This window comes from Molothrus ater, chromosome 6 (genome assembly GCF_012460135.2).
Source record: "Molothrus ater isolate BHLD 08-10-18 breed brown headed cowbird chromosome 6, BPBGC_Mater_1.1, whole genome shotgun sequence".
NCBI classification, from domain to species: domain Eukaryota; kingdom Metazoa; phylum Chordata; class Aves; order Passeriformes; family Icteridae; genus Molothrus; species Molothrus ater.
Window position 1 is genome coordinate 52463161 of NC_050483.2, and position 70458 is coordinate 52533618.

At 46.9% G+C, this 70458-nt stretch overlaps 2 protein-coding genes across 2 annotated transcripts in view; both read left to right on the plus strand.

Annotated features, from left to right (window-relative positions):
• The first annotated feature begins 29819 nt into the window (after positions 1–29819).
• On the plus strand, positions 29820–49223 carry EXOC3L4 (exocyst complex component 3 like 4). The gene is made up of 11 exons (XM_036384975.1): positions 29820–30150; positions 33128–33779; positions 36352–36469; positions 37450–37575; positions 38832–38932; positions 40311–40406; positions 42406–42520; positions 44481–44603; positions 44885–45037; positions 46410–46531; positions 49061–49223. Exons 1-11 carry the CDS (start codon positions 29820–29822, stop codon positions 49221–49223), a joined length of 2100 nt encoding a protein of 699 aa, XP_036240868.1.
• A 15428-nt stretch (positions 49224–64651) lies between these two features.
• Positions 64652–70458, plus strand: part of TNFAIP2 (TNF alpha induced protein 2) — a 17464-nt gene continuing 11657 nt past the window's right edge. Inside the window, exons 1-2 of the mRNA XM_036385125.1 lie at positions 64652–64687; positions 70241–70458. The exon at positions 70241–70458 is cut by the window's right edge and continues 131 nt beyond it. Of these exons, the coding sequence (XP_036241018.1) occupies positions 70253–70458 (206 nt within the window). The 5' untranslated portion in view covers positions 64652–64687; positions 70241–70252. The remainder of the gene's footprint in view (positions 64688–70240) is intronic.

The window sequence follows — 70458 nt, forward strand, 5'->3', positions numbered from 1 at the left end:
TGGCATAGCCCTGAAGCTGGTGAAAGACTTCTCCTTTACCATCACTGTGAATGAAAGCCTCTATTTCTCCCTCTGACAGCAAACACCACTGATCCAACCCCACCAGCACAGCTCAGTCCTGCTACAGCAAAAGCTTCTCTCTGGGGCAACCATCCCCACTGGCTCCTAGCCTGATTTTTGGGCCATGCCTACACTTGAAAGACAAATCAGATTCAAGTAGGGTGTTACTTGTAAGTGCAATCCCCATTCTTAAATATCTCAACTCTGAAGCGTCTTATGTTAAAACAAAATAGGTCATTCAACACAGAATAAAATGTCTCATACATAAAACCAGGTAACTGCTATGGAAAAAGCTATTCCTGGGTAATTCCAGACCAGCTCTGAGCATACCAGTGGCCTTGGAAAATGGCATATTTGTGAGGTGTCAGGAGACCCAGCCCATATCCATGAGACTGAAGAAACTTTGTAGGCCTGGAGGAAAAAGGTTCTGCACCCTGCTAACTCACAGCCAGCACACTTCTGAAGGCTCTCTCCTCAGAGTAATTAGCAATTCCCACCTTGTCAAGGCTCAGACAAGTCAGACATTCAATTGTTTTATCATCCTGGCCCTTCTGAATTACAGCCTAGGGACACTGTCTACAGGCAGCTCCCATAGCTGGTTCACCTTCCAGCTGGCTCAAAGGAGGAAGGAGAGCTGGAAAAGCAGCAAAGCCACTTTGCTTCAGCTGGTTCTGTAGCTGTGGTGTGCCAGCAGTGGGATCAGGGCTAGCTGCCTCCTTTCTAGTGGGAAATCCCTGCAGGTGTGGCTGCCACCGATTTGGGGCAACTTTTGGAGCCAAGTCAGCTGCAAAGGGTCTGTATCTGTGTTCCTGTGAGATGTGAGCCAGCAGCCAGCACAGCCATGAAACTACAGACAATGATGGAAGAGGAGACAGGACAGAGCCAGAGATCCAGACAGGACTTTCCCAGCTGCAGTCACTTTGCCATGCCCTCAGCTCTCATGGGGTGCAAACACAAACACTGCCCAACATGCCCAGGGGCAGTAGTGCCACAGATAGGAAGGAGGCAGACAACCTTGAGAGACTGGCAGATCCACACAGGATGTGTGCTGTGGGGTAATGTTACACTGTGGGTGACAGCAGAGACATGTTTTGAGGAGATTTGAGCAATGAGACTTCTGTAGGTTGATGAATCATCTCTCTTTCCAGTAGACAGAGGCAACACCCCACTCCTGAGAGCTCAAATTAGGGCTGTGAAAATAGCTGAGGGTTTTTGGCTTTAATCCCAAATCAAAATATTTTAAGAAATCAGAACAACCCAAAAAATTGTTATTCTTTTGGGCTAAGTAGGCTGGGTTGAGCCACCCATCCCGCTCCTTCTGTATGGTGATACTGCAGAAATATTTGTGTATAGAAGCACTTATTTTGGTTCACTTGAAGAAAAAGGAAAGAAAAATTAAAGAAATAAAGAAAAGAAAGGGCTGTCTTCCCCCTTGCTACAAATAACTTCAGGAGACTTTCCTCCCTGAGCTCTTCACAGAAGGTGGTTGATGTCCTGGAGCTCTTGGACCTATCAAGATGTTACCACAGGGCAGATCAGTGTCAGGAGCACTCGAGGCAGGGCTAAACTCACAAGTACACAGAAGGTAATGGCAACCTTGTAGAGCATCCAGACAGGGGGAGAAATTGGGACTGAGCCCATGCCTTAAAGGAATCCCTTGTTCACTCATCCAAAGACCAACAGGGTTTGTACTGCTGTGACCAGGAGCCATCACAAGGGGATGATACAGGAGCACTGCTGTGAAGAAATCACAATTGAGACACCTGACACCTTGTCAGCACTGGGCAGGAAACCAAAATTCTTCTTCACAGCAAACATCCTATTTAAGAATCTCAAAAATAGGCCAGATTTCAATCAAAAATGTGAGTCAAATTCTCAAGAAAGAATTTTAAGGCAACTGTTTTGATATAAAAGCCAAATTTGAGAACAAAGCCTTTCTGACCTCTTTTCTATCCTCAGCAATTTCATTCAAGTAATATCAGTAATATTATCAAGATATAGTCATTTAAAAAATCCTGTTCCTGCAAAAAAAATTAATTTTTCTGGTGGAAAATCATCTCTAGTACTTTTTCCAACTTGGTCTAGAGCTAGGAGTTATTTGGTGTTTTCTGTGAAGAACTGGGAGCCCATGACAAATGCATGCATATGACCAAGTCCACAGGAAAATATTACTAGGAAGAGGGAAAAACAGTTACAATTTTTATTTGTTTTATCATGAATTCTGGTTATTTTTATGGAGTAATAGGATGCTGGCAACATTAATTTTTTTTTTTTTACATTATTAAAACAAAATTCAGAAAACAGTCCTTAACTGGTATTTATTAAAACTTGTTTTAAGCTTCTCCTTTAAAATGCAATTGAGTTTTCAAATTGAGGTCTCTCAAAGAGGAAAAAAGCTCTTTAAAATCTATTTATATTGTTTTCAGAGAAGTGTGTCAGCAGGCCCTTATGCTGTCAGGCAAGGCTTGCTCCAGCTGGAGCTTTGCAGTCCTGTCACTTAAAGATTGAAAAAGGGCAGTTTCTTCCCTTCCCACCATTCCAGTTGTGGTAATGGATGGTTAAAACTATGGGAACAAAATAATTTTTCTTCTACAACCCATCATACTCTGGTGCAGGAGAATGGTGTGAGGAGCACAAACAGCTTCATGCCTTCCCTCTGCTTTGGTTAAATTTATTGACCCCTTCAGGCCTTTTTTGACTGCAAATCCATCACTTCCTCTTCTCCCAAGCATTGCTGTTCCCCTTAGATACCTTGAATGGTCCCTGCACCTCCTCCCTGGGTACCAAAACTTCCTCCTGACCCTTAATTTCCTCCCTGGAACCCCCATCCACACTCTGCCCAACCTGGCCTCCTTGGTGTTGCTGTGTTTGGGTCTGCCCATGGATGCCACAACCATCTGTCCCTCTTTTTGGTCCTTGGGGGACCACTTTGGGGAGGGCACATCCCAGCTGGGGCCATCTCTGCTCCTGGCTCCTCTCCCCTCACAGGCAGCCTGGCCCTGGCTGCTCCCTAACACAGGGAGCACTTTAGGAATGCCTTTCTGTCAGGAGTCTGCCATACACAGCACCAATACAGTCTGAGTTACAGATAATTTTGAATTGGAGGAGAAAGGAAAAATATTTAGCAAAATTATGTAACTGAAGTGCAAAAATAGCCTATTGCCATCTGCTTGAGCTATTTTGACAACCGAAAAAACCCTTAAGTCTTTATAGAGCTAGATATACTGTTTGCAAACTCAGCCAAATTTTAAAAAAAATCTCAAATTCCACATGCTTGATTTACCTCTGGATTTTTTTTTAAACCAGCTTTGCCTGTGCATGAGCCATGCCCAGTCATACATCTCCATTCCAAGTCTGCCATTAATATTTAAATGCTCTGTCATATTCCTGTAAAAGCAAGTACAAAATGTCAGGAGACTGCAGAAAAAAAACTTCAAATAGAGTAAAATATAAAACAAAATAATAAAAAAAATGAAATGCAACCCTCTCAAACACTGTGGATTAATCCCCAACCTGCTGCCCTGCCTCCACTGGCCATCAGGAAACAGCTATTTTAGCAGCCCAAGTTGTAATGGAAACAGCATTCTCAAGCTGTTCCATTTGCTAAAGCAACTGGGAATTGCAGAGAGCCTGAAACAGTGCCCAGACATGACCTTCCCTGTTAAACAGAGGACAAGTTGGTGCCATCTGCACCCAGCTGAAATGTCAGCAGGGAAGGGAGCTCGCCCTAAACTGCCCCAGGCCGCAGGATGGGGACAGAGCAATGTGACAATGTGCCAGGAGCTGTGGTCACCCAGCCTGTCCCAGCTCAGCCACACAGCAGCACGGCTTAGGCCTGCCATTCCAGTGACTGCTGACCTTACCAGCAAATCCCAGGAAACTGCCTTCTCACAACTGCAACTGAATCTCAAAAGTTGTGCCTCAGTGAGAGCGACTTGTGTGGAAACCTTTAGAATTCAGCATCAGTTGTGTATTCTCCAGTACATGGAAGAAAATAAAAATGCTTACAAATGGATTCCCCTGTCATGTTGCCTGAACCTGGCCCCTGCAGCAGGGATGAGGGGCAGCAGCTGAGCCTACCTGCTCAGCTCTCAGACTTGCTCAGACAGCCCTGAGATAATGATTTCCCCAACTCATACACCAGGGAAAGACTCTTTCCCTTCAGCAGTTTTCTGTGCATCAATTGCCTTTCAGCCCCATTGCATAAGGTTAATTATCCCTGAGTTGCTTCCCCTGCACCACCTGGCATCACACACCTACTGCCTGCCCTGGAGCTTTGCAGTCCTGAGCCCCTCTCACACTTGGCTTCTCTAGGGACATGGGGTGGTCTCAGCATACACCTCTGTCACCTCTGGAGACACCATCCACCTCCGCTGATGCTCACAGGTGCCCAAACCTGGCCTGAGGCAAAGCCTGGGACCCACTCGTTTGACTCCAGGAGCCTGACTGGAGGTGGCAAGGTCAAGAAAACAATTCCAGCTGGCAAGAAGTTTTAAAAAAGAACAAGGTTTTATACTGGTATTTCTGACAAAACCACTAAGCAGTATTTTTGGTTTTAAACTGATTTTTTTATTGAAAAGAGAAAGTCAAGAGGTGAAGAACGACACAGTCAGACAGAAGTTCCCCTCCCTCCATCTGTCTCCACATCATGTAGCCTTCACAGTACATCACCCTAAAGGCAGAAGAGGGGAGAATCTGAGTTAGTCAATAAAATATTAAAATTAAGCAACCAAGAACTGACAAAGCACATAATGTGCTCATGGAACACCATCTTCCCAGCAAATGCTTCACTGCTGGTGGGGATTATTAAAATTTTTGATGAAGTTTCTCCTTTGGTCCAGGACAAAATCTCCCATCAAAGCCAGACAGCTTGGTTACTCTCAGAGCTTTCTAGTCCCCTCTGCTTTTAAAGGGCTTGATTTTGTTTCAGAAGGGCTTCCCTCTGGTTTCAGGCCAGCTGGAGTGCACACCAGCCCCGTGCTCTGTCAGCACTGTGTACAGCTCTGTAAGGCACCAGCAGCTCCTGTGTGTGTAATTAAGACAAAGGAGCAGCAGTTAACAGGGCAGAGGTTAATGGCAATTCAATTCACAGCACGCCATGGGCAGCGTGGTGAGAAATGCAGCCACACACTCATCCATCACCTCCAGGCTGCTCCCAGGGAAGGTGGATGTGCAGAGAGATCCTGTCTTCCCTCAACTGCTTTGAGTGCTTCAGGATGGGTGCTGAGCAGGGCACCACAGCCAGAGTTAGGGCTGAGCAGAGGGGGATCTCTCTCTCTTAACCAGCTATACAAGGAACCCTGCTCCTACTTCCAAGACCACAGTTTGGTGACCAATGGTAGGCAGGATGACCTCAGGCCATGCACAAGTCTCAGTGTCCTGTCTCTCCCTCTATTTCCCAGCAGGCAGGATAGATCAGGAAACCCAACATTTAAGTTGAAGGCTGTAAAGTTTTACTCTACAAGCTGCTCAGAAAGGACAGGTCTCCAGGACTGTTGCTCTAATGTAGTTACCAAGGTGACTTCCAGAGAACAATCAACTCAGGAAAGCAGCAGCCACCACCTCCAACCTGCAAACTCACAAAAAGCATTTCTGGAGAGGGGCTCTTTGTGCAGCCTTTGTGATGGGGAAGAAAGGTCCTACCACTGGTGTAAGCTATCAGTGATGGGGGGGTGGTTTCACCTATGCTTCCTAAGGTAATGACATTTCTGTACAGATTTGTGTGTTTAGCCTGGAGGCATTAGAGTGGCATCTGAGCTATCCTGGGACATCCCTGGATGTGGGATGTTTGTCAGGTTGCACTATTGCTTGTGGAGAGGTTGGAAAAGAAGTCAAGCTTGAAGCAGGTTTCACATAATGGGATCAAAGGGTATTTTAGGAGAAATTGGAAGAGCAGGGGATGCTGACATTTCATTTTCCAGTGAATTGGACATGTGCTGAATTCAGGTCTCTGCATTCCCCTGCTTACCAGCTACTGAAGATTTCATTTTACTTCGCAGCACCTGATGAGTGTCTCATGAGAGACTGCTGAATTCACAGCACTTTGTTAAGAGGTAACTGGAAATATTGGTATTTCTTGACCATCAGTCAAACTATGGTTGCAGCTTCCCTTTGAGGCAACAGTAGCAAGACAATGAACTTGTAAAGCCAATTCATAGGAGTGAATCAGAGATTGCCCATGCAAGAAGGCATCCTATGACATCCTTCAGGATGTGTGGGGACAGGAAACAAGGTGGGGGTGAGCCCAATTCCCAGGTAAATCTGCTTTGAGTTGTCCCAGACTGTACCTGCAGCTTTGGCTGAGCAGAGACAGGTTGTGCAATGTGAGTGAGACACCAGAGCTGTTGCTTATTTGTGGCAGGTAAAGTCTGGAAAGAGGTAACAGCCTTCCTAGAAGCTGTGGTCTTATAGGTGAAGAAACTTGTGGACTTAAAAAAAAATAAATTAGAAGGTCTTCTTGGAGCTGCCACTGCCTACATGTCAATGGGAACAGACTTGGCTAACTTCTCATGTGTGGTAGGAAAATAGACAGCTTGGCTGCTGTTAGGGGTTAGGAGCCTGTGGTGAAGTTTCCCAACTGATCAGCAGGTTTTAAGGAAAAAGAGTTTCTAGGCAGGCAAAAGAACCTCTTTAAAAAAGACTGCCATTCCAGTTTCCTGCTGCTGGCTCTGGCCTGGCCAGGCTGCTGCCCTGCACACTGCCCAGTGACCCTGGCACAGGCACGGCCCCACAGCAGGCAGGGACATTACACAGGGCTCATTCAATTGTCCCAACTGGGACCTCACCCTCAGGCTGGCCAGGAGCCTGGGCTGGGAGCCTCTTCCATTTCCTTCACACAGTGGAACAGGAGGTCTGCTCCCAAGCTCTGGGCACAGCCCATTTCACTCCAGCACAGCCTCTCCTTGATCCTGTCAGGAGACTGTGGGGTAGTTGCTCCCTGTCTGCCACCTCCTGGGAAAGCCTTGGGAAGCCTGTCCATGCTCAACTTCAAAAAAACCCTCTACACCCACAAATTGCATGAGAAATGGTCAGTGCCTGTAGAAACAATGCCTACAAGGAAGAAGCAGAGTCTTTGCTGTAGGCTGGTGTCACCACTGAGGAGTTTGTCTCAGGCTCACAAAGACAGTATCTCCTTTGTGCCAAACATTCATAAGCCTGGGAAAGTCCCAGTTTTGATGCCACCCTAAAGAATAGGGTCACACTGGAGATAGCTTGATACAGAGAGCTGCAGCAAGGCTGGTGGATAGAGCTGTAGCAGAGAGCCTTGGTTGCCTTTGTTAGAGTACACATTCAGGAAATATAGGCAGGGAAACAAGCTGGACTCATGCCCTGCTCTGATGATTTCTGTATGAGAAGCTGGAAGTATTTTGTTTTCTGCTTTTCATACTTAAAAAAAAAGAATCCAACATCAAGTTGTGTTTTGGCAGAGGTCTCCTCAGAAGATCTAGAGAAGTAGAGTGGGAGGTTTTGCAGCTTCTAGTGAAATAGGGAGAGGAGGAGGTGTTGAACTGAAAAGATTTTTTTTTCCCAACTGTTGGTTGGGAGTGGAGTTAGATAAATGTTAGCTAAATACAGATTGCTTAAAACATTTCATAGGAAAAGCAATTCAAGTTGAAATTCATCAGCTTTTACTTGCACTGTCATAATAGTATTAATTCTCTAGTGAACAAAAAACAAACAGGGCAGACAAGAGTTTGCTAACGTAAAAACAAGAAGCAAAACAATTTTTGTACCATCTTCACACAAAGATGACTGAGTGCCCATTTCTCCTTAACTTTGCACATTCTTTGCTACTTCTCTTACAATAAGCATAGAGAAAGGAGTACATGGGACTTAAACTTCAACCCATTCCAGTACAAGATGCCTCAGCCTCTTCTCAGTGTACTCACAGTGCACAGTATCAGTGGGGTTTCTGACCTGACAGTGGCAAGGCTTTAGGAAGTACAAGTATACAGGCTGGGCAAAACTCATTTCTCAGGCCTAGAAGTGCAGATGAGGATTGGGGGTTCTAGGTGGAGGACAAGGCTGACAGCTCAGCCTGTCACAAGGTATCTCTTAGATGGAGAAAAAAGCACTCTGATGGCTATTAATGATCCTTGAACCAGTTAGTGGTCCCCTACTGACTGATCCTAAACAGAAGTCAGTATGATGAAAAAAAGCAGGCCGGGAGAAACAGACTGATTGCAGATTGGTTTCCACTATGAACCTTCAGGAACATCAGCTAGAAATCCAGCTTGAGTCACCAGCAAGGAGGAGAGAGCAGTGACCTGCTCAGCAGCAGGGAGCACAGCCAGGAACAGGTTGCACCACACTGAGGAGCAAGGAAGTGGTGAACCTTTGAGGCACCCTGGCTGGAGGAAGAGGGGACTCTGCCCTGCCTCTGAGTGACACCAAGACACAAAGACCAGCAATAGGTGCAAGACCCTTGACATGGACTATGTTGTTGGAATCATGCAGCAGTACCCCTAAACAAGAAGGGTGCAGACAGAAAATGGAGACAAGTGCTGTCATGTCATCAAAGCCTTTGTTACAGCGAGGTTCCAAGACCAAACCTTCCACAGACAAGGTGACTGCACGAGTGAGGACAGATAGCAATGAACTGATCAACATCAACAGGCATCATCAGCAACAGCAATGGGAATCTCTGGCAACTTCTCACTTTTATTCTTCATTTCATTATTCTTTTATTCTTCACAAGAAAAATTAAAAGTGAAATCTGTATAACTAGAAAAAAATTTCTCATTGCTACAAAGAGCTTGCGTAAATGCACAAGGCAGCTCTGGAGAGTATAGCCAGGAACCCAAATGCTTCTCCTGCATCCCAAGTAATTGTGCAAAAAGCAAACAAATGAAACTTCTAAGAGGCACAAGAAAACTTGAATTCCAGCCCTCAGACAACTTATCCTCATGGGACCCAGTTCTCAATAATGTATGCCAGGCACATGCATGTGAATATTGCAGAGTTTTGTGATTTCATGAGGACAGGAGATAAAAAGGCAAAAATTAAGTCAAAATACCATAGGAGAAGTCCTCACAAAAATAAACAGGCTGCTCTGAATTCCATCACTATTAATAGAGAGAAGAAAAAGACTAATGAAAAGTATGTTCCTGATTGAAGCTGCAAAAGATCAGCTAGAGAAAAAGCTAAATGTTATTGACAGCTTTGCCCAGGAACATGAGATGGCAAGCACAAAGCAGTGTGTGATATCCTTCCCAAACCCCAAGTTGCAACCACAGTGATTCAATCACCACTGACATGGAAATACTCTATCTGTGAAGGACAAAGAATACTTTAAGCAGACCTTTTAATTCATTATGTTGAATAGATATCACTTGAATCAAAATTCATTTTTATCATCAAAAAGCTAAAATTTTATATTAATCATGAGCAAATATCACCTTAGAGGATTTCAAAGTGATTGCCAACAAAGTACAGACTTAGAGAGCAACACACCATTATACTCCTGCCATTTTCTCTCAGCAGCTTTGTAAAGAAATCTTTGAAATAAAGATTTATCTCCTCAGCTGAACCTGGGAAAGGAATCTACCCCAAGGATGGGGAAATTCAAAATTTCCTCAGTAGGTTTAATCTACAGCAACAATCAGAATGAGAGCATGCTGTTGCCCGTTCCAAGGCAATCCTTCTGGCAAACCAGCACCAAGCAAAGCCCACAAGACTGTCAAGAACAGGCTTCTAATGCAACTTGGGTTTTGTCCTATTCTTTCATTGACCATATTTTCCACATCTAAACAAATGGAAGAACAGCAGCTATCACATGACCATTTCATGTTGGCTCTCAGAAAGCCTTTGACGGGGCAGACAGACTTCACATGGCAGATGTTGTCTGACACCAGAGCAGTCACAGGGAAGGTCCATCCAGCCCAATGTCCTTGCTCCAAGAGCAGCCAACAAGAGATGTTTAGGGAAAGAAAACAGGTATGGCGCATGCATAGAGTGATTTATTCCCCCCAAGGATGTCCCACTCTCATTTCCCATCCCAAACACTGAGGATTTAAGGTTTCACTGGGCCAGAAAACCGCCCTCTCATTTAATTGCCTTCAGTGGATTTTAATTTTCCTTGACTACCTACTCACTTTGTGAGTCCCCGTAAAATTCTGTCATCTACATCCCTTGGCAACGCAATTCACAGATCAACTGTGTGGAAAACAATTAACCTCTTTTACATTCTGAGGCAACCTCTTGTTAATTACACTTGATGGTCTTCAGTTCTCACACTGACAAGAGAAAGGGTATGGCCCTCACACATTCAACTCTCCCATTGCCTCCTGTGATTTCATAGACCTCTCCTATATTCCATTTCTGTCTTTCAGGCTGAAGATTTGTGATAAGCTAGAAATATTTAGTTATCTAAATCTAGAGGAACCATACAGACATCTAGAAATGTTCAGTGCTACTACTGCGTAACAAGACCAAACGCTTCTCCTTCCCTGTGCTGGAACCAATACTCACTCCTCGGAAGGAATTGGTCTTTCTCATGGAAACTAAAGTTCCAGGTTTGGAACAGTGATCGGGGCTTATCTAACAACATTTATGTCCTGAGTGATAAACAGGATGCAACAGCATACCAACAGCCTAGTTTGAAACCAGCCAGCAGCAAACAAAATCTTAAAATCAGAGGGGAAAAAAGTCAGTTTGTCCTCAAAGGACCTCCTAGAAACAGCATTCTTGAGAGTTTACTTAGCGTTGCAGCAGTTTTCCTAAATCTGGTAGCTTCATCCACTGCAGATAGCACTTTTGGTGGGTTTTTTTTTCCCCACTATCAGTAGTGGAATTCCAGCACTAAGCTGCAGCTCTTTAGCAGTAGTGCACTAAGCAGAGGTTGAAGTGTTAGAGGAAAAGCAAATCCAGCCAACAGCAGTGAAATAGCTTTTACCATGAATGCCTGCTGCAGATGTTCAGAATAAAGTGGTCAGGCACAACAAAAACTGCTCAGATCTTACAGTACACAGGTCCACGTGCAGCTGTACAAGCAGCAGGGGAGGGAAGAATCATCTTGGGTGTGTGTTGTGGTGTGTTTTATGTTTGTTCAGTTTCCCCCACATTGTTCTCTCAGAAGGTCCTGCCCTGTTACCAGTTTGTGTCAATCCCCAAACCCCTCCCCAGCTGTCTTGATTACTAAATGTATCTTTCTTGTTCCCCACCCCTGGCTGCCTGCCTGTCACTCGACACCCCTGCCTCTCTTTCTAGAAAGTTCGGGCCAGGGTGTCGGGTGATTGGGTTAGGGGCCAGGGTCCCTCCCACAACTGTGTTTGATTGGTTCTCCAATTATGCCAATCCTTAATGTATCCTTCTCTGATTTGCTATCTTTGACCCCTCCCGCCCTCTTTAAAACCCGAGGCTTTTCCTACCTTGGGGCTCTCAGCTTCTTCCTCGCTACCCTCCGTATTCCCTACCAATAAAACCTCCTACCCCGAAGAGACTGAGAGTCGCCTCTTCCTTTCATCCTGCGACCTTGGAGAATCACAGCGGCTGATGTCCACAAGGCTTGGCATCGCCTTGGGCACAAGGCCCTGACTTCGTGTTGGGGAAGTGCCTTACTGGCTGGAGGTTGGCTGGACACTCATCTAGCCTGGGTTTTTGCTTTTTATTCGGCCACCGCTCCAGGTGTGTCCTACAAAACTTGGACAAAAGGGTGTCCGAACAAACCCTGTTATAGGCAAACCCCAAGTGAAAACCAGCCTAGTGTCATCCCTGCAATATAAAAGTAAAGACATCAATGATTTTATACTGAAACAGGTTGAGAAAATGAAAAGCATTTGTCCATTGTAGGACTGCCTGGTAGGGAGAAGCTCTGCACCCTACATCTGGCCGGTGAGATATGGGTCAGGATGACCAGGGGGTGGGCTGCAGCTCAGCAGGAGCATCAGAACCAAACTGATGTCAAGTAAGATAATCCCTTCAGTATCAGCAAGGCTCTTACATGCCGCCTGAACTTTGAGGGCAGCTAGAGCCTCCTTATTACAGCTTTCGGGTTTGAGATGCCTCAATTCTGTGTCCAATCTCATGACACTCAGTGTTAATTATATCATAATAAAAAGGGTTTCAGCTGTTCATGCGGCTCAAGAAAAGGCGTAATTTTATCTGTCTGTAAAGTGTTAAATATAATCCTAAAACACCCACCTTTTTGCCTTTGAATTGGAGCATTGATGTTACTTTGACTTCTGTTTCCCAGTATAGCATTAGGAAAGAAAAGAGAGCCAATTTTCAAAACATTTTCTGTTGCTAACTTATATAACTTCACAAAATAATATTGCTAGACAACTTAGAGCACTAGTTTACAGATCTGTAAGCTTTTTTGTGGCAATCCAAAATTATTGTCTCCCAATATTGCCCGACTTTGGAGGAGCCTTGCCAGTTTCTATCAGCCAGGAAATCTGTTCTTTGGGCTCATTTACAGAACATTCTGAGCATCTTTGGCAAAACATTTGGCTTGAGGAAGAGAAGAAGTAGTCACTCTGAAATGAACTCCAAAGTAAGTATATAGGCAGCAGTAAGCAAAATTCTACAGCAAATTCATTTTCATGTGGGTGAACCGGCACCAAAACATTCACAACCTGACATTTCAACATCCTCATGTCCCTAACATAAAGCAAAATAGAAAGTCTTGTTTTCTCACCCCAAGGTCCTCGCTTCCAGCTGCCCTTTCACACCAGAGCTTTCAGTATCTTTATGCACGCACCTCCCCCCCAGCGTTTAGCTTCACTTCTCCTTCCCTCTGGCTCCTGCTGTCCCTACAGAGGGTCAGAGAAGAATCACTCTGGTCTCCAGAAGGTCCAAGAAGCATCACCCATAAGAAAATAAGCAGCATCACAATTCACCTCACTCTTACACTACCACAGAGCACAAAATAAAGTAATCAAAGATGCCTCTCTGTTGGTTTGCTTTACAAATTACTGTGCATAGCTGTGGCAAAAGCAGCAGTGCCACCATCCACTATAGTTTAAGATTTTTGTTGGCTCACATGTTTCAGCTGTAAACCATCAGCTGATCAGGAGTATTTACTTATCATTAGCACCAATTAAATAATAACCTTAAGGTGCTCTTAGTGACACACACAAAAAAAATTGTGAAGGGATTTCACCTGCTCTATATCACTTCTCACCTTCCAAAAGTAATGTGGCTTTAATGGCTCCTGCTCAGTGGGGCTCTTTGCTGCCCACTGCCACTTACACTGGTTTTTTACAGGTGCCCAATGCAAAGAGGAGGATGATTTCTTGCTCAGACAAAACGAGATGTAAAGCCCCTTGGCAGAGCTGTTTCACAGGCTACCTGCACAGCAGAAGTGCCTGCCAGAACACCCCATCAGCAGCCCGTCTCCATCCCCAGGGTCTGACACCTCCCTCACCCCCTCCCTCGGCAGTGGTGGGGCTTTGGGCACAGCCTCCTTGCCTCCGGCCTCTTTCCTGCCTTGTGGAAGGGGAAAAAAATCACGGAACAGAGTCGAGCTTCCTTTTGTTTGCCTCCCCCAGCATCCCTGAGTCACCAGTGGAGGGTGCGTGGTGCCTGCGGTGACACACCGAGCCCAGCACCGCGCCGGAGCGCGGATTGCACCGGAACGCGGGAGGCGGCCCCGTACGAACAAGTCATGATTGTTTTCCTTGCGTTACAACGTGATCCTCACCAAGTAGCACAAAGCACGCTCTCCACCTCTCTGTTCCAAGCCCACGTTGTTCTCCAGGTTACCGAATCCGTGCCAGTCTGTCAGCAGTGTCCCACGGCCATTCCCCACTTCTGCTCACCACTTCCCACAGGGATGCTGCTGGACCCTCGCTCTGCTGGCCGTGTGTCACTGCTCCATCACAGGACAGGATCACCTCACTCCTCTGGTGAGAGTCAGGTACCCGGGGGTTTGCCACCCACACAAGGTACAAACACAGCCCCATCATCCTGCATTTACAAAGCTCTTCTGGAAACCTTGAGACAACTCTCAGAAAGCCCTGTGTGCCTCTCGCTTCCTTTAGATACTATAAAAAACAAGTAAAATGTTTATGAGGTATCTGCTGTTGCCTTTTGATAGCCTGTTTCTCCAGCACAGATAGAAAGAATAAAGGGAGCTCTACAGGGAAGAGATTGCACTAAGGAATATTTCTAAATCACTGATCAGTGAAGGAAATAAAGGGCCTTAGAGCTTGTTACTCACTTAAAGCAAGCAAACAAACAAACAAACAAAAAAAAGATCATTGACTTTATTGGGACTCCTCTAGGCAAAGCATTTATCTAAAGTACAATATATTTTTATTGTGCCACTGGGAGCTGGATGCAAATATTTATAAATCTTCCTTTGAGGAGGTTAGCACTCAGCTGTTTTAAATTGCTTTGTGTGCTATGAAAATCTTTAAACCAGACACCTCTCACATTTAAAAGATGCCTGTAGAGAGGCATGGGCCCACATTTGGAAAACACCACATGTCCTCATGGATGAAGCCACCCTCCCCAACAGCAGGCTGAGGGTGAATTACCCTGCAGTAGACCCTCAATTATGGTGTGTGGACAAGGACCCACTGGGTCTGGACCAGCCTTGAAAGGGTAGAGCAGAGCTGGCATCAGTGGAATCCCCTGGGGCAGGCTGGGGCAGGCAGCTCCCCAACCCAGGTGCACTGGATGCTGTGCCAGGCAGAAACACAGGGGCTCAAGGACACTGCAGCCTGGTGGGGTTAGCTGCTGGCCACTGCTAACAGGAACACAGTTCACTCATTTAAAACTCATTCTGGTATCTCTGCACTCACCGTGCTCTCCTTTGGACTACAAAGCCAGCGCACTGTTGGTAACATGCAACTGTGCTAATGCAGTGGCAGAGCCAGGCTGTAAGTGAGGTAAGGAGTGCAGGAAGGTTTTATCTTATATTGTACCAGCTGATATGTTGGAACAACTGGACAAACTCTGGCCCAGAAGGGGTTTGGATACCCTACAACTTGTCTTTTTAGCAGTTGTGTTAATTTATCACCAAGGATGGAGCCTGCAGAGGCTGTGGAGAGCACACAGGGCTGGCATATGACCTGCTTGGTGCTGCTTAGCTGCACTGAACTGAAATCAGTGGCACTGGGGCAGTACAGCTCACTGTACAGGCCACACAGTAATTTACAGGTGTCTTTTGAAACCATTTTCTCCTGTACACTGAAGAAATATTCTTCATCTCTTCCAGTACAGGAACTCTTCATAGTGAAGCCCAGCTTCAAAACAAGCAAAAGCAAGTTGTTCTTCAGAGAGCAGATGGCCTTATGGGACCCCTTGCTGATGTTTTGCATGCTAAAATCTGCATGCATTCAGGAGGAAGCAGGAGAAGTTCCTGGGAAAGGAACCTACAGAATGTTGCTACATGCACACTGCAAACCATGTTTAGCTCAGGAAGTCCTGAGCTGAAAATGATTGGAGGCTGCAGGAGTATCTGATGTATGTGTTTTCTTCTTGCTTTTCTCTGCACACCCATTTATGATGCCCTTCAGAAACAGGGTGCTGGGCTGGATGGACCTATGGCCAGGACTGGTATTGCCAGATTTGTGGTCTTTTAAATCAAGCCACCCTGATCCAAATCATCTTTACACCAGTATGACAGTGTCTGTACATTGGGACAAAAATAAACTACGTGGGACCCATGAAAAGGAAGAGCTGAAGGATGCAGGAATCTAAAACAAGAAGTGAGAAGAGAAGCCAGCTCCCAGGAGCAGCCATGGCACAGAATGCAAAGTCTTCTCTTTGCATTGGATGATACCCTGGCCCTTACCTTTCTTCCCTGGGCCCTGATGAGGACAACTGCAGCTGACCAGCTCCTGGGCCAGGATGGTCACAGTCCCCTCACCAGCCCAGAAGGAAAGCCATCTGCAGGGACATAAAAATACAGAAAGAAAAGGAGCAATTCCGTTTTGGTCCAGGGTCTCACCACTCCCACTCCTCACAGGCAACCCTTTTTCTTTGCACTGGGCATTTTGTACATGTTTGTCTGGGAGAGCCTGCCCTGGGTGAAGGAGCAGAGGGGCACAGGTGTGTGAAGTCCAACCATACAGCTAATCCTCAGCTATAAAAATGGGCAAAATAAAGTATCAGGCTGCTTTCTCTTTTTTTTTTTTTTCCCTTTTTTTTCCTCATTTTTTGAAACTGGCAACAAGAGGTGTTTTCCACTTCTTCTGTTCCCTGTCTTGCTGCTGCTTCCACTGAGCTCTCCATACCTCGGCTCTCCTGGGTAGCAGTGCACATGCCCCATCTGGAGGCACTAAAGGAAGAATTGTTTGGCCAGCATCACTCTGAGGACGTCTGTCCTGCCCAGGGAGGCTCAGCAGGAGCACTGGAACCTTCTGGCCTGTTCCCATGGGCAGGGAAGGCTCAGAAGCAAGAGTTACTGGGAGCTACTGGTGCCCATGTTCGGCAATAGCCCAATGGTCCCAGCATGGGCACATTTGAAACATCTTGACCTTTCAGGAATAAGAATAACAGTGATTAAATGTAAACCAGCATGTGGACATGTCCAAATACTGCTGGCCTGAGGGGTGTAACTTAGGAAGCCAGCAAATGTGTGTCTGGTGTCAGAGCAGCACAGGTCTGTCCCTGCACCATAGCGAGTCTCACCAAGGGCACCGAGCATGAGTGAAGCATGAAATCCAGGTGACAATAGGCAGTCAGTCACAAGGAAGCATCTTCCTGGGGGCTGTTGACATTATTATTCTAGATCAAGAAGCAAATCCTACATGTTAGTTACTTAGCAGATGAAGTTACCATGCCAACTCATATGCTACCTTTTTTTTTTAATTATTATTATTGCAAGAGTAGGCAGCACTCCCTTGAGATTTCACAAAAGGGGAGGAAAAATGTCAAAGTGCCAAGAATATAATGGAATTTCTAGCCTCAACCCTATTTTCCATAGATCTGTTTTTCAGCTTACATCCTGCTCCTTCTCATGGCAGCAGCGAGGCTAAGCCAAGAGACTCTCTGAATGGTAATTTAGTGGCCAGCCCACGATATTGTGGTGCTACACTCCAGTAATCCGCAGTTCTCTACCCCCGCTTCACACAATATTCAGGGAACTAATGCAAGGAGCTGGTGCCAAATGATTGCACAGCCTTCCCCCAACCTCTCCTTGACTTCTCTGCATTTCTTTCTTTGTTCACTGTTTCTCGTTGCCTTCCCATCTGTCTTCATTCCTCTGCTGAAAGGGTTTTTATTTCTGACAGCTATTTTCCTTTTTTCCTCTGTTGTCTTTACTTGTTTTCCTTCACAAAATGTATTATATTCCTGTCTCTTTCCCCCACTCAGTGCTGCCTCTTCTGCTCTCCATCATCTCTAGGCTCCGTAGCAGAGTGTGGACCCTCCAGGGGAGCAGATGGGGGCCCTGGGATGCTGGGAAGCAGGGAATAAGTGTCCATACCAGTAACAATGTCAAATATGCACTAGTTCAGCCCGAACACAAGAAAGCCTTTGCCTCTCACACCTGGTGTGTTAAATATTCCTGGAGGTTGAGCTAAGTCTCCCTAAATTTAATGCACTTTGCTTTCTTTCTTGGGATTAAAAGCCACTCAATTCCAAGAAACACGGGTGCTGCAGCCTCTCCCAGGGAAAATGCAGTGATGGAGGATGTATGAAAGGAGAGGGGCTGCAGAGAGGAGGTTGGGGGCAGGATGTGACTGCCAACTTCCTACACCTCTTTGGGAACCTGCGTAGGATTGGTGTGTTGAGGCACAACAAGACTCCTGAGCGCCTACAAAAGGAAGCGGATTCAGCCGAGCGCAGCCTCTGCTGGCGGTGCCTGCTGGCACAGCCGGGAGTCCCTGGCACCGCGCTCCGCTGGATCCGGGCGGGAGCCACTCGTGCCCGCGGCTGCTGCTTGTGTCAACACTGCCCTGTGTTTGCTCCACACACGGCGGCGATGGGGAAGGATTCCTGGCAGGGGGCTGTGCACATCCTGGGGGGACGTGGGAGGGGTCTGGGAACCCACTATTCTTGCAGCAGACGTGGGCAGGGTGACACCAATCAGCACTGTCAGATCCTGGTCCAGACCTTACATCCCTTGTAAAAAAACATTGAAGCCAGGGTTTGCCTTCACCAAGAGTCAGCTCCACCTCCAAAGAAGCAGAAGCACTGTACCTGCACTAGTTTCACACCCTATTTTCTTTAAAACCTCTATGTAAAACAGAAAAACTGGGCACAGACCTTTGTCCCAAATAATGGTTCTTTCACTATTTGCCTTACGTGGCTTTATCCTGCTTATCTATCCACAGTCCGGGTCAGTAAAGCTCAAGGATGTGATATGGGCTGTGACTCAGCAGCTGGCTTGTGACCAGAACCAAACAGGATGCATTAATTTGTCCTGCTCTACATCCATGGCCAAGTCCTGCTTTTTATCTTACTGAGAGATCTTGGCTATTGACCATTGTATTCAAATGCTGTCAGGTGCACTGGCCATCCAGAGGTGCTCCTCAGTTGTTGACAGACAACAGAGCAGGTAAATATGCAGTTCTAACTTTCTACAATGTATTCTGATGCTTGGCTTTTCAAGGTCAGGTTTTACACATCTATTTGACTTCTTCTGTTGCCACTGGACTCTAAAACATGTGGAAGCCTGACTCAGTGATCTGTAACAGGATTTCCCAAAATGCCCAGTGCCTGGCAGCTGTGCTCCCAACAAAGCTGCTGGGCATGAGGCAAATCCATACTAATTTCATGCCACCTGCTCCTCAAAGATATAAAAAATTCCTAGGAAGTATCAAGCTGAAGCAGAAGCAGTCCTTAGACTTTGGAGAGGCTGCTCACAGGGATGAGGACCATCCCCACGTATCAGTGCTGCTGAAGGCATGGAGAGACTGGAGGTGATTCAATAAATTACACCAGTGCAATTACTGGTTTGCAAATAATGACCTGAGTCAGGGCTTGTGGGGGAGATTATTTCCACCTCAGTGCAAAGCTGTAGCACTGTGGGTTGTACAAGGTGATGCAATGTGTAGTAAATCTGAAGCCAAACCACACTTGCACTGAGTAACTCAGAGCCCACAACTGCAGCTTGAGTGGAGTGTGAATTGTGTGACAGAATATGATGGTGAAAAAAAACAACAAAAGCCTAATAGGGAAGGAACAGAGAAACCAAATAAGGAAAATCAAAAAGGCTCATTGGTTATATTCTTTCAATCTGATAAAAGTCAATAAGATATTAGAGACAAGTGTTTAATAGGTCAAAGAAGAGGAGATGACTGACATTTCTCTGTGATGTGGTACAAAGATAATCACCACGAGGCCTGCCAGGTTTTCTAAACATCAGTCTAGCAGATGAGGCCAGAGAGGCAATTAAAATGTGGGACACAAAATGTGTCATAGCCACAGAAGCAATACAAATTTGGCTTCATTGTTTATCCTTTGATTTTTTTAGCAGGCTGGGGAAGATATCTGTGCTAGGATTTAAAATGTGATTTACTGCTCCTGTTGCTATTTTGCAATCGTAGAGAGGGAGGATTTACACACCTTAGTTCAACATCTCTCATCCTCATTCACACCTTGCAAGAAAATGTGTCTCAAATGGCTGATTAGAAAACAATGCAGAAGAGTCAATGCCCTTGGAATCTGGTTAATTTAAACAGATCTATGTTTGCTGTTCTGGAGAACTGCTAGATATGGACCAAAATCCAAATTCCTGCCTGAGAGAGGACTGAACCCTGACTCAGAGCAAAGCTCTGTGGTTCCAGCATGTGTGCCAGGCACTGCCTTGGGAGGATGGTGCCAGTACCCCTTTTGGAGCCAACAAAGCAGTCCCTGGTGCAAGGCCAGGCAGCCACCTCTGACTGGGCTGGGCAACTTTGTACATATATGGGTGAGGGTCTGGCTGCCAAGGTGTGCTTGCATAAAGGGGGACACCAGAGAGGACACCAGGCATCATCTGCCACCTCCTGCTGGCCAGTTCTAACCATAGAATGCATGCAAAAAGTGGAGAGGGGTAGGAAAGATCAGGCAAGATTTCATGTAAAACACTTAAAAAGAACCAAAACAAAACAATAAAACAATACAAAACATTGAAAAATTTAAAATGTAGTTGAATCATAAATTGACTTCTCCCTTTCACCCATCATATTCCTCAGTGTGGCTGCTGGTCTGGGAAATCAGGCAAGAGGGATGTCCCTGGGCATGGCACCAGCCTGGCACGGGTGCTGCAGCTCCCTCTGGGACTGCCCAGCTCCAAGGTGTCCATCTGCATGGCCAAGGCAGAGCTCTGCAGTGCTGCTCAGTGTGTGGGATGAGTGCTTGAAGCACCTGGGTGCTCAGGAAGGAGCTGCTGCTTCCCTGCAGGGAGAAAGGAGAACATCTCTCTCTGGGAAGGGATGTTGCTGACAGCCACCAGGAGCCAGGAACTCATGTGGGGCTACATAAAAACAGGCAGAGAGCTCAACTCACTCCCCTCTGATGAGCTCAAAATTATTTTTTAAATTATTCTTTCTTTCCTATGGTGGCAGAGCCGTGTGACACTGGCAGCATTGAGAAGCAGCCAAGAGTCCCAGGCTCTGGGCTGGGGACCCCATCCCTGGGGTGGTATGGGTGCTGTGCCCACAGCAACGTGCTCAGCAGGGACACAGGCACCACTGCAAACTGCAGGGCTGGCTCCAGGACACTGTCCAGGCAGTGGGAACAGAGCTCCCTGGAGAGCCCAGCTCCGTGGTGGCACAGCTGTGGGGGCTGCATTGACACAGCACTGAGAGCTCCATCCATCTTCCAGCTTTCCAACTCGCACCAGACTTCCAGCACACCCTCAGCTCTGCAGAGGCGAGTTTGGCTCAGTCCTAGGAGCGATGGGAACTGGAGTTTTCTGCATACCAAGGCTGTGCTGTGACTTGTAGGGCATGTTGTGTCCTCAAAACAGTGTCGGTATCATTAGGTCAAATTAAACTACATCTGCTGGTGAAAGAAGAGAGAAGTTGGCAGGGTTTGCCCAGCTAGGAGGTGGTGCAGATGATGCCAATTGCTCAATCTCATCTGTGCCACAGTGTGTTTGACACTGCAGGAACCTCACAAACATTGCCTGGAAGAATTTTCTATGGGCTCAGGGATAAAGCCACAGCTGTGTTGCCTTGAAGTTTGACCCCACCTCAGCAGAGGGGTGCAGAGTGGTCCAAGGCACTGTTGGGCACGAGGACTAGGAGAGCAGTAGGGTTTGGGCTGTCAGGTCCCTGAGGAATGTGGGTCTCTGCAACCTCTACCTTTGACTCTTGTGCCTCTGCAAGTGCTGGATTTCATCCCTTTTCCAGGAGAGAAAAGTTGAGTCTTAAGTTTGTATCATGGTTTGCTTCCATTCCTGCTAGATTTTTTGTGCAAAGTCAGACTGACCTTCAGTGACTTTCAGATGCAGAAGCAGATATCTCATGAACACTATACAGAGGGTAAAATAAAAAATTATTTTGTTCTTTAATCCTCACTTTGCTGGAACTAGAACATTGCAGAAGGAAAGAAGCAGAGAGAAACACTACGGGGGGGGGAAATGTTCACCACAAGAGTTGGAATGAAGGGAGATGGGATATCCTGGGTCCTTTGCTGTCTCCTGCGTAGACACACATGTGTGAACACAGCCTTCTCTCTGCAAGCACATGCAGACAGGTTACAACTACAGCGTGCTTTTGTGTGATGTAGTGGCATGTGGAGGTAGGGAAACACTGTAAATCTGAAGCCTTTGTTTCCCAAGTTGGAAGAAAGTAGGTTTTGTCTCCCCAGGTCCAACAATGCCTCACTGATTTTTGATGTTGAAGCAGATAGAGGCAATTAAGCATATTTTTTACTTTCAGGTTCTGGCTGCAGCACTGAGAGGTTTCTGCAGGAGCACCCTGGGAGCCGGGACACCCACACATCCCAGTGGGAGCTCTGCCCTCCCAGCAGCACGAACCCCGCGGCGGAGGCAAGCGCACTCCCGGCAGCTTCTCCTTGTTTCACCCGGGATAAAGCCCAGCCTCCCGCCGACATACTCACACAGTCAGCCCAGCACTGCAGAATTACATCTGCTCCACTTGCCTTCTTGTTTTTTTTCCCTCGGGGAAATGGGATTTATAGGCTTTCCTAAAGGGCCGCACGGCACAGCCATCGCCGGAGCCCGGTTTGGTGTGAGAGCCTGCGGGGCTCAGCGGCCGGGGCATCGCTGCTGCCGGCTCCCGGAGGACCGGCGGGCACGGCCGGGGATGTGGAGGCAGGGCCGGCTGAGCGGTTTGCAGGGTGTTTGCCACACCACACTCCAGCGATGCTGGAGACACCGGGCTGCTGCTGCTGCCCAGCGGGAAGAGATGTGCGGGAGCCCATGGGCGAAGGGTGGCCGTGAAGCACGGCAAGGGAGGGCAGTGCTGGCGGCCACGCTCCCCGTAAGCGGCCATCCCTTGCTCGGCAGCAGGGTGGCCCATGGCCCCAAAAAGCCAGCCAGTCCCCACGGGGGTGCCTGCACACGAGTGGGCTTCCCCTGTGTCCCTGCAGCTGGAACTCGATGGAGACATGGCATCTGGCTGGCACTGGCAGCCTCTCCAGTGGCACGTGTGCTGCCATACACTGCCCTTGCACCCATTTCTGCCGGAGCCACAAGGAGGGGGGCACAGTCCCCTCCACATACAAGCAATATAAACACAAAAGCACATATAAGCAATGCTCAGTGTTCCTGTCACTGCTTTAAACCAAATAAGATGCTACAAAAAAGAAGATGGTTTTTGCAGCAGCACCTGCTATGCTGCTGCAATTAGGGATCCATTATAGACCCCAACACCAAAAGGTTTCAAAACATGGCTATATAAATCCCCCTGGACTGAGGAAGAAAAACAATGCCAGTGAACTGGCCCCCTTGAAGGGACAAGCAGGATTGACACCTGTCAGGGCCGAGTGCTTTGCGGTTACTCAAATTATACACCTGCATCACTTGACTGCCACAAGGACATGCAGTTTCCCACCTATTTCCTTGGCAGCAGCCCACACTCCTGCTGCTCCAGGGGATTCTGGCACTGTTTTCTACTGGTCTCCAGTTTTCCATACAGATTGTGCATTTATTAAAATAAAGGACAAGCTCCTAGGACTGGTTTACAATAGAGTCATTAGACAGATTCCAGTAAGCCAGAAGAGGTGCCCAGTGTTTTGCAGCAGCAGGAGCAAGGGTTTGCAAACACTCTAATAACTGGTTAGGAGCTACTGCCTTTGTTGACTTAATAACCAGCTCTGGCTTAACCAGTTCACTCTGAACAAAATGACATCATGATTTCCGCACCAACAGGTTCCACCCACCCCACCATCACACAGAAATGATGCCCAGCTCTCTCCATGATGGGAAAGATTCTGAAGGTCAGACTGATGGACTGCACATGAAATAGTCTGGAGAATATCAGCCAAAAGGAGTGTCTGGGCTCTAATGCTCACTCTGAGCGTGGCTGGGTTATAAAACCTTCAGCTGCCTCACAGAGATGAGGCCCCTCTGCCATCACTGACCACCCACTCTCACAGGGGCAGCTCCTTAAGTGAATTATCTCTGCAATGATGAGCCCCTGTAAGCATTCATTAGCACAATAGATTTGAGCAGTTTCAGCAGATTTATGGGTTTAGGGTTTATGGAGTCATTGATATGTGAATTAAGCACTGACTGACTGAGACTAACTCTTCAAAAGGAGTCATTATAATCTCTATAGAAATATAATGATTACAGTGACAACATCTTCAATGCAACTTCAAAAACACTAATTTTAAAAAAATGGTACAGAAGTATATATTTAAATAAAGCACTAGTTCCCAGTTTTTCCCATCCACAAAAGGTAAAGAAAATTCAGATTTCCAGAGGTCAGGCTTCATCCAGGGAGATGTTCAGTAAAAGCTGCTTCTCTCTTCCTGGGGCATTGCTATGGGCACCAAAGTTCACACTGGTGTGGGCAAAAAAGGTGTTATACAAGAGCTCTTCAGCATTGGAAAAAAGCCAGGGACTCAAAGTGTTATTTAGATAAGAACCAGCCTGCACCTTTCCTCCCTCTATCAAACCAAGCCTGGGATTAACCTGGAGAAGGTTCAGCTGGGAAAATACCAAAAAGGTTTCTCCCAAGGCTCCATTGATTTCTTTCAAGGTCCTCGTGCATTAGAATGTCCTGCAGCAATGTGGCAAACAACTGCTAACCTGGCTTTGATAAAGTTTTTGAGCACTGTAGAGTGGAAATTTTGGTGCAGTAAAGCAAAACCCCACAAAGGAGAAGCACAAGCTCCTGCTTTATGCAATCTCCCTGTCATCTGCAGCAGAGGCACTGCTGAGCTCCCAGCTCAGTCCTTGGCCTCAATGACACATTTTCAACAGCAGACATCTAGCTGTGGTGACAGGCACAGCAGGCAGGTGCCTTGGCTCCAGAAGTGGTCTGCTCTTAGTCACCTAATTTAAATGACAGAGTAGTCTAACTTTTCTTGAATTGCTCAGCAGGGCTTCATTCCTGCTCAAAGGCTGCTATCCACCGGGAACATTCAGCCCTAGCCAGCTCCAAGGGGAAATTCTCACCGTTTAGTTCAATGCCCCATCTCCAGGAGATGGGGCTGGTTACCCCCTGCTCTTTTGGACATCAGGCTCCATCCCACTGAAGCCAGTGGAGTCACACCACAGTGAAAAGCTGTGGCAGCAGGCTGTTACTTTGGCAAAGCATAGGGTGAATTAAGAGCAGAAGCACAATCACAGATATTCACTGTCAGTGTTATGCACAAAGAACTTCTGCTCTTTGAGTTCTGGTTGGCAGCTCCTGTGATGAGAGGGATGAGGTCACCCTGCTCAGTAGGACACAGCAGCTTCCACCTGAAGCCGATGAGCTGTGACATTTCAGTCTCAAGGCTGGGCTGATGGACTCCACCTGGCCTTGCTGATGCCCACTGCAAACCAAAATGCAAACCTGCACAGCGAGCTATTAGCAATTCCCATCCATCTACCCAGCAGCTCACAGCACTCACAAACAAGCAGAAGGAAATGCTCACCGCAGTGCATTCCTGATGCACCAGCTGAGCATCCCCAGGAGCAGAGCTGCTGCCAGGCTGGAGGAGCTCACAGGTACTGCCCCAGCCCTGGCTGCACCACACAGCTCTGGAGCCAGTGGGGGCTGGTCTGTGCCTGCTGGCAAAACGTGCTTGTGGGGCTGTTGCAGCAAGAATCAGGAGAGTGGCAGAGCCTGTCTCCCATCCCTGCCATTCCTGTTGGGCTCACGTGAGTCCTGGCATGCTTCAGCACAGCTGGCATAGCACACGGGGCTGGTGGCTTGCTGAAGGTGTTAAAACAATTTCACTTCAAAGAAGAAAAACAGTGTGAGAGGAAAAAAAACAAACCAGGCCTGCTCCAGACTTTTTCTAGGAGGAGAGGAAGGAAAACTTTGATGTCTAACCTTCAAAAGCACCTAGGATGGACTTCCACAGCAGTGGCAGCCCTCATGGAAAATCCTCCTAGGCCACCTTTCTGCAAAGGTGAGCATTTGTGATTTTGTTCCCTGGTGTGATATGTACTAGTTCAAGTGGTCTCCTCCCATGGCTACACAGGAACAGTGTAGGACACAATCGTTAGGTCTGGACCACATCCTCTCCCAGATGTGGTAACACTCCTGTGTTTTGCAGAAATGCACCTTCCAAATTCTTCCACTCAGACCCAGGGGCCAACATCCCTTCTGTAAAAGCCAGCCTCTAAATCACAACCTGCTTCTTTCCTGCAAATGGACTTTTCAGCTTAAGGCTCAAACCTCCCTCAACCTAAAAGCAGAAAGGAAAATATTTCAGGTGAAACAATATCTCTCATTTCCTTGCAAACCACTCCTCAGGAGGAAATGGCTGCATAGGCATGTGCAGCCTCCAAGCATGTCTTTGCCTCATCCATCATTGCCTATGCTGTTAAAAATATCAAACCTCACTGCTGCAATAAATCACTGCAGCTCTGGGGTCTCCTCCACCCACACAGGGTGAGATTTCAAGTGAAACCTGCAGAAAGGGAGTGGGTCAGAGCATGCCCCAGCAGGGCTGTGCCAGCTGGGTTGCTGAGGCTGTGAGGGGGCATCTGGCACAGCTTTCTGAACATGCATCACGTCAGTATTCCCCTGGAGCCTCAGCAGCATGTTTTTCTCCTGGTCTTTGGAGCTGATGAAAACCTCAGTGCTATGGAGGGAATTGCAGGACTCACCCAAACCACTCTCCCTGCCCCTCACCTCTGCCAAGGAACGCTGCACCTCTGGAGTGCTGCACTGCTCCACTGGTGTTATTGCAGGAAAAGAAATGAGAAAGACAACAAATATGAGCAAAAGACACAGAGAAGAGATGAGGGATCAAATAAACCCCAAAACAAATATTCCAAAGGGTCAGGAGGTAAAGCAGCAGTTGAAAGCCTCACCAAGGATTGTGGGTGCAGAGCATTAGGGAGCTGTTAGACAGCAACACCCCTGCAGATTTTAATACACCTACAACTTGACAGAACATTTTGCAAAGCCATAATTGAAGAAAAATGGAAAACAACTGCAAAACCTAGTACATTTTTCATTTCCCACGACCTTCTGTGGACAGACACCTAGAAGCAGCATTGTCCTGTTGGCATTTCCAGGAACAGGAGCATTCCTTGAGAGCTGCTGCTAGGACAGAGCACCAGAAAGGCTTGTAGGGAAAGAGGTGACCTAGACTGTGAGACTCAGAGCTCCCTCAGGATTCTGTCTGACATCCCAGCAGGCCCTGGTGCTAGATGTGTCTTGGAGTAGTTGACAGCCCCCAGAGAGGTCCAGATCAGAACCCCAACCATGCTGGACCTGCTGCCTGCTCTGGCAGCACACCAGTCACAGTGAGGTTGTCTGTACAAACCAACACCATGTAAATATTTTGTGAATGAGGCAATTAAAACCTGGATGGAAAGAGGTTTAGTTGGACTTTGTGTCCAAAGGGACTTTCCACCCTTCAACCTGTGTCTGAATAAACAGCTCATTCCTTTGTTCAGATTGTCAGCCTGCCCGGTGGCAGAAGCATTATCAGTAATGGTTTTCCCCTGTACAGCAGGGCAGTCTCTGGCTTACACATGACTTTGAAGAGCCCAAGGACAGAAAGCTCAGCACTGCACTGCCTGGCTGAGGGAGGCTTCAGGCAGGACTCCCCCTGCACCATGGGGCAGCCACAAACAATGCTCTGCCCAGTCCCATCTCACCATCAGGGCAATTTCACACCAAGTCCATGCTGCCACGCTTCCCTGTTTAATGTGATCATAATTATTCCCACTCCACACACTTTCCATCTCCTGAACACACAGTCCCTCCCAGAGATAGAGGAGACTGTTATCCTCCATTCCCTCCTTCTGTTTTCCTCTGCACAGCATGAACTCCAAATGCCATTTATTGCATCTATCCATCTCTTTTGCTTTGAGGTCTCTCTAAGGTTCTCAAATGCTCTGAGAATGGAGAGATCCAGGGCTAGCAACCCCATGAAAATACGTGCCCACAGGGCAAAGTGAGGATGTGAATATATAATATTTAACCAGGGGACACATTACTCCCTGTCCCTCACCCAAGTCTGGCAATCATTACCACCCATGGACCAAACCACCCATGACCTGCACAAACTCTGACCTGCAGAAGGGAGTGAAATGCAGCCATTCCACACAGGAGCTCTGGAGCTGCTTTTGAACCCCCCTACCCAGATAATGTGGGGCTTCAGCCCATCAGGACAGAACTTCATCCTGAAATGCTCCTTCCCTTCATTGCCCCAGGCCGTCTCAATGCAGCAGCTCACCCCACCACAGAACCCCTGGTTTGAGGCCCTGTCTCACCTTGTAGGGTAATAATTAATCTGGAATTTTTTTTTTCCCCACCTCTTCTTTTAAATGCTCAGTGTAGTGAAAGTGAAACAGTGCTGAGTCCTTTCCAGAGATCAAACAAGTGAAGGTGCTGGAGCTCTTGGGCAGGAGCAGACAGACCTTTTTTTCCACTTTTAACAGCCTTTTTCAGAGGGTAAAGGAGGATGGAGAGCAGCACCATTCCCAGAGGAAGCCCCTCGGCCAGCACGTGTGTGAGGGATGGTGCCCCAGTCAGCTGAGGTGGGTGAGCTCTGTCCTGCAGCGCTGCTCACCCGCCACTGCATCTGCCCTGCATTTCCTGCAGCACGGAGCTGCTCCCAGTTTCTGTGGATCACACCTGGGCTATCCCAGCTTGCTGTGGAGGGGATCACTTCTGTCAGTACTGGGGTATGTATTCCTTCCCTTTCTCATGGACTCACACCTCTTATTCCTTTCCCCCTGCCTCTCTCCATCATGTCAGTCACCCCTTTGAGCATTGCTGCTGCTCTGCTCTGTCTGCAGAATCCCCCTGCAGAGTCTGAGAGGAGATCTCAGCCTCCTTTCACTGCAATCCCTGGGCACTGGGGTGCCCTCCTCTTCCTCCCACCCTCTGTATGGGCTGTAATGGTGAGCTCCTGAGCAAGGCAGTGAATGGTTAAATACTCCCTCCTGTGAGAGTGTGTGAGGTAGGGTCTGGGCCCCACTGGGTGAGCAGCTCAGCAAACCCATGGGAAGATGTCATCCCTGCACTTCACAGCCTGTAAAATAACCATGCACAAGGGAGCAAAACTCTGACTGAGGAAGGATGAAATCTATTTCTAGAGCCCCAACATGTCTATTGACTGCAATTATTTTTCAATCTCTGGCTTCTGTGGGCTGGACAGACCCAAGACAGGCAGTTATTGTGTCACCTCAAGCAATAGGTGTTTCTAATCATTTGAATTGTTCACTCAGCTGCCTTAAGCCTGCTCTGAAGAAATGTGACATTTTCCATTCTCAGGGCACTGCAATGTACAATGGCTCTGTGAATGGGCTGTATCAGCTGGTCTCACTCTGCAAGTGAGGGAAGGCAAAACTTCACTCCTCCCTCTTCCCAAACACCTGGGCAGCCCTCAGGGTGGGCAGAGGGGAAGTTGTCTGCAGCAGGGCAGGAACTGAGCAAGTGCAGAGGCTGTGACTGCAGCCCAGCAGCACTGACAGGAAATCTGGAATCTCCCTGGAATCTCCACAGCATCCCCTGTGGCCTGTGTAGAGTTTGTCTGACCCTGGAGATCCCCATCCTTGGCATACTGGGATGCAGTGCTATGAGGCAGAATGAGTGATGTGAACCCTTCCTGCCTTGTACTGCCTCCTGTGCTGTAACCATGACAATTCAGAGTGCAAAGACAGCTGTGGCTTGGTGGAAGGGTCTAAAGCAGAGCTCAGCCACCTGCTGGGAACCACTCACCCCTGGGCCACCTCCAGCAGCAGCAGCAGCTGCAGCAGCTCAGGGTTTGAGCAGGGCAGAAGTAGCAACAAAACCCAAAGATGCCATATTCACATCAGAAAGTGGCAACAACCCAGTGATAATCAGGAAGATTATTATTCCTGCATGGTTGGAAATCCACCTAGAAGAATGGAAAGTAAAACCATATCTGGTTACTCACTGAAATGGTATGTTTACACAAATTTCAACATCTCTGATATCTCATGATTCCTTGGTGCTGGAGAAATAGTTGCCACTTGCCTTTTTTATGGAGTTAAGTGAAGCTTTCCAGAGCACCAAGTGCAGGCCAGCATCTGCTGTCTGTGGGTAGAGAAATTGTTTCAGCAGCTACAGGCTACAACATCTTGCTCTGTCCTTGTATTTAGGCACAGGAAAGGAATGAGGTCTGATTTTTAGTCCAGGACTGACTTTGGAGACACAGTAATACCCTGTTAAGGACATCTCTAATTCTGCTGTGTTATGCATTTCAGTGATTGCCATCAACCTGTTTGGTAAACCCTCATGTTGAAGGACCAGATAAATGGAAATATGGAGTTAGACACAAGGAGTGTGGCTTCAGAACCAGCCTCTCCACTGAAGAGTCCAGGGGAAGAAAAGATGGAGGTCACTCCTGAACTGAGCAGCTCAGACTGGCAGAGCAGGGACAGTGGGTTCTTTGAAAGAGGCATTAAAACAATGTTAAGCATCCGGAAATCAAAACGAATGAAGAAAGAGAGAGGGAAGGAAGATACTGGCACTTGGAATGCAAAAAGGCTTCTGCAAACACTCAGGAGCTATGAGGAGAACAAACCTACAATCTGTAATAGCATGGAGAAGGTTGGTGAAATATGTGAGCCCATTGAAGCAAAACCTCTTTCAGGTAAGACACAAAACCACCAGTGCCATTTTCCTGGGAGGATAAATGTAACATTAATTTACAGTGTGCAAGGCTTGGGCCCAACAGAGGTGCTAAAGAACTGGGCACCCCTTGCATGTTGGAGTGTCACCCAGCCCAGCCCAGGCAAGGCTCTGTCACTGAACATGCTGCTCTGTGGCCTCCCCTGCACTAGTTCAGCCATATCAGCAGCCAGCCTCTCAGCCTGTCAGTGTGATATTGCCCATCACACGGATCAGTCCCCAAGCTGCTGAGCACAGTTTGGGAACTGCTGGTCTGACAATACCTACAAGTGCAGTGTGCTTTGCCTGCATTGCTGTCCTGGACAATTTCTGCTCTTCAGCTCTCAGACTGATGGTCCTCCAACTGTGCTCTGTAGGGTGCTGCAAGGCCTAGAGGGGAAGAAAGATGGTTTGGCTCTGATTTGGTTTGGAAGCTCCACTTTGGTTCCTAATCTTAGAGACTGCCTTGCAAAGAGAGTTCCACAGATATTTTGCACTCTCTGCATTGACTTTCCACCTGTCCTCACAACAGCAGTGTTGCAAGTATTTGATTTTGGTCTTCCTCAGGCTGGTTAATCTCATGTGTTTTGTCAGAATTTTATAGATAGGTCTCAGACAAATTATAACAATTTCCTTTAGCACAGCTTTCACCTTTCCCCAGGTGTGAGCAGACTGCAATGACTTTGATAATGGTTTGAGCACGGCTGTCCTCCACCTTCTCAAGGCAGAGGTGCTACAATGCATTCACGTGGAGATAGACTGAGGTGAAACATGACTTGGCCTTTCCTCAGCCTAAATTTCTAGAGAGAAATTCTTGGTGTACTGCATGGGGTGCCACAGGGATCAGATGCATGGGCTGACACTGCCCCACTGCTGTAATATGCTCTACTGTGCTGGGAAGTGATTTACTGCTTTACATTGATACATTGTGAGCTTGGTAAGCTGGATCTGAGCCCATCTCATAAACTTGGCTAGTCTGATCTCCAAGGGTCAGAGATGAGGAGTGGCAGAAAATGTTATCACAAGCTTTCTGATCTCCTGAAATAAACGAGCTGAGAAATTGCATGAATAAGGCTCGTTCTCTGCCCAATAGCTTGTGTTTGGCCTGGACTAGAGCAGCTCTGTCAAAAACACATCCCATCCTGAGATAATATGGCAAGTGATGGAGATTCCACCACGTGCACCATTAAGCTGCATAATAGCTAATTGCCTTTCAATTGTCTTCCTTCAACCACCAGCTGGCTGATCTTGTATTGCTGAATTAAAGATCCATTTAGCACCCAACATCACCTCCCTGAATAATTATCCTAGATGGTGATTAAATGGTGTTTTCTCACTTTGATAAACAGAACAGAATGTATTTCTCTAGTCTCTCACTGCAAGCATTTGTGTAAACACAGGTTTTATATTAATTTATCTAGAAGAGACTAAGTTAATTGGTAGAATTTCCCTCTTTTCTGAGTGCAGAAGCAACTGTAGCAGCATGTAGGCACTCAAAGATCTACGTGTTCTGTAATGCATCAGTAGTTTGGTTATTTGGCATATTTCTGTCTTCATAAAAATACTCTTATGCTACAAAGATTACTTGGTACATATGGCATAAAACCTGTGTGCAGACAAGCCTAAGGACAGAAATTATGTGCTATGAACCAGTCCTTCTTGGAGCGCTCTCCAATTTTTCTGTATCATTTTGTATGTGTATGTCCCAGAGGCAGTGGTCACACATGCCTAAGGGACACCCTTTCTCCCTTCTCTTTAGTATTTTTCTTATGCCCACTGTCAGAGTGGGATCTCCTGTTCAAAGCATCTGTTAGGGAGATGGAGAGGGTGAGAGCTTCCTGAGGGGTCTCTCAAAAGCTAACAGCGCTCTTGGATCTCCTCAACACATGGCAAATACTTCTTATCTTACTGGCAAATAGGCAGTGCTTCTGGCATGAGCAAGACTTTACAAAACAGGTGGGAAACTCAGTAGATGTCAGCCACTTTGGGAGGAGCAGTATTGGGTGACTTCTCCCCAGCCAACACCAGCCCGTTGTGGCAGCGAGTGCCAAAAGCGAAGGAGGTGGAGAAACCCAAGTGAGACCTGAGTACCAGGAGCACCATAGATCCACAGGTTTAGATGCCCCTACAATGCCCACACCTCCCCAAACCACTGAGGGACAGCAGTGCTCAGCACTAGGGAAAAAACCATCACTGGTGTGAGGCAGTGCTTGGCACCTGACAGTGGGGCTTACAGACAGGAGCTCTCTCAGGGCCCTGGTATCTCTGAGGACATGCTTGTGGGTAGGCTGGGACACACATAACCATGGGGAGAGAGACCTGACCCAAGAGTTCAGGACACCCAAAGGGGTCTGTCCTGCTGTGCTCCCTCCCACTGCCCCAGCCAGAACCCTGGGCACTTCTCCTGCTCTCTTGGGCAGCACACTGAAATGCCCTTTCAGCCAGAGGTGCCTGAGCTGGGCTACCCCACAATGGCCAACACAGCAGCAGAGCTATGCTGAGCACAGTGGGATGCAGGGAAACAAGAACATTTATGCTAAAGGAAATCCTGCTGGTAAGGTATATCCTGAACCATTCCTGCTGCCAGTTCCACTTCATCTCCACACCAGCAGAGGGACAGAGCCAGAGAGGCAGAGTTTGATGCATCCTGACACATCCACAGTGTCCCTCTGTACAGCCTCACCAGCCATTGCTTGAGGCCTTCCTGCAGAGCTATCAGCAGGTTTTTTGATATTCCTAACCAGCTGTTTAGGGATGTGGCTCAATTTGCAGTGATTGCTTTCCCACTGTTTTCCTCTCCTGTGTCCAAGAGGAGCTGGGGGGATCAGGGAGGCCCAGGGGCAGTCTCAGAGGCACTGCTGGGACCTGACTACTCTCCCTGTCAGGCATCTTGTCCTGCTACCAACCTGTCAATAGCCTAATGCCTGCTTTGTCCCAACCCCTTCCCCTTGTTTCTGCAGTAATGGAAATCAATGAACTTATTCAGAAAAGACAACTTTTGGAAGCATTTGCAAGTATCAAGCTAATGGAAGACGAGACCATCTCTGAACGGGATTCTGAGAAATACAGAGATAACCCCCAGGAGCTTGTGCGGAAGTGCAGGGATGTGGATTTGCTTTATAACTCCATCACAAATGCAATCAAGTCCATAGTGGAGGAAACACTGGAGGATCCCACTTTACAGCATAGCATGCTGACCTCCATGGTGACTTTAATTCCCCTAGAAGAAGCAGCTCATTCCAGCACAGACAATGCTGCTCGTCCTGGCTCAGATTTGCTGGGCAGGCCCAGAAAGTGGAGGGAGCAATGGAGGGAAGCTGTCAACGAGAGTGCAAGAAAAAGAGTCCTGAAGGTACCCATGGCATCAAGGGAAGAAGAAACTACTTGGCTTGATCTCCACTTACATTTCCTCCAGGAACACCTGAAGGAAGATTTACTGAAAATCAAGTCATCAGTAAAAAAATGCTATCCAGAGGAGTACCAGGTGTGTGACACATATGTGGAAGCTTTTCACAGTGCCATTGCCTCACATTTGCAAGAACTCTCCCAGGGACCACTGGACTTCCACGAGCTCTACACCTTACTTAACTGGGTGGCCAACACCTACCACAGGTGAGCTGCTGTGTTTGCCACAATGCCTCTGCCTCCTCCAGGGAGCCATGGGGCTGTGGGGTACTCCAAAAGCACCAGGCCATTTTCAGTTTTCCAAGCAAGCAAGAGAGATGCAGTGACTATAGTGGAGCCAGATAGCAAATCTGTTAATAGGTGGGGATAAAGGTCTGTGGATAAAGCACTTACTGCTTTTTACAGATCTACATCACCCCATTTTCCTCTCCCTCTCCCACTTGCTGCTCCCATGTACCAGGAAGCTCCTCCCTGCATTTGATAAACCTGGTCTGATAAACGTGCTCCTTTCTGCATATATTTTGCAAGATCCAACAGCTGTTCAGTGACTTTTCCAGGCACAGCCAGGGGCCTGTGGGGGATGTCTTCTTCCTGTTTAATTAAAATTGTGATACATTTGGAAACGGGCCACATTAACCCTCATGCATGGGGTCGAAGTCCTCTAAAAGAGGAGTCAAGACATCATCGAGGTAATTAGACACATGAAAACAAAGGCTCTGTCTCAGATGTGTGATGGTTGAACGGGAGGGGTTTAAGACCTAGCTCCTTGCAGTTCAGGGGTCTGGAAAATAAGCATGGGGAAACAGTTCTGTCAAAGCAAAGTTGTGTCTGTCCTGGTAGCCGGCCTCAGGTATGGTCTGAACCAGATGTTCAAGGAAGGGAGAAACACAAACCCATTGGCAGCCCTCAAATAAAACAAAGGAGTGAAGGCAGGAGTATCAGCACTGAGCCAAACAGTGGGTCAGAATGGTCAGAAAGGAGGCAGTGACAGAGCAGGGCAAGCAGCAGCACACTGTTGCCCAGAACACCCCTAGCCTGGGGTGGCTTTTGGGTAAGAAACGTTTCATTTGCAGGTGGTCTTTGTTTTGAACAGCCCTCAAGAGGTTTCTTCTGTAAACTTAACCCAGTTGCTCTTAAAAGCCCACCTAGAGCATGGTGACCATAATGATGAATGTTATCCCCTCAGCATCACAAATCCCTGCAGATCCCATCTGAAGGGAAATTCCTGCATGGCCTCACGCTGGCATTGCAGGAGAGAAAGGGAAAAAATGAGCTTCAGCAGCCAGGTTCTGTACCAAAGAAAAGTGCCCCTGCCATATTTCTCTAAATTGCTGTGAAAGGGTTTATTGAGAGTTTGCAGTTGTTTTGGGCACTGTTTGCAATCACCTGGCTGTTCTGGGCTATTTCCATATGATTTTCCCATTCAAAGAAAACTTCATTGTCTCTTGGAATAAATAATCAAAAAGGAAGAGATTGACTGACCCAAACTCAATTCAAACTCCAATTCAAATAAATGATGAAAATAAAACAAAAAAAAGGGGGTGGGAGAAGTAGGAATAGGCCCCTTGAGTACATATTTGTCCTTTCAGTTGTGGTGGAGAGTCCATATTTAAATCTGTGTTCTCCTTTAAAAGGAAAAGCAGGCTCTGGCAGCAGCTGGGTTGTGCAATGCTCCACGTGTGGAGATGTTCCTCTCTGGGAAATCTGAACCATGACCATGGAACCATTGACTCCAGGACACTACCAGCAGGCTGAACTTATTTTCTGCTGAGCAGTCACTCTGCAGCAGCCTGACCTTGTACATTGCAGTCCTCACTAGTGTCTGAACCCAGCTGTGGGCACAGTGCTGGTGTGGCAATGGGAACCCTTTTTGGTGGCTGAGCAAATGTGCAGGCTGTGTGAAGGACATTGCAGACGTGTTCCTCAATTTACAAGATGACAGCTCAAAACTTAGGCCCCACCTTCATCAAGGGCATGAATATTTTCTTCTTTCTCATTTCCACCTTCACTGCCCTGCAAGATGCAGTGCCTCCACAGTCTGTGGCAGGTTGCAGGAGCAGCACATTCAATTGTGCAGGCTAATAACATTTTTCCTGCCCCAGAGAGAGGAACACAGGCACTCCCTCCCTTCCCCTGCTTCTGTGCTAATCAGCTGGCCTGATTACATGTCAGTTCGGAGGAAAGTGAGCAGCAAAGTCTGGTGTCAGCTGAGCCCTCTTTGGAGTCAGACTCTGTAGCTGCACGTCCACCCACCTCTTCCATCTGCAGGGGAACATGGCTCGTGTCCCAGGCATGGCACTGCCCTCCAGGTCCTGCTCTGCCACCTCCCCTGGATCAGGATAGTGCACAGGGACAAACACAGGCTGCCATGAGCTGTGACATGACACTGCAGGGGAGGCAGGAGATGGGCAAACTCCAGAGCAATGCACTACTACAGGAATTACCCTGAAAGGCATTTTGCAAGCTTCTAGTCAAATGAGTCAGCTTCACGTTGTTTATTTTAAAAAGTAAATTCTCATAGCACTTTTCATGTCCAAACAATTCAGAAGTCTCATGATTTCTGAAGTGGGCTGGAACCTTAGATCATTTTGGGTTTGAATAATTAGGATTTTGAATAGAAAGGAAAGATTTTCTTGTTAAACCTTGAAAACAAGTGGCACAATTTAAGCTTTAAGTATATTTCTCATGGCTTAGTAATTATGTAGCTCATGCTGCATGAATATTCTATCAGTTTATTCACACTCTGAGGCATTACAATTTTTCATTTGATTTTTTCCAGTGAATTCTTTCTGGGTCATCCTGAGCTCAAACCAGAGGTTAAGACAGAAAACCTGTCCTTGCTGTTAACACCAGCTGATTGGGATAAACTGAAAAATGACTACATTGCTTCTGCAAAGGTGAGAGTTTTGACCTAGTCCCCACATACCCCCCAGGGAAGGTACAGGAGCCCCAAACTCCCAGACAGAGGTCTTGGATGACTACATTGTGATTTCCAGCCCCACCAGGTGCTGAGTCCTACTGGCCCCACACAGAGTGGCCTGTACTCTCAAGCAAAAAACTCCTGAATACCCCCTTGGGGACCCAAGCAGAGCCAACAGGACTGGACCAGACCCACTCAGTATGGCAGACATCTATGAAAGGTCATTGCTGGGCTTCAGCAGATTGTACTTTGCATTGCAAAGTCAGGGGCTAAGGCATTCTAGCAGCTACTGCCCCTGTGTGGGATCTCCTCCAGCCCAGCTGAGGTGTGCTACTGGCAGACTTTGGCATCCCCACCAGAGAACACACTCATGCTTTGTGTCCTCTAATGAAGCCTCTTCCCCCTTTGTCTTTCTGCAGTCCTTGTCTGGCAGCCTGTGTAAGACTTTTCTGGGTCTTTGCTGGGCTCAGACATTTTGTTGCAAATCATTTCTGAACCAGGGCACAGCTCAAGGTGAGCTCAATGTACCCAGCTGAATAAAATCAGTATTGCTCCACCGTGCTGGTGAAAGATCACTTTTGTTTCACCAGCAACAAGATTGATTTATCAGCCAGGGCTGAACAGTGCTGCTGCTTACCTGAGTGGCTGTACCCTGGAAAGGACTGGTTTGACCTTTAATTCTGACCTGGTGCATTCCATGTGCTGGAGGACTTGGCAATCAAACAAACAGCTGATCCACTGTTTCCCTGCCAGGAGAACGACTCTCCTTGGATTTGGGAGTACCTTGCACACACAGAGCACAGTTCCTGATTTCTCCTGAGGTCTGGAGCAAGGCCTGTGACTCTGCTCACCTTTCCATGCCCTGCGTGCTGATGGAGCAAAATGCAGCGAGGTGCTGCACTTGTGTTTGCTTCATTATCCTGAGCTGCATGTTTCCTTCCTATGTTTAACATTTAGGAGAAAATCAAAAGTTGTTTTGGAAACATCCTGAGACTAGAGGTCACGGAGAAGTGGGAGAAGGAAGTTCATTTAGAAGAGAAGGAAAACCTCTACCACGCCTCAGTCTCTTTTGATATTCAAACGGTATTGAATTAGCTGGGGGAAAGCGGGAGGATGGGGGGGAGGTGTCTCTGTGGCTCCAGGGAAACCGGATCGTTTCCTTCTGGGGTGGAGGTACCGCCTCCTGCGATAATTTATGTAAGTCACACACTGGCAGAATACATTAGAGCAGAAAATGCCGTTTATTACAACTTTTAGCTCTCCTGCTTGCCTTCTAGCTGCAAATTAAACCTGCTGTCAATTGTGTCAGCAACATAATAGGCAACTGATTTTAAAGTCCCTAAACCTCTTTGATTAGGAAGAAGAAAGAGAATTGGAAAAAAGGTGGAAAGAAAAGATTTCTTTGAAAAAACCTTTGGCTTAAAGGGCAACTTTGTCCCAAGGCTGTGGAAGCTGGGGAAAGGCTGTAGGCAGTGACAGCCACTCCAATTTAAACAGTACAAAAAACAAAAGCCCCTACTAGCTTAGGGACTACAGGGTAATAAAGGCAGGAGGGGTTTGGATTAATTCTCATCACTCAATTGGTTGAGTCACTTCAATTAAATAATACTAACAGAAAAAGAGAGGGAGAGAGAAAGAAAGAAAATAAAAGAGTTTTGCCCGTTGATGTGATTCTTTTTCCATAGAGGAATATGACACATTATGTGATCACAGGGAAGGCAGGTCTGAAATGATTTAGCAGGTGGATAGGAGGCCATGGGAAGTACCAGAGTAGGACTGCAACACACCTCAGTCCAGAAGTGCAGCTGAGGTTCTGGGAATGGGAATCTGGGAGGAGTTCCAGTGCAAACAGGAGTTTGGGGTGATGCCTGACCCTCTGTGCTGCCCTGGGATCACTCCTGAGAAGGGGGCTCGTGTGGGCCCTCAGGGATGGGGCTTATAGTCACCCTTATCATGGGGTCATACACAGGGACAGCTCAGCTCCCCTTGGGCTTAGGGTTGGGGGAATTCCAGCAATTTCCCCCAAAGGAGGAGGATGACACCAGGACCCCCCAGAGCTGCAGCCAACATTGCCTCTAACTCACACTCAGACAGCAGAAGGGCATGAAGCCATTAGGGGTGAATGATGACATCACAAATCATTTGGTGCTTCTTGGCCCATTCTGTATGATAATTTTTAAAACTGCCAGAGATTAATGAAAACCTCCTGGCAACAAGTTGGCTGTTTGCCCTTTGCTAGGTGAGCCATTCTTACTGACTAAAGCTCCATGAGATTCTTGGGAAGGATGTTTCACCAATGCTTGTCCCACTCACTGGAGTTTCTTCATTCCCTTTTCTAGATCATTGGGGAGCACGTGAAGTCATCTGGAGCTATCAGTGGAGGCCTGGAAACAAAAATGCTTGAGCTGTGCATGGCAGAGCTGCTTGAATTCATACCAAGGTCATCACTGCTCTGGGCAGTACTTTCTTTCTAAATGAGTCCCACACTGGTAAAAAAACAGGGAAGAGGTCCAGGCACTGGACCAGACACTGGCACTGAGCAGGTACAAGGCTGCTCCTGGGAGAATGAGAGATCACAGTGAAGCCAGTAAAAAGCAAGCTGCAAAACAACTTGGAGGGAGTCATAAACAGACCCAGATGGGACTCTGTGAGTCCAAAAATCTAATATCAAAGGTCTGGGAAATAGCTGCTACCTAGAAAGGGATGGGATCACTGCAGTCCCATCCACCCAGGACTTTTGTGACATTGGACACTGATCACTTGCAGCTTCAGTCATGAGCAAGCAGTGTTTATGGACCCCTCAGACCAAAAGCCTGTTTGCCCAAAAGGGTATCCTGGGATGAGTCCTGCTGAGTGGTTTTCTCTGGCTGTGGGCATAAAAAAGGGCTGATGAGACCCTCTCTGTATACCCTAGCAAAACACACAGCTGGGCTGCCTCCCAAGTCCCTTAAAATCTACCCAGTGTCCAAAGGAAATTGCTGAAATAATGTTTTTTTCTTTTTTTTCTTTGTTCTTCTTTTCCCTTTTCTTTATTCTCTTTTTTATTTTTTCCTCATTTTTTCCCCTTTCCTTTATTTTTAATTTTTTTTAAATTTTAAACAAAAAACTGTGTAAAATGCAAGCTGGAGCAGCCAGGGCTCTCAGATTAAGAGAACACTGGAACTTAAGCTTCTATTCAAACAAACCTGGGTTGCAAGTGGCTGGGGCCAGCTCAAGCAGGTTCCTTTACCCTGACAAAGAATGGGACCACCAGGCAAAGCCTGCCTGAGCACAGAGCCTCCTGCCTTCAGCATGGATCTGGCTGTGAAACAGCTGTCAATCCCATGAAATTGGTGCTACAAAAAAAAGTCCAACTACCTAAAAACCATAGTGAGGTTTTGGGGGGAGGGAAGGTAGGTGTGCTGCCTTATTCCTAATACATCTTCTGTTATAAAATCAGCCCTCTGTTCTCAAAAGGCACATAATATATTGCCCCAAAAGCCAGAAAAATGAAAGCTCAGACTTATAAGCCTGTGTACCACACCTGCAATTAAACCCTCAGCATGAGGAAAAGTCAGAGATTTGGCCTCCCAACATCCCTGGCATCTCTCCAAAAGTGCTGCGTACCTGCTCAAGCAAGCACATCCTAAACCCACAATTATCTGCCTTCTATTCCCTCCACTGCACACACTTGTTATGACAGCTGGAAAAAACTTGTCTGCATACAGAGGGGACAGGTTGGGCCAGCCACAGGTGTCTCCTGACGCCACCATGTACGCAGAAGATGGGGCATTCTCAGTGCCCCACTGTTAGTGATGCCTGGCTGTATTTTCCTACAGGTTTGAGCAGGAGTTCATGGCGTGGAGCACTGCCCAGGACAGCCCCAGCTTTGTGCCCCACCTTGTTGCCTACATCAACAGCTTCCATGACCTGGTGTAAGTCTGCTCCCCGCAAGCCACTGGGGTTTCTGGGGTCTGGGGGGCGGCAGGATCTGGAAAGGAAAGACCAAGCTCTCCTTGAGGTGCCCTGATGAGTGCTCAGTCTCCAGCCCTTCTAATCTCACAGGAGGATTTCCCCCAAGGGATGCAAATAAAAGCCACAAGGGTGAAGAGACAGAAATATGGATGGATGCAGTGCTTGCAAGAGAGTTTTGAACTCATTTTCTGAGCATCTTTTTTTATTCTCAGGGGAGGTTTTTCTTCCTTTATGTTTTATTCTGGAGGTTAGCAGAATAAACTCAGAAACATGGCCTCAGGGCTGCCTTTGGCACTGGGCTGGAGGAGATTCCATGAAAGCATTCAACCCAAAAATAAATGCCTGCCATTGCTGCTGGCATCTGGAACTTCCAGGGCTTTGCATGAATTAGTTACTTCAAGCCACATGTTGGAAAGTGCCTCTAAAGAACAGGTATCCTCAGGCTGACTGTCAAAGATCCAGCACTCACCCCATAAGTAGCATGGTGCAGTGATTGCATGTCCCAAGATCTGGTCCATCAGCCCCGTGCTGAGGTCCGGGTGCTCATCAGCATCTGGGTACATCTTTGCCATGCAGATGTGATGCTTTTGTTTGTCAGGCCAGTAAAACACCACAGAATTAGTGCGTGGGCTCTGGCCACCTGAAAGATCGGGGTGTGATTTCCAGCCCCTGCTGCTGCACCGCTCCGGCAGGGATGCATATGCCAAGAATTACTCGGGGGATGGAGGGGATTTCGTGCTGTGTCTCGCAGGAGCCGACGGCTCCAGCCGCAGCAGCACTACCGCCAGCACGTCTCTAGATGGCACGGTCTCTCCAGCAATGCTCACCTCGCCGAGGAAATGGCTTTCCCTGCCTCCTGCTGCCCCGGCGGGACAGTGCTGCCCCTTCCCTGCTGGGCAACGGCGAGCGGCTGAAGGGAGACGCCAGCCCCAGGCAGGGAGCTGGCAGTGTTTGGGGGATGGGTTTATTCCCGAGTCAATTAAACATTCATCAGCCTGGGGTGATGACTTGTGGGGCAGAGGTAGGTGTCCTAACAGCACGACTTTTTTGGATGCTGGACCCAGACTCCAGGTGTTTAACCGGAGTTACAGTCCTGAACTCCAGCCTGGGATGACAGGGATGGTGTTGGGTGCCTTGTAGTCCTGCCAGGGCAGCCTCAGACATATAAATCTGGGCAGTGACAGGAACCTACTGTTCTCTGTGGTTACAGCAGTGGATGTGCCTACTGTTCTCTGGGATGCTCAGGCATCACAGGTGATGCCTTTTTTTTTGTGGTGGTGCTGCCTCAGTTCCCCTCCTCACCAACACTGAGCATGTTACAGTGGGACAGGGATGGAAAGTGAGAAGAAAGCCAGGAGGTCACAATGCCCCTAAAGCACACACATACACACACACAAAGAATTTCATTAACCTCTCAGAATTTTCTTTCTCATAAGGTGAAACATTGCAGAAGTATGCACTGTCCTTAGGAAATTCCACAGGTTTCCATCCCTGTAGTTACCATCCCTGCTGATGCTGATAGACATCGTGTGGAGTGAATCAGGCTCTGGGGGACACAGGGCCAGCAGATTTCCCTTCTCTGGCTTTATTATTTACTTTTTGCCCACAGCCCTCAGTTCTCTCCCAGGTACCTGGAAATCATTTTGCAGAGATGTTGCTCAAGTGAAAAAGCAACTGGCCTATGCAACTGCTCTGCATGGCTGCACTGTCACTGCACCTGATGAGGAAATCTGAGGGGATTTTTCACCACAGTTACTCATCTATGATTAATTTTCAGTGAACAGGATTGTGCAAAAAGAGCCATTACTTTGACTCAGTAAGTGTTTCCAAGAGGAAGTAATAGAAACACAAGTTTATTTAAAAATTATATCCAACATGCCAATCCAGATAACATGCTTAGGGCCATGTAATAGTTTACATTTTAACCTTAACTCATTGGTGATCTCTGTCTCTCTGTAGGTCAGGGTTGGAAACAGCGTTTAAAGTCGATACTGAGGAACTGCAGAAGATTTTGGCAGCTCTGACAAGGAACTTCACAAATATTTTTTTAACAAAATTAAGAACAAAAACACAGGTAAGAAGATCTTGGCCACATTATTTCCTTATTATAAGGGTTATGTGCAGCAGCTGAGGGTCATTGCCCTTCCCTTGTCTCACCAGCTAAACCTCATTTTGCAGCACATGACATTATGGTCCCTCCAAAATGTATTTAACACCTGTGGAAATCCCCCTTAAAAAGCAACACTTCCAGCATCCTGGGAATTTTTTTTCTAGGAACAATGATACATTTTTCAAGCTGTTAATAGCAATCAAAAGAAAAGGATATTTAGCAGCTTCCAGTCTCAGGCAAAGCAGTGGGGAAAATTTTATCTGAAGTGAAGCACGGGAGAGGCCAGCTGAACACCACCATTGGGACACTTTTCCTTCTATCAAATAATTTGGATTTTTCAGGACTTTGACTTACTGATTCATAGATCTACCATCACAGTCTGTCAGAAACCTCTTCAGATAGGACAGAATTCATTCCGGTAGGGGTGATTTTTCCAGGCTGTTCCTATGGTGACAAAAGACTGATTGTTCCAGAATGAGAATGCTAAAGGTCTTGTATCAAGTGATAAAACTCTGATAAAATTTGACTTGTATTAGGAGGTCTAAAAGGCAATGTTCTGCAGTGAAGTTTGTGCTTCTCAGGTGCTGTAGATGAACCTTTCTGCTCTCAGCCACTTGGGGTCTGCTAGCTCAAGCTGGTTTTATAGAAGAGATGGGGGAAATCAAGCCTTTGGTCCCACCCCTTTTCACTTATTCTAATTCACTTTCTAAATCCCCAAACATAACTTCCAGAAACTAGGACAGTCATGGAATTTCTCCAACCTAAGCCAAGCCTTCCTGGCCAAGGGGACTTTCCAGTGACTGCTGATCTTGTTTTGGAGCCTAAGCAGCAGACGAGGAAAGGCCCCAAGCCAAGGCATTGAGCAAGAGAGCTGAAATGTCGTGAGAACTGAGAGAGACTGAATCAAAGCATTTCTAAACAGCTCTCAGGCAGGCTGGGAGCACAGCAAGGGGGGAGATAATTGGGAAGGAGACTGCCAGGAGTTTAAAGACAGAGATCATGAGAGCTGGGAAGAGAAAAAGGGACATGCCAGAGAAAGGATATTTTGCATTTGGCCTTTAGGGAAGGGTCTTCCAGGCGCCAGAAGTCTTTAGCAGATATTGCTGTTTCTATATGAAGATACATTAGCTCTAGGGACCCAACAAAAGAAAATAACCTGTTAAGGACACTTGGTCAGAGTACCTTGTACCCAGGACAGATGGGAAACAGTGACATCAGTCCCATGTCGTCCCTAACCGTGAGGCATAAAGCTGGAGATGCTCCCAGCTGCCATTCCCCCCACCACCACATCTGAGCAAGGAGCAGAAGGAAAATCCCAGCAAGACTTCATGCAGGTCTGCAGGAGTACAGAGAGCCTCCTGGAAGGACTGTGAACACAAAGAGCTTGATTTCCTTATGGAAAATGCTGTAGATGTGATGGGTTACTGAGCTAATTTCCAAGAGATTCACTACTAACTGAATTTTTGTTTCCATGTAACACTGGCATATATGGTTGCCCACCACAGCCCGTTCTAGTCATGCCTGAGTTGGCTTGTGATTAACATTCTCATCTCTTTCTTCCCCAATACATTAAAGAAACAAAAGTTATTTACCTAAAGAAATAAAGTTGGTGGATCAGAAGGTGGCACAGAGCAAGAAAATGAGGTATCCTAAATAAGCCTTTAATGCCAAAACATCTCCTGCTCAGGGTGTGATGCTTCTCCTCTCTGCACTGGGATGCCTACCCAGGAAGGGGAGACAAGGGTGTGAATTGCCTGGGGTGGAGAGAGAAACCCAGCCCGCTCCTCATGTGCCTTCATGCAGAGGGGGTGCTCCGTGCTTTCAGTTCAAGCCTAGATCAGGTCTATAGCTGGGTGCCTTCAGCTAGGGCATCATCAGCTACTCTGAACATACCTGTGCCATCAGCGAGTTGGTCTTTTTTCAGCCACTCCTTAAGAAAATCCTGACCAAGAACTGGATTTTGGCGACGGAAAGGCCGGACTCTCTGGCGTCGGCAGTCTCGCAGTTCTCCGAGCACCTGCAGCACATGAGGGATCCCCTAGGGCAGGTAGGCAGCCAGTCCCACACCTGGGCACAGGAATGCTGAGGGGCCACACCATCATTTTCAGGCTGTGGTGAGACCTGCAGACTCCTCTGCAACAGTGGTTGCTCTTTATAACTCTGGGGGCTGCAGGTATGAGTGAGTGTGTGCTGATGCTGTGCTGCCTTCCTGTACCTCCTCCATGCCCTCAGGTGCTGCCAAAGACCTGAGGGCTTTCCCTGCCCTCTCTCACTGCCTTGGTCTTGAATGGACAAAAAACCCCATGAGGTTTGCTTCTTTTTAACCAGGACCTTCTACATGAAGTTCATAAATACGTGGTCAAGGAATATGTCACACAGATCATCAAACCCAGATGGAAAATGAACATGGACACATGTCAGCAAGTGAGCAGAAAGATGAGCCAGGAAGCTGCAATCATTCACAATGCACTCATTGATCAGGTATGGGAGTTGTCTCCTGGCATCCCCTGGGTGCCCCACTCCCAGAGGTGCAGTTTTCCCACTTGGCTTCACAGAGACCAGGCAGAGAACACCTCTTGAGGAGGACAAGCCACAAGAAACATAGAAGTGCTGAAAAGAGTGAGCAGGATGGTTACTGCAGGTTCATGGTGTGGGTTTCCAGCCTGGCAGCTTCTCTTCATTGGCAGCTTGTGCATGTTCAGCCAGCAGCTCTCTGATGGCAGCACCTGGTGTTTTAATGAGTTCCCAGGGAGCTCTGCATAGAGTGGTTCATGTGCTCATGGTTCATCACACTCACCCTATGGCAGCTTCTTCCTGGGCCTGTTCCCTCAGACCATGGGATGCACTTTGTCACCAAAGGATCCCTGCCCTGGATTCAGCTCATGGAGTTGAGTCCCATGAGAAGTTCCACCTGGGTACACAGTCCCTGTACAGCAGGGTGTGGGGAGAAAATGGTGGCAGTCTGAGTGTTTTGTGACTGGACAACTGTTACAACCCAACCATGAAGGTGGGGTAACTGAGGTTCCCATTAATAAATCCCAGATTAGAGAGGCACAATACTGAATGACTGGTGTGAGATAGATAGATAGATAGATAGATAGATAGATAGATAGATAGATAGATAGATAGATAGATAGATGTGTGTGTGTGTGTATATGGCTGGTTTATTTTAAAACAATTTGATAACAATGGAAAGGAGGTATGTAGACATTTTGGTTATTACCTATAGTAATATAACATTATAAAAGTATAAAAATATCACTAAAAATATATAAGGAAAAGAAAGAAAGGATAAAAGCAGATAGCAGAGAGAAAGGTATCACCACCTGTAGATCTAGCAACAAGACTTGATTGTTGCAGTTTAGGGGTCTCTTGGTCAAAACAATGATTGCAGTTGGTTGAGTCATTAACCTTTAGCATCTCCATCTCTCACAGCAACAGTCTGGGATTTTCAGGGAAATCAAAGTTGAATTAATTGGATTTTATGGAAAGTCAGGCATCCAGGGCACTAAATCCCATCTCAGAAATGAGGCACATGAAACTATCAGGCAGCAGGAGGTGAAGTCTCTGGCAACCACTACTATGCTGGACCACAGCCACAATGCCCTGCTCAGGGTCTGGCTTGCTTGGGTGCTCATGGGAATCGGGAAGTGCAGGGTCAGGTCTGGGAGAGCCCCCAGGGGTGCCCTGCCATTGCCACCCAGCACCCTGCTGCCTGCCTGAGGCAGCCTGTCCTGCCTGCACCAGTCCTGGTCACTCCAGTACATCCCACTGCCGCGCTCTCCCCGCAGGGAAAAAGGCATTTAGCAGATGCTGCTGTCCCTGATGTCCCCATGTGATTCTTTGCTCACAGGGCTCCAAAGCTGACTGGCTCCTCCCTGTCATATATCACATTGCCAGTATCACTGGGGAGAAGAAAAAAGACAAGATCAAGGCATATGTCAAGGAGCTGTGCCAGGACTATCCAGATATCAGGTATGTGAACTGGCAGATCCCAGAACTGTTGGGCTCCATCCCAAACACCACCAGCTCTTCAGCTTCTCTCTGTGGGTAGCCACACATTAGAGATCAGGATGCCAGCAACAGTGAGAATCCCAACTTAGTTTTCTCTCTTTATGGCTGCATACTTTTTATTTTTTCCCCTGTGTGCTGTATCATATAATGCACACAAATTTCCTTCAAAGCCTTTTCATTTTAGAATGGAATGGAATGGAATGGAATAGAATAGAACTATTTCAGTCTATTAGGAAGGGACTTGTGTCGCAGACATCTTTTCATGAAAATCCTTTCCTTGGGATTTTTTTCCTCCTGAGAAGCTGTGAGGCCTCAGGGACAAAATGTAAATAATGGTTGTCTGCTGCTGTGGAATGCAATAGGTGCATCTGTGATCGGTCTCATGTGCTTGTTTGTAATTAATGGCCAATCATGGCACAGCTGGCTCTCTCTCTCTGTCCTGAGCCACAAACCTTTGTTATTCATTCTTTTCTATTCTTAGCCTAGCCTTCTGATGAGAAATTTTTCTTCTATTCTTTTAGTATAGTGTAATATATATCATAAAATAATAAATCAAGCCTTCTGAAACATGAAGTCAAATCCTCATCTCTTCCCTCATCTGAAAACCCCTGTGAACACCATCACAGACTTGCAGTGATAATCCAGTCCAACTTCCTGATCACTTCAGGCCTGACCAAAAGTTAATGTATTGCATTATTAAAGGCCTGTTAATGTAAATTATCCAAATGCCTCTTGAGCACTGACAGGCCTGGGACATCAACTACCTCTCTAGGAAGCCTGCTCCAGCACCTCATTTAGAAAATGCTTCCTAATGTCAAGTCTAGAACTCCCCTGAAACAGTTTTGAACCATCCCCATGCATTCTATCACTGAATTCCATTTTATTGCTGTAAATGAACCTTATTTCACAGTGAAGCTCCAGTTTGCTTTCTCCTGCATCACCAGTATCAGCCCTGTTTGCCAATTTGCAGGCTCCAGATTAGGAGCAAACAGTTTGTCTCCTGTTGCCAGGCCTAGACCTCAAAGTGTGGCAGCCATTGACACAGTTCAGCTGCAATTTCTGAAACGGCCTCAACACAACCATTAAATTTTGGAATAAATTACAAATTCTTTCTTTTGTACTTTCCATTTTCTGTTCCAAGGCTGCATCTGGAAAATTTAAAACTCCTGGAAAAGTAAAGAAAGTGACTAACTCTGTGCATGGCTAAGCAGCTGCAAATCAGAAGTTACCTTCTCTTCTACAGCTCTTCTTTCAACCACTGAGAATGAATATCAGTAGTACAGACTGCAATAAATTCCATTTCATCAGAGTAATTTCAGGAAAAAAACAACCACAACAAAAAGAGCCAAAAGTTTCAGCACTGAAAATCAAAATAATCAAAATACTCCATAAGATTTAACTAATTGCCAGGATATTGTAGTGGACCCTCAAATATTGAGGAAAAATATCACATTAAATATATTCACCTCTCCCCAAAACTGAGGCTCAAATTTTTTCATAACTAGATTTAACTTGGGTGGTTCAGACATTCTTCAGAACTTATCTGTGTGGGGGAATTCAAGACACGGACATGTAAAGGAACAATTGTTCCTGAGCAATTTCCTAGGTAGCATACCTATCTTACAAAAATGATAGGTACAAACAAAAAAAACAAACAAAACCAAACAAATAAATAAACCCCAATAAGGGTTTAATCCCAGTGGCCAGTCTAAGCTGAAAGAGGTAGTGCCTGTTCTGGGAAGGATGGGGGAGGTAAATAATGGCTAGTCATCAATGACAGTTATTTGAAAACAAATTTCCAGTCAGAAAAGCCATTTACAAGGCTGTGATTTGTGCTACTTTTTCATCATTAGCTTCACACCCAAGCCAGGTTTTAAGGCTTGTCCTCTTGGTTTATTTAATTTCTGCTTTTCCATTATTGAGTAACATTATTTTAACAATGAAGTTCGGAAAATGAGGCGGAACCTGCTGGACCTGCATTGCTTCCTGTTCAGGTCCCTGTTAATTTTTCCCCTGAGCTCTCAGAGACATTGCTGAATTTGTATACACAGAGATTACTGGAACAGGGTATGTTTCCAAGTTGGCTTTCCAGCTCTAATCTAATTAGTGTCTATCAGCTTCCTAAATATTAGCCCTTCATTACTCATCTCAAAATAATCATTACACAAAAGGTCCACAGCCACTCTGGGAAACACGCAAAGGGCATCACGGATGTGGAGACAGAGGAGGAAATTCCCTGCAGCACCAGCAGCAGGAGGCTGTCCCACCAGTGTGGTGTGGCAGGAGCTGCTGCTCGCTGGTTTGGTACCTCCAGAGGCTGCAGACTCTCATCCTGGTGGCTCCTCCAGTGTGGTGAGGGGTCAGTCCCTGGCACTTTGCTATAGCCTTGCTCTGTCTCCAGCACAGCTGTTTGTTGCTCACAACAACCAACTTGCTCTGTGCTGGTTTTGGCTGGCCAGATCTGAGCCAGGTCTTGCTTGGTTTCTGCAGGAAGGAGCACATCCTGGCTATCCTGGCGCTCCGGGGGCTGGGGCGCACCAGGAAAGCGGCAATTTTGCGTCAAGTGTGCCAAGCTCAGGAGAGCTCCGACGGAGGGAAGGGCGGCACACTCTTCGCTGAAATTGATGTTCCAGTAATCTGCAGCTGCTTCTAACACAGGACATAGCCAGCATCCTGCCTCCTCCTACACTGCCTCTACACATGATCCAAAATCTGCAAACCCACCTTGCTCCTCTGCAAACCCAAATTTTTGACTGCTGTGGAGAAAGGAGCAGTTTCCTGAACTCGCTACGCCGAGTTCAGAACCCAAAGACAACAAAGGCACCAAGACATCAACCTCCTGTAAGAGCTCCTGGGCAGCAGCTCCAGCCCAGGCACGGTGTCCACCTCATGTTCCATATGGCTTCTATTGCTAGGATGCTGCTCCACTGTTTGGTACAAGATTAAATATAATTTCAAAGAACAGGAGAAAACTCAAAGCAGTTCACTCAGAGCTATATTAAGGCCTCAGCCCTATATTAAGACTTGGACTGTGCTCTGCATAATTATACAGCAGCAGAGCAAGAGCCTCCCTCATAATTAGTGCCCATGAGCAACCGAGGGGCAGAGCTTGGGCAGGGATGTGGTAGGAGCCAAGTTTTATTTCCTTCCTCACAAACCAGCTGGCTGAGCTGGCATGACACAAGTCATGACGTTGTGACCTGAGGCCAGAAACCACGACCTGCTTGGGGAGAAAAACACTGGGTAAGCAAACCCCATGGCCAGGACCTGCAGCACGTGGAACGCTCTCCCCTCCAGGGTGGCCCCCATGGCCCCTCTGGCCTTTCAGCAGATTCTCCTCAGTCAAGGGCTGCCTTGCAAAACTCCTGTTGGACTGAAGATCTGTTCATGCCATCACATCTCTGCGTGTACAGACACGTCTCGATCAGATATGCCATGTGGAGAGAGGCTCCAAGTTCTCCTTGACTTGGGAGAAGTGCCACCATGCCTCCAATCTGTTTTCTTCAGTGTTTAAATGCATTTTAAGAAATCTGTTACAGTCTGACTGCAGTACAAAACCAAATGTGAGGTGGACAGACAGTGCTACAGATGAGATCCTCATGTGGTGTAAATCAGCATCATCCCATTGATGGGCATGGATCACTACAGTGTTAACTCCATGAAGGATCCAAAGCATTACATCCAGCATCTGCAGGGAAGACTGAAAGAAGAATTCAGTAGCCTAAAGCTGTATAAATCTGATTTTATTTAATTCAATTTATCCTTAAGGTTGCCCTCCACAGGATTTAATCTAAGACTTTACAGAGATGAGTTTATGACCTACTAAACTGATAAATGTGGACATGGCATAGCCTTGAACACTATTTTTCTGTCAGCAGAGCTTACTCCATCAGCAGTGAGTCTCTTCTGTTTTCTTTGCTTTGGGTTGCACGAGTATAAATTTCAGCCTGGGTGAGCAGCAGGTGCTGGCGACAGGCCAAGGGAAAAGTTCTGATGGATAAAGAAGCACAGAGTGCACCTTTAATTCACAATCATCATATGAAAATTTTTCTAAGGAAGACTTGTTACCTCCACAGTCAAGATAAGGGGTTTTTCTAAAGATGGCTTTGAAATATCAGGTATAAGTTGATAACCCGAAGCAGAATTTCTACACTGTATCACTCTTCAACACATCTCATGACATTTCCCACAAACCCTCAGCTTGGTGACTGTCTGTATTTGCTATGGAGAAGGAGAAGTAAAATATCATCTGATTCTTCTTTAGGTGTGCAGAACACATGAACACTTTGGAGCTCCCCTCCCCTGTCCTGGGGACATGGTGCAAGCAGGGCTCCCTGTGATTACACCCCCCATGGGTCTGTGAGCTACATTCCCCCTCCCAGCAGCAGGGAAGGGCATCAGTGCTGAGAGACTTACATTTATTGTTAGGAGGATTGACTGAGTGGGAGAGATACAAAGAGGATTTCGACTTTTGCAATCTAGGCCTGAGACTTCTAAAGCTGCACTCCTGGAGTGCTGGATTTGAGGCACTAAAGCCTCAGTGAGAGATTTTGTGCATCAGAAATTTCCCTCTACCACATATGCATCTCTCATTCAAGCACCTCACACAAGGCAGCTGTGGCATTTTCCCAAGTGCATTATTTAAATGTATACTGGGGTTTCAATCTCATGATTTTACTGGCAGACCTTCACAAAGGAACTGTCTTTCCTCAGGCCCCAGCTGCCTGTCCCTGGGATTAGATAAGGTGCTCGGTTTCCGTTTCCTAATAAAAGCAAGTTGCTCCCCTGAAGTCATGGAGGAAAGCTGGGCACAATGGTCTGCCTTTTGTCACAGCCTCTCCTGAGACACTCAGATCCTGCAGTGTGCCTGGCATCCTGTGAGTGCCAGACACACAGCCAGCTTCCTCTGGGAGCTGCTGCTCTCTGGCTGCTTGCTCTTGAGCAAACCAGTTTAAGGTTAACCTCATTATGGCAAGGCCATGGTTCAGCCCTGCCCCAACAGCTGTGCAAGTGGAGAGGGGGCTCCAGGATAGGTGAGGAGCAGGGGTACCTCTGGGCAGGGGGATGCTTGGTCTGGGCTGCAGAGCAGACCCTGGAGCCAGCTGAACAAGGAAAAAAGGAAGGGATGTGCTTTCCAAAATGAGCTGCTGCTGTCCAGCTGTCTTCTGTGGAAGACCCAGTGTTCATTACAGCCATATTTTACATTCCAAAAAAAAAAAAAAAAAAAAAGAAGAAAGACCTCCCAAGGCTTTTAAATGTGGAATATGTGTCTCTTGTAGGAAAGTGCCAAGAAGCTCAATTATTACCCTGTTAATTCCTTCTGCTTGTTGTTTCTCTGTGAAGAAAAACACCACCATCCCTATTCCTATCCCAGCACAGAGTTACATTCCCTCCATGACACTCTTCTCACTTTTACCCCAAATGGCCCAAGCTACTATGTGCAGATGCATCTCTGGGGTATAATGCTGTCTCAAAAGCATCAAACTAAATGAAAAAGCCAAAAGCCAAACTCTCTCCAGACTTAGCTTCTCAGGAGTGAATGTTGCATTGGGGGGGGGGGTGGGGGGGGGGGTGGCAGATCTGGTACAGCTGACAGTGCTGTGTGGGTGGTGAAAGATGGTTTTTTGTTTCAGAGGTCTCTGATGTTTCACAATACTGTTTTTTCTGGTTTGGAGTGAAAAGCAAAGGTCAGTGACAGAAGTCAGGGTGCATGAGCTGGCATTTGCCATCTGAGACCAGCCATCAGATGCCACCATTTCACCAATTTTGCTCTGTGAAGTTGTTCTTCCCTGGAAGAAAGGTATGGGAAAGAGACTCACTTGAAACAAGAAAGGAAGAGTACCAAGACACTGCAGTGAATGCCCAGGAGGCTGCCCCTCAGCTGGGGATCACAATCAATCAGTCAAAATATTCCTGAAAAGAGCCTTTAGTGCAGCACCACTATAATGTTTAGCTCCTTGTCATGTGGTATCTTTCAGAAATTATCTCTCAGTTGGTTTAAAATATTAAGGATGATCAGTAAGAAGAGGACTGATGTATTGCATCCACTTTACAGGCTGGGTGATGTGGCCTGACACTACTCCAGCACACACAGCTGGGATGACAAGAGGTGCCAGGGCATTTTTATCTTAGGGATGACTGAAAAGTAAAGTTATATTAGTTTTAGGTTTCACTGCTTTAGTAGTTATATATCACTCTTCTCCCAAGCACCGGTGGTCAGCAAACATTTATCTTCTGTATTTTGCATCTTTCTCCATGAAATCTTGTTTTGGTTGGATTTACTGCCCCAAAGGCAGTCATTTTGGTTCTTTGGTACTAGGCAGATACAGGAGTGCTCTGCTCAGCATCACTGTGCATTTCCATTCCTTGAGGACAGTTTTATGTAATACTGCTAAAGACACCATGACGTTACTACTGGGATTAGGCCCACCTCCCCCATAAAACCTGAGCAAGAGAGCAGTCAGGTTGGTGGAGCATTGATTTAAACTATTTGCTATCACTGTTACAGCAAAAAGACAGTACTGGGAAAAGGTGAAAGGTGTTGTACATTAATGGGTAGCAAAAGTGGATTAACTTTTAAAAAACTACTAGACCTTTCTCTAGTCCCAGCTTGAGGACACTGAGCACATGAACTTTGCCCGCCTTGATCCCTATCACACAGAGCACTGCAAATACTCTTCTAGTGCAGTACTCTCAATTTGTATTTGTAAATTCATACAACTCCATTAGAATACATTTTCCCAGAAAAGAATATGTAAGGCACAGAAAACTCTGGAAAAAGGCAGTTGTAGTATTTCTGCCATCTTCACACTACTTGTAAAGTCTTGAATTGTCAGTGTAAGGCTTTCCTGCAAGCTGCACAGAGATTGTAGCTGTTTCTAAATGAGGCAGAAATGGTAAATGGCAGATTAAAGGTGAACATCTAAGTCCTAAGACATTTGACCAGGTATAGTTTATGTTTGGGCAGGCATCAAATTGTGCTTGGCAGCACAAGTAGGCCCATTGCCTGACCTCCATAATGGCACTGGGGACATGCCATGGCTTTGCTAGGGGGTGCAGGATTATGCCTTGGTTCCCAGGACTATGGGGAGACTGGCGCCAGGCAAGACAGAACTGCTTTTGTGTGAACAGTGCAGAAGTGCAGAAAAAGCAAACCAAGCCACAAGGCAGAAAGGGGGCTGCACTCAGCCCCAGGGAAGGGGATGGCAAACTGCAGCTGGGAAAGAGGGGCTGAGAATCAGAAGAAAGTCCAGAAAACAGGAATGATTTCACAAGCTGCATTCACAGAGAATGAGAGCTTTGCTTAATATTGGTTAGTGCAGAGCAGTGGCCTTCAACTTTTTTCTGTCTATGGACTAAGGCACTACTTCCAGGGGAGGCACAGAATACAGATGTGATAAATGTCTTCCAGTTGGTTAAAAAATGGCTGCAAAAGGGAAAGAATGTGCTCCTCTCCATTTTCTGTGGGGGTCAGGCATAGAGAAGCTTCTACTGAAGTAAGTAGATCCAAGTTAGCAGCAAAAGCACTACTACTGCTGGCAGGGCTGGACTGCTGAGGACAGCATGTCATCCCTACCACCAGGGGCTTTTACAGAATCATAGAATGGTTAGAATTGGAAGGGATGCCAAAGATCAACTCATTCCAACCCACCTGCCATGAACAGGGACACCTTCCATGAGACCAGGTGGCTCCTATCCAACAGTACTTCCTAGTGAAGCACATCATGGGTAATCCCAGAACTGAAAAGAAGGGAAAATCAAACTAATCACACAAGTCTGGCACCTTGAGCAAGGCACAAAGTGCTGGGGATCATTTCCTAAGTGAAGGAGCTCACAACTTCTCAATACTTTTTTCCAAAACTTGGGGGAAAAATATTTCTGGAAAGAACTGTGCTATGAATAGAAACTCATTGAATGGGTAAGAGGCAATCATGGAATTAATCATCAGGGATTCATGAGGCAGCACAAGGCCAAAAGTCTGGTGGCTTTCGTCTCCAAAAGCACGTCATGCACTCGTGGACCGTCATCTTCCCCTCATAGTTCCAGCTGGAGCTCAGGAATGAATTGCTCATGCTTTCATCTTGAGAGCTCTTCAAACAAAAGGGCCTTGAGCCTCCAAAGCACCAGCAAAAGCCCATAGTGCCTCTTTCCCTCAGTGATCTCAAGGCTGAATCCACCCCGTGCCTTGCTAAGCAGCTGTTAGTCACTCTCTGAAACAAAGACCATTCCTGGGATGACGACGGGAGTGCTGTCTGTGAGCAGACATGGAGAGAAACAACAGCCCAAACAGCTCAACAGCTGGATTTGCCTGTGGTAAGATGTTCTCCTAGCAAGCTCAGGAAGGAGCTGTTATTTGGAAGCACCACATGGAATTCCACATGTGACATTTCAGCACTGCCTGCAGGGAGGGGGCTGAACCTGAACACACAATTTCCTCTGCTTTTGGCCCTGACCCTTGGGTCTGGGATTTCTCATTTCCACCAAAATGCCTTTTGCAAGTGATTAAATACTAAGACAGCTCAAGGTTGTGTCTCCTAAGTGAATTAATTTTTTAAAAAAGAGGATTTCTTTGCCTTGCAACAGGGTGGGAATACTTGGATGAATGTCTAATTTTGTTCTATTAAACATCCAAAGCAGAAGAAAATCTTGAGTTAAAAAAACTGCCTGTAGGCAGGCATAACAACTCACAGCAATATTATTCCATTTCCCAAAGTTATTCACAATCCATTGAAAACAAGAACTGCTATGTCTCCACAATCAGTTGACCTTCAGCCTTGGTGTGTGGATTTAGATGCCATTGTTTTAGTCACAGCAAGAAAAATGAATTGCATTGTTGCTGTTCCAGCTGTATTTCTGGGAAAATGCTTGCATGGGGTGTACCAAACAGAAGCCTCAAAGGAATATTATTTTCCTCAGTTAAAAAAAAAAAAAATTAAAAAAAAAAATATATATATATATCTTGCCCTTTCAACCTCTGATGAGTCAAGCAGCTTCTTTCTGATGCAGGTAGAGAGAAGCCTGGAGGAGTTAAAAACACACACACACAGGGCTGCATATCTTTACATACTGCATACAAATTATTGAGTTTACATCCCAGCACTGGGTTTCATATCCAGCACTCACATTTATTTACCTTAGATATTTTCCTCTCTTCTCTGAAGGTGATGTTCAAAATAATTGTGACAATCCCATCTCCTTAGGTAGTGGTTTAGGAGGAATCCATGTCTGGCCCACTGTGTTATTGGGAAAAATCCTAGGAGCAAAGCACCTTACCCAGCCCTGTGGTGCAGGTTGTGCCAAGGCAGGGAAGGCAAAAGAAAAGGTTATTGCCCTGAAGATCCAACAAGAATCCTCAGATGTTTTTTTGAGAAAAGAATATTTCATTGCCTGATCGGTGGGAATTTCAGTCATCAGGAGAACTGTAAATCTCCTTCAGAAATATGTCCCTATTTACAAAGAAATTAAGGACTGTTTTTTACTGTCAGTAAACTTGGCAGCAATAACTCTATTGATTTCAACAGTGAAATATAAGCAATAAGCTCCTTGCTGAGTCAGAGGGCTTGAAACACAGGCTGTCCTCATGGCTACTTGGATTTCCCCTGGAAACTTCCCTCTGCACCACTTATCAAGTCCAAGTTTGCCTGGGCACATGAGCATAATGCCACAGGACAGAGGCCAGGAACAGGAAGGGGAAAACCTTGAGGACCCACAGGGAAGTTCAAAACAGAAGAACTTCTTGGTGTTTCACTGCCAAGACCTCAAAAAGAAGTACTGTTTTTGCAGTTTCCTGGGTGCTTTCCCCCAGTACTTTCTACCATCCTGTAATGGGGAGTTCATGGACAGCCTTTCCTGCTGGGCAAAAAGAGAGGCCCCAAGGGAGGTACCTGGGTTGGGGTAAAACAACAGCAGTGAAAAGAGGTCATGATTAGTTCCACCAGGCCTAAACACGATGCTGCTGCCATCATGAGGACCAGTTGGGATTTAGTCCCATCCAGTGACCTTTCCAGTGTTGCATTCCCTGATCTAAAATTAGCCCTCTCATCCCTTGCACACAAGCCCTGTGCCAGCCTGGACACAGCCGTGGGTGACCAGATAGGATCTACCAGCTGAGCATTGGTGAGGACAGGCATGGCCCAGCCCCAGCTCTTAAATATGGATGAGCACATTCCTCTCACACCACAGGAACTTCTGGGTGTCAGGAAGCCACACAGGCTGGTTTTGGCAGCTCCTGGGCTCAGCTGACAGAGCAGCTCTGTCAGGACACCCAGCCCCGTGCTGTGCAGCCCAGCTGTGCTATCACATCTGGAGCACTGAGCCACACTGCGGACAGCACAAGTGTCCCCAACTTAGAGACCCCTATTTAATGCAGGGGCACTGTAAGAAAAGCAACTTGCATCTTGGAAGCACACACAGAAATTTTTCTGGCTTCACAGAGAGCTGCCCCTTGTGTCTTCATGCTTAAACTCAAAGGCATTAAGAAGCTGTAAACAGAGAAGCAGTGTTTATAGAACGAAACAAGAGTAAGCTGGTATGAAGAAGGGCTACGGGACACTGGAGTACCTTTAAAATGGGATGCTGAACATAATGCTGCTTTTCAGTCAGAGATCCTTGAACCATCTCCAAAGCAGCCATGTTTTTCAGAACATCTGTGCTACAGACAGTTGTGAATCCCCCACAATAGCCTCACCCAAGAGCTCTTCCAGATCTGCTCCGAACCCCAAGCCTCGTGCTGTGACCCCACAATTTGCCCTTTATTTCCCAACAGGAGCAGGATAGAAGGAAGGAGTTCCCACTCCTCTGGGGTGCATTGTGCTTAGAACACTGAACTTCCACACCAGAAGAACACTTCTGGTTTCTTTCAGGTGAAAAGGAAAAAGCTACACCCTTCCCTCAGCACCTGTTGTTCCTCCCCACGTCATCACGTGCCAGATGTTCAGGATGCCCATCAGACTGCAAGCAGCACCAAACACAGGGACAATATCACTCCCTCTGGCCCATGGGGAAGGGTGACTTTTGCCAGGCTATGAAGATGCCTGGCTGAAGGTCCAGGGATAGCAAACTGGGAACAGCTGGCTGCCAGGGACTGCCAGGTCAAGGGGATTTCCCTTCCAGCACGTGATGTCTCCTGCCCATTGTGAGCATGTCAGGGACAGCTGCCCCCAGCCAGCAATGTCTGACATGAATCCCTCCTCCCTCTCCATGTCAGAGCAACCACAGAAATGCACACCTCCCTTGCTCAAATGCCAGGGGAAGGTGCCAGGGTAGCCCCAGGGTCAGATGCCTCCTCCACCAGAATATCACAGCAAGGTGTCAGCAGCCTCAGCTATGACCACTCTTCAAGCAGAAATACCAGGATGGGGATGCAGACCATGCTTGAATACAAGCCCTTTCTTTGATGAAGGTTTAGGACATTCCTGTCAGATTTGAACTCCTGGTTCATTACTCTGGCATGTAGTATCTCTAACGCCAGAAGAAACCAAAATCAGGAAAGTTTTCTGGGGTTATCTTGGTCCAGATATGACCAGAGGAGACAAAAGTATCATCATGTGAGGCTGGTACCCCTGGTAGAAAAGTTCCCCAGAGGAGTTCACACAGCTGAAGTTATCAAATCACAGTTTTACTGCAGGTCAGACCTCCAACACCAACCTCCTTCAAACAGACCTAGGGAAAAAACAGGTTTTCATCACTTAGAGAGGAAGAAAACAGAGGCAGAACTATGACAAGAGGATGAAGATAAACTGCTGCCAAGGATGTTTCTGCTGAACATGGTTCTGCTTGGCTTTCACACCTGAATTAAAAAATATCTTGAGTAGATCAATCTTCTGAGCACAAGGTCGGGATTCTTCCTGTGGCAATAGGGTCCATGTTGGAAAGGACAAAGTATTTTGCAGGAGGAAGGAAACTTTTTGGATCTGAGAACATTAGGTTAGGTAAGTGCTTTAGTACTTAAATATTTCGTATTGGTTGACTTCAAAATCTTGGGCTTACATGTTGCTTTCAAGTAGTAAGATAATACTAGAATTGGCCAACTTGGTGGTTCCCTTTAACCTCAGAGTGAGCTTCCATAGGTGCGAGTGAAAAGTCTGCTCCCCACCTACCACAAAACATAGCCTGCACATGGAATTCTTTGGAGAAGGCCAAAAAGCAGGCTTCAAAGACAGCAGACATCCATCCCTTGGTGTGCTTCTGTGATAATTTTGAAAGCCAAAGGATGTTGTACTTAAAAGCATATACCTTAGGACGTGCATAATTATCAAGGGTTGCAAAGCACAAATGAAAACAAAGTTGGGGCCAGGAAGTAGTTCACTAAATAAGAGGAAAAATGAGAGGTTGTATCCTGTGGTCTCACAGGTGTCTCAGACTGGCTAGAAACAACAGTCCCCTCAGACTGAAACGTTTCAGACTTGGACCCCAGGAGGTGCTCTCCACTCACTTGCCTTTGTCTAGGGCATTTAGATGAAGTCCAGTTAGCTGCAGGCTAGGAAGTTCTCACTTCACTGACACATACTGAAACTGGAACAGAGAGTGAAACTTCATCCTAGTGATTTCTTCTATTGTCTGGGAAGTCCTGGGTATCCAGTCTTTGCCCACCACTCCTTGGTTATGTCTCTTACACAAAGCATGGCCTGTCACAGGAACTTTCCCCTCAGTGGTAAACACTGTGTGATGCAATCTGCTGGTGAACTCAGAGCCCCATTGCCCAGACTCTGCTCCTGTCCCTATGCTGTAAGGCCAGCATTTGGTATATACACATAGCTCTTCTCAGCCTGGTTGCTGATGGAGAAAAAGAAATCCTTTTTATTACTTGTAGTCATCACAAACAGGGGAGAGGAAGACACCTCAATCAGCTGGAAATAATATTGTTGCAAGCTGACCCAAGTGATCAGAGTTAAAATGCACAAAAGTCTTGAAAGCTGGACCCACCTCTTCCAGACCTCCAACCACTTGCTGGCTGCTCTGCCCCAGCTGCTGAGCAGTGACAGTGCCTTTGGAACCAGCAAGTTCCTCTGCAGCTTACTGACCGGTCATGTCCCTGTACTCATGGAGAAGACCTAGGCCCCTTCATAACCTAGCTGACATGCCTCTGGTCTGCAGAGCTGAACCAGCCTTCAGAACTCAAACTTTCATTCTTTTGCTGACCTATAACTTAATAAAGTTTTGAAAAGAGACAGAGAAATGTGGCAGGTGTGATTTCTTGGTCTTTTACCTCACATTCTAATGAGGACCCCAAATCCTCTTCTGCTACCTCTTTCTGCACGTGACCCCACTTCTATAAAATTATCCCACAGTGCACAGAAATAAAAGAGCTATTTCCCAGCACAGGAGGATGAAAGGCAATGAGCTACAAGCAGCTCGTGTCATAGCACATGCAACCCTCACCCCATGCTGCCTCACATGCCTCCTCCAGCACTGCAGGAAGGTCAGCCACCCTAGGAACATCCTTCCCTATTTCCCTCCCCAAGCTGCTGCACACCCCATCCCACATAGAAAAGCTGCTGGATATTACCTGACCCTGATTTTTCAGTCCAACCCCACACAGAGTATTTACTGACTCTTCCAAGCACCAACTCAGGCCCCTCTACTTGGGCTTTGTGTGCCCCACCAGCTCCAGGAAATAGCCACATATTCCCAGCAGAAGGTGGCAAGGAGTGCCTGCTTACTCAGAAAGCTGCTGCCAGCCAGACCTGCTGCTTTTCTACTCTGAAACATGCACAGCTGGAATTGCTCAGTGCAAATGAGTTGAACTCATAGAAAATCCCACAGGAATGTTACTATCTTCCCTGTCTGACAATAAAGGTAATAAAAACAAGTTTGAACAAAAATCTCAAATACCATTTAATGAATAACCATATTGAATTATTGGACTCCAGGAAGAGCATCTTTACCCTCATGACAATCTGCTTCTTGACACACCTTTAGCTAACAATGAGGATAACAGCTTTTCAGGACCCTAAAAGAGGAAATTATAACTGCACTTCAAAAATAATCTCCTTATAAATGCTTCTTGTTGATAGTATCTTCATTTGCACAGGTAGATCTTTCATTGTCTAATGCAAAGGATTCACAACTTTTTCTAGTAGAGACACACCCCATTTGCAGGCTCTTGCTCAGCTAAATTTGGATATTAGGACTGGCAGTAAAATTGACTTTGATGTTCAACCGAGAAGGGGGAAACAATCCTATGCAAGTCACTGTTCAAATGTAAGGAAGCAGCTGCAAAATAAAGTTAAAAATCTCTGAAGCACATCTTGCTTTTAAGTGTAAGTTTCAGGTGAGAAATATATCCTGTGTATTAGAGAAGTGAGGCATAAACCCCTGGATTCCAGGGATTCCAGACTTCAGTTAACTAACTTCTAAGAACTATAAACACAGATATCAGTGTAGCCCTGTGCAATACACTGAGTAGTTACAGAGCACAGAAAAGTTCCTGCGCAGCACTGGAAGGTGCGCAGCCTGGTTTAACTTGGTTACCCACTACCCAATATTATTTAAGTAGGTACAAGATACCTGTGTCAGGAATCAGGTTACACAGACAAGCAATGTCATGCTGCTGAACAGCAGGAGGTCCAAGTGCTGTGATACATTTGGTTTGGGCAAACAAGGGCAGCCAGGGGATGACACACAAACTCTACATTTTCAATTTAAAACCTAATTACAAGATGTTTCTTGTTCCCCTGACCCCACTGAAATTAACTTAAAACAGATGGAGATGAGGCCCAGCAACAGATCCCATTACGTGAATCTAATTTGGATCCCACATAAATCATTCTATACCAACATTTATTCAAGAAAACAACCCAGGATGCTCACAAATCTGCAGCTACATTTGGTGCAGATACATACCAGCTGAGTATCAGACTCCCTTGACTTCCCCCATTCCTAACTGCAAGAGTCTCCTACAGTCAGGGCCCCCAGTGGGTAATCTGGGGATGAGACATTTGTCTGAGCCAAGTGCAAAGACCCTCTGAATATTTAAAAAGAGGTTTCATTGGGTCTGAGATGTGTCACTGAGCCACTTCCCAATGCAGATTCCCAGCGCATCTGTGATAGACATCCCTGCATCCTTCAGGGATCACATAATTGAGGATGTGAGGAACCTGCCCCAGGCTCCCTCCTGCATCCAGAACAGCATGATCTGCTTTCAGACAGTCACAAACACTGCCTTCCCAGCCATGTCCAGAGCTCTGTGTGTGTGTGTGTGTAACCCTTGGACCACACCAGACACCCTGGTTCCTCCCACAAGCCATATTCCTTCACCTCCTTCATGAAAAGGTCATTGGAGGCAGCATCAAGCTCACCTCTAGCTGTCCCCAAACCAGCTCTAATGGCAGATTTCAAACCTTGCTTCCTCTCCCTTTCTCACTGGCAGTGGAGGAGGTGATGAAATACAGAGGAAGTTTCAGCACTCCAGGGCCAAATCTTGCACTGTTTCCAATGATTCTCAGGCTCATGTGGCACCCAGCATTTCCATCCTGTGACCATGGTTATTCCTGGTCACTGGTTGTCAAGGAGTAAGGGGACCCAACCCTGGGGTAATCCCAGAGGGGAACCCTCTACCCAGCACAGCCAAAAGCTGTCATGACATGAATCAGTGTTTTCAAGATCATGGGTTTGCCCATCAGGGCGGCCCCTCTGCTTCTGCTTCCTGTCTTGGCAGACATTGCTGAGGGTGAGGTTTTTCCCTGCTACCATGGACTTCTTGGAAAGAGTGCCAGAGAGGAAAGTGGCTGTGCCAGCAGATAGGATGCCTGCCAAAAAGCACAGGCCAGGAGAGGCATCTGCTCTCCAGCACGTTGCCAGCTCAACTGGGCACCTCCTTCCAGCACAAACCATGGTCCCAGAGCATGTCTGCTGCTGGGGACGTCCCCACACAGGACCTGAGTAGCCCCTCCAAAAGTTTTGTGGCCACACAGGTGCTGAGTGTGGGCATCAGAAGCACCAGGTAAGCTTATCGTTCACACTCACCTTCAAATCCCTGGACCATTTTTTACATTTTGCATCAGACCAAAGCTATCAGATGTAAAACAGAAATTCTCCCAAGCACAGTAACCAGGCACTTGGACTTTCTACCTGCCCCACTCCCTGCCCCACAGCAGCTTCCCAGGAAAGGGGGAAGAGGTAGGCTCTGCAGGACCACAATATTTTGATTTTCTGCCTGTAGAGCAACTGCTTCAACCCAGATCTCATCCAGATGTGTGCAGAAGATGCTTCCCATTGAAGCTATCTAGGGACAGCACAGACCTCAGAGCCTTCAAACCCTCTGCAAAGGCCCCCCACAGCCATCGCTGTCACGCAGGCCCTCCAGCCAGCCCCTGCTGTGGCAGCATGTTTCTCCAGGTAACAGGGGAACCACACTCCATGGCCAGGGATGCTGGTGGCTAGAAATCAGGAACAGAAATAAGGAAAACAAATCACAGAATCATGGAACAGTTTGGGTTACAAAAGATCTTTAAAGGTCGTCTAGTCCAACCTCCCTGCAATGAGCAGGGACATCTTCAGCTACATCAGGTTGCTCAGATTCCTGTCCAACTTGACCTTGAATGTATCCAGGGAGAGAGCAACTCTCACCTCTCTGGGCAACCCGTTCCAGTGTTTTATCACCCTCATCATAAAATGTGTCTTCCTTTTCTGTCATCTAAATCGACCTTTCTTCAGCTCTAAACCATTACCCCGTGTCCTATTGCAACAGGCCCTGCTAAAACCTTTGTCCCCGTCTTTCTTATAGGCCCCCTTCAAGTACTGAAAGGCTCAAGAAGGTCTCCCATCAACAAGTGGAACACAGATTTTCAGAGTCTTTCGGGCAAGGAAGGCAGCCTGTCCTTTTCAGTCTCTAGGCAGGGAGTCAATCCCCACTCTGAAGGTGCAGGAGGGTATTCATCTCTCCATTCACGTTTCCATGGGAAGTGCCATGAGCCCTGCTCTGGGCAAGGCACAATGCAGGACCCAGATACAGACAGCTGTGCTTTCAGTCATGCACCTCATCCCCAACAGCCCGCTGGTGGCAGTGCCCTGCTCAGAAAGCACAGCTTTCAAGGATCATGGAATATCCTGATTGGAGAGGACCTATATGAAGTCCAACACCCATTTCTGCACCAGACAACCTCAAAATTCACACCGTGTGTCTGAGAGCATTGCCCAAATGCTTCTTGAACTCTTGATACCATGACTACTTCCCTGGGGATCCTGTTCCAGTGTCCAACTACCCTCTGAGTGAAGAACCCGTTCCTGATATCCAACCTAAACCTCCCCTGACACAGCTTCAGGCCATTCCCTTGGGTCCTGTCTCTGGTGGCCATCGGGAAGAGATCAGTGCCTGCCTTATCTCTTTCCCTTTGTGAGGAGGCTGTAGGCTGTGATGAGGCCTCCCTAAGTCTTGTCTTCTCCAAGTCTAGTGACCTCAATTGCTCCACAGATGGCTTCCCCTACAGACCCTTCACCATCTTTGTTGCCCTCCTTCGGACACTCTCTAATAGTTTTATGACTTTCTTATATTGTGGCACCCAAAACTGCCCCCAGCACTCGAGGTGAGGCAGCCCCAGTGCAGAGCAGAGCAGGGCAATCCTCCCCCTTGCCCGGCTGGCGATGCTGTGCCTGATCCCCCCCCAGGACACGGCTGGCCCTCCTGGCTTCCAGGGCACTGCTGGCTCATGTTCAACTTGCCGTCCCAGGTCCCTTTCCTCATTCCCCGGGCTGTTTGCACACCCAGAGATGACCACCTCAGGTGCAGAACACGGCATTTTTGGAGGCACCTGCTCTATCCCTGACGGCGCATTTCCAAGCCCGCAATGGGACACATCACTCAGCCAAGCCCTCGGGCAGTGAGCGCACGGCTCGGCATCCAGCGCTCTGTCGGGACAGGGCTCAGCCCCTCCGCACGGACCGACCCTCGGCACCAGGCACTCCGCTGCCGGCCGCTTCCCCGCGGAGGGGATTTCTCGGTTCCCTTCTCCCGGGGGGAGGTGCAACTGGAGTTTCCCAGCAGCTGGTCCCGCCCCCGCTTTCCTCCCCTTATAGCCGGGCTGCCCCCGCCCCGGGCACACAGGCTGTGACAGTGCCGGTGACCGTGACAGCGCTGCTGGCCCGCCTCCAGCCCCGCCGCCCGGGAGCCGCCGCAGAGTAAGTCCGTCAGTCTCGGGTCTTTCCCTTCCCCTCGGGCCGGCGTCTCCCGCTTCTCCCGAGCCGCTGCCCCGCTTCGGGCTCACTTGCTGGGGAGCTCGGGTGCTCTCTGCTGGGTCCGAGAGTGGGGAACGAGGGGCACCCACGGAGGGTGGGTTGCCGGGCACAGGGACGGGTTTCAGCCCCACCTTGTAATTATCAGAATGGGGAATAAATCGGATCGCTGGCAGGACAGCAGCTCCAGGCATATCCCAGGGCTGGGCACCGCAAGGATATGTGCCTGGTAATTCCATTGTGACAGCTGGGTCTGATTTGTGCGGCTTTTCCCCTAAATTTCAGGGCACAGGCTAAAGCAGTGACTACTGTAAACCATTCACTTCCTTCCTACCCTTCTGCCTTCCAACACCTTTCCCAAAATCCATATGAAGGTATTGAGCACCAAAGTGTCCTAAACCCAGATCTGGTGCTGGATTTCAGATCCAGTGTGGCACTTCTGCTCTCCATTCTTTGTCTCTATTTAAAGGAAGTGGTTTTCCCCCAAACCACAGGAAAGTAATTGGATTGTGATTCATTCAGTTTAGCTGTGCTGAAAAAATACCATTTCAGAGCCTGGACCCTCGATGACCCTGGGCAGCCCCTGGGACTTGGACCCTGCCAGGGTCACTGTGCCAAGCTGGCACATTTCTGCATTGCCATGCTTGCTTGCCCTTTTGTGATTGCTTTTTCTTTGTCAGGGATGTCCCACAGCTCCTAGGACCTGCCTTTTCCTAGAGCACTGAAAAGCCTATAGAAATACCCTTCTGTCTTTGTGCAGAGCCCCATATCCATTGCATCAGCTCTTCAGCACAAATTGAAAAATTCAGCCCCAGGGTTAGGATCCTTGGTGTGTTCAAAGCAGAATTTCTTTTTGAAATTCTTCACTTTGCTGCTGCAAAGTGAAGAAGAGACTTTCTGTGACTGGAGCATATGGCTGATCTGGAAGCCATGGTGCCTCACTTTGACACCCAAGTTCAGGACAGAAAACCTGAAGAAACACTGTCCAAAGTGTCAGCTGCCTGTCCCCCACCAAGGGACTTTGAGGCTTTTCAGCTCTGATAAAGCAAATCACAAGGGAGCAGAGAGCTCAGGTTTGGGTTTGCTTCATTCACCCTCTCTATAAAAGATGCCTGGAAAGCCAAAGAATTTGAAAGTGCCGAAAGAAGCTCCCAGGGAATTTGTTTATCTTCTCAGTCGCTGTTAGCTCTAGCAGTAAACTTTGCAAACTCCAGGTCTTAAAAAAGGATTTGGCTTTGGAACTAAAAACTTTTTTATTATGAAAACAAAACTCTAGACAGCAGCAGCTGGTTTCTCTTTCAGTAGCAACAGTTCAAAATTATGCTGCTCATAATAGACTTGAAGCAAGAAGAAAAAACGAGGGTATTACAGTGCATTCTCTCTGGTTTTTCCCAATAACAGTGTCTATATAGAATTTTCTCTTTCTCTGTTTGAAATATTCTCACTAACAGCAGGAAATGATGGTTTACTGGATGGTTTTCAGGTGTGTGTCAGTAATTTAGGGAAATCAGAGTCTCATTTGGAAATGATCGTTGCACTGCACAACTGTATCTACACATGGTTTTATGCTGGCTTAAAGCATCTCTCTCATGCCAGGTGAGATGCCCTGGGGTCCTTTCCCTGCTCTATTACTGCCATTCCCCTGAATCCCTTGGGTTCCCCATCATCCCCAGCCCCGTAGGGCTGCCTGGTGATGCTGAGGCACATGGATTGAGTCCTCTGGGGAGTTTCTGCTCCTGCCTTGGCTTCTTTACTGGAGACAAGTTTTGTTTTCCCTCAGCTCCCCATTAGGAGCAGAACTTGGCCACCATCAGGACGCTGCTGGAGCACATATTGAGTGGTGGGTATCTCACAGGGGTCTGCAGATAGGACTCTGGATGTGAGCAGCACAGTAGAGGGTCAAGGTGGGGTACTGGGTGGCCCAAGTCTTCTATAGACTGTGATTTCCCAGGCAGAGCCAAGTGGGAGCCCCCAGATTTGTGGTGTCTCCATTCAGTATTTAACCCAGATAACAAAAATAGTAGGAAAAACCCCTCACCTCCTAGGAGGGCTCCCAGCTTGGAGAGAATGAGTCTGGCATCTTTTTAGACTCTTTGCTTTGATGAATTAGCAGTTTGTTTAGGTGTCAGCACATGGTCTGAGGTATACCAAACTCAAACTGCCTGCACTGTTCTATTGCTTCAAAGATGGCTTGGACCGGTGCAATTCTTTTGTGTGGGCAGATAGATGACTTTGCTAGATAACTCTGGATTTCTGAGAGGCTGTGGGAGAATGGGAGATATTCACTGAAATGAGACATAAATCCTCATGACCTAGTATGCCAGCAGGCTGGAGAGGACCAAAAATCCAAACAAATGCTTGTTAATACTGGCAGTTGCTCAGGAAAAAAAGTCAAGAAAAAGTTCAGCAAAAAAATCCAGAATAGGGATAATTAATAAATCTCTTCCCCTGAGTGCTCTCTGGCACAGCATGAGCTACCCCTGACCAATGAGATCATTCTGCATGAAAGCTGTTTCCTTTGAGGAGGAAAAGGAGAAAATGGGAAGCCACTGTGCCCAGAGTCCAGGCTGGGTCGTTCTGTGTCTTGACTCTGCTCCAAGTGTTTCCCTTGCCCTTGCTGCCCACCCCAGAAAAGCTCCAGCTCAGAGGTAGGTGCTGTGATCAGCAGAGAGCTTGCTGTATCCCACCACAGCTACACCAGCAGTCACAGCACCACAGTCCCAGTGCTGCAGGGCATCTGAACAGGGTGGCAGAGGGTGCTCTCTGAGCTGTGCTGCTCATCTGGTTTGAAACCAGAAGCTGAATATGCTGTGTCAGAAATAATTGGAGCTAAAGGCTCCCCTGGCACAAACCATGTTGCCACATAACAATAATGAGGATGACAATGATAACAGTAAATTAGTAATAATACTGAGTTGGGAACAATGTCAACTCTTGACCTCAAATCATTACATTTCCTAAGACCTGAATTTCAGTTCTGGGAAATGATTTAGCATTTCTCCTGCTAAACAAATTAGAAGCCTGCTGGAGTTTTAGCAGGCTTTGATTTGTGAGAAGAGCACAGGCATAGAGGAGCAGCCTGCAGCCATCCAAGCCAAAGCCAAGCTACATTGGGCAGGAGCATGTCCTGACAGAGGCAGGAGGTGCACTGCTAGCACAGCATCTCCTGCCTGTGCACCCCAAATGTAACCAGGAACACCTCCTTTTAGCTGAGTATTTCTTGTAGAAAGTGTTGGCATTTTTTTTCTGTAAGTTTCTTAAAAGCATTTCTTACAGTAAAGTCTTGGTTTTCTAACAATAATGACATGGACAGGGAGTGTTTGGTACCCATTGACATTAAGACTGGGGCTGCATTTCAAGGCAGAAGTGGGAGCTGAGGTTTAATGGTTTTTCCTGCTGCAGATATAAACACAGGTCAACCAGCAGTGGCACATGATAATCCCTGGGCAAGAGTTCAAGCTGGCCAAATGTGAGAGACTGTCAGCTTTTGCATGGACAGCCTTGCATGGGTGCTTGAGGCTGGCTTTTTTCGAGCACTACCATGACAAAGTTCTGACAGATGTTAAAAACTCAGCTTCTAACCAGCTTAATCATTCCCTTACGGAGTCTTGCGTGTGTAGTGTCACTTGAATGCTTTTCAAAGGTCTATTGCATTTATCTTGGCATTGAAGAAGAACCAAAACTTCAAAGTCCACCTCTGTGATCATCATTCATCAAAATGAAAGACCTTAGCCTTTTAGAAGGGATGAGATACTTTCTTTGGTTAGAAAACAAACAAACAGAAAAACCCCAATAATGCTTTGTTTAAATAATAGGAGAGAGAGAAAGGACTCAGATGAGTCTGTGCTTGAACAAACAGGAAGGAAGGGATTTGGCAGAATTAATCTAAGCACAGTGTTGTGTTGGGAAATGCAGGTTACGAAAAGAGCCCTGCAAAAATTAGGCAAGTCCAAGTCACTTGCAGAACATGCCTGTTGCCATGATTTTTTGGGGTTGGTTGGTTGTTTTTCTGGATATTTTTGTAGTGGAAATGTAACAAAAAGGAACACTTTTCCACTGCTTTCAGGATTCTAGAGGGGCATCCTGACTAGCATAGCTGGAGTGAGCTGCAGGGGGTTTCCTTCCCCCTCCCCTCCTCAGTACATGTGCTAGGGAGATGTATGTGCACAGATTCAGCACAGCTGCTGCTAACCTGGGATTAGCTCAGTTACTTAAGAGTATGGTGCTAATAATGCCTTTGGTTGTGGGTTCAATCCCTGTATGGGCCATTCACTTCAGAGTTGGAATTGGTGATCCTTGTGGGTCCTTTCCAGCTCAGACTATTCTGTAACTCTATCAGCTGAGCTCTGGTGCTCAGGCACCCTTTGCTTGCTCATGCAAACAGAACTCCTTCCCAAATGAGTTTTCATATTTGTTGTGTTTAGAGGGTAATAGCATTGCTAATCCTGAACATGGCCTGGCATCCAAAGCAGGGAGAAGGAAAGCTGTCAGCAAAGCCAGGCTCTCACTGCTCTCTGCATAACTTAGAATGAAAAGCCACAGTCTTCCAACCAGTTTTCGCAGAAATAAGTATCAAACTTTCTACCAGCATGACACATATCAACATTATAAACTTCACAAAGGTATTTGAGGATCACCACATTGTGGCTGTATAACTGAAGCCAAATTCTTAATTTGTTTGAAGTCTAATTTTTCTGCCATTACTCAGTACAAGCAAACCAAAACTTGTCTGACAGTTCTTCATACAGATGTGCTTCAGTCTCCTAGAATGTCACTTTAAATAAAGTATTATTAGAATAAGGATTGGAAACTATGAGTAATTTTATTTATTTACAATAATTGCATCATTATAATCATTATACAAATAATTTTACTTATGCAAATAAATATTTTGCAATCTATTGAATTACAGAGGAACATAATTCTAAACATGAATTCTGAGAAGAAGTCATAACAATAACAAATTCCTGTTGTTAATTATTTGTAGTGTAAGAGTGTTGGTGGTAATGCAGGACTCTGGCAGGATCATGTTTGTTTAAACAAGGCTAAATTACCATGATCCTCGTGCCTTGTTCCCACTTACCTTGAGCACAGATCAGGAAAAAAAGGCCCTGAGTAAGGTGGGAATTGATTCTGATGCCATGTAAGAGTATGAGAGCTTTGTGGTTGTTTTGAAGTCACAGGACACTTATCCCACCCACATCATTCATGTGCCCACCCATGCTCATGTCCATAGTCACACAGCATCCCATGGGAGAGCCTGACAAGCTCAAGGTCTCAAATCAGGACATCTGAATCACCCTCAAAATGGCTCTTTGATTTTTCTCTAATTTAGACTGGACATTAGCTGGGATGGTGTTGCTCAGGAATTCTCCTGTGCTCACACCAGATGTGTAACATTCTCCATGTTGCCCAAACATATGCCTTGCCACACTTTCTCCTTGGTATTTTTCTTCCTAACTGTTATAATCTGATTTTTTTTCCCTCTGAAATTTACAGGCTAGAAGGAAAATGATGAAAATGTTACCTTTTTTCCAAAGTCCTTTTGGAATACGCAGTGGATCAGAGGGTTGCATTGATGCAAACAGGCCATTTGAAAACACTTCACCATCAGTAGCTGAGCAAGTCCCTGCCTGTCCTGAACCTTCTGCAGATGAGATCTGGTCCAGGGACCAGGAGAAGATGAGAGAAAGGCCAGAGGCAGCCTGCAGAGCTTC

Bases quoted from the DNA above. Each gene is read 5' to 3' on its own strand.
- EXOC3L4 (XM_036384975.1), top strand. From the start codon at position 29,820: ATGGAGTTAGACACAAGGAGTGTGGCTTCAGAACCAGCCTCTCCACTG. The intron at 30,151-33,127 runs GTAAGACACAAA...TTGTTTCTGCAG, and splicing joins TGAAGCAAAACCTCTTTCAG to TAATGGAAATCAATGAACTT. The intron at 37,576-38,831 runs GTATTGAATTAG...TCCCTTTTCTAG, and splicing joins TCTCTTTTGATATTCAAACG to ATCATTGGGGAGCACGTGAA.